We start from the raw sequence: 64570 nt of genomic DNA, 5'->3' as shown, positions 1-64570 counted from the left end.
TATTAACTGATAGGGTGAGCCAACTTTAAGTAACCCATTCAAATTGTATTATACACTTAAAATCATTATCAAACAAGTGTCTACATTTGGCGAGTTTTTACAAATGTATCATTAGAATTTGCAAGTTACCCTATAATAACCCATGAACTTTCAAAATTCTAAATTTAGAACAATTCTGTGGTGTTCGGGCAAAGGGGGATAAGTGTAAAATCGCAACTTTTGGTAAAATGAATATGAAACTTTGAAAATTTACTAAGAAAAATGTTTTTGGCTAATTGCTATGGGAAAAAACATACTTATTATTTAACTTATTTTAATACTATATTTCTATATTTGAAGAAAATATTCAAAATAGTTATATTAAAAAATCATAATACAATAACAAAAACTAAATTTTTTCTGACTTATCCCTTTTTGCACATAAATTTTATTGACATAACTCATAATTCAAATTTATAATGTTTTTTAATTAAAAATATTTTGTTATTCACATGACTTTAAAATAACGTCTTTTTTTCAAAATTCAATACGATAAAATAGGTAATATAGTTTTTTTACTATTACAAAACAGTTTATAAAATACAAAATAAACTTTTTTCTTAACTCTTAATAAAAAAACAAAAAAAAAATAAATATTTATTCTTAAAATATTACTTTAAAATAATAACATAATTTTTTCGAAGTATAGTTCCTTTACTATACTTAACAAAATATAAAATAAAATTATTAAAACTTTTATTCAGTCTTCTTCAATTTTTTCATCAGCCAAATCTATTAATACATCTCTTTGGTTTTTATCAGTCAATCAATTTTTATAATAATCATGAAAAATCACAGGAATAAACTGAAGTAATTGTATTTTGATCGATGAAGAAAATCTACGTGATAAGTGATAACAAATAAATTCTTAGCATCTAGTATAATCAGTATTGCAAGCAAAAAGATACAAAAATATTTTACTATATTACTTTGATTTCTATAGTTACCTATAGTGTTAAAAGTTAAAATAATAATGATATTGGTAAGTGTCATATTATTAATATGACACTTATTTATTAACCTAATAAAAAACGAGCTAAGTCGGTTTATCTGTTATGCATAAGGGGATAAGTCAACTTGACTCATTATGCATATAAATATAATATGTGTAATAAGGTGATAAGTGAGTTATTCTCTTTTGTACAAACTAAATCACTTCAATTACATTCAATCTCATTTTTCACATGTGAATATTAATATTAAAATATCACACCCTATGACTTATCCCGTTATGGCCAAACGTAAAGAATTTTTTTTCTCAATATTTTAACCTTATAACCCCAAATTCGCATTTTTTGACATATTCCCCTTTGCTCGAACACCACAGAATTAAAAGTAGTGTATTTGAAAATGTAAAACTTATGTATTTTAGTATATTAGATACAAATTGCATGTCTATTTTAGAATTAAATAAAAAACCGTTACTGCTATTTCAAAGTTCTGAACTTGCTAAACTTGACTCATCCGAGTTATTAAAAAAAAAAAAATGATAATAGTATTAACATTATGCTTGTATCATGTAGATTATAAATGAAGTAATCATAAAATAATAACAAACAAAACACAAAATTTATTTTAACATTATTCCTTTAAAATACATTTCAACACTAATTAAGATTAATTAACAATTATTAACAGCAATAAAAAACTGTATAGTAAAGTAATCAGAATATGATATTATCTACTACTTATGCATACCAAACTTATATAAAAATTACTTATATTAACTGGAATGTCATTTTAAAATTATATTATTACAATATTTACAATAAATTATGTAATATTTCAATAAGTTAGTTAATTAAGACCATATACAGCTAAATAATTAATTTTATGTAAAATATATTACTTTTCATTCCAAATATATTTTTAGAAATTTGAAAAATATACATCGATTATGATGGATCCACGTTTAAATGTTATTTTTAAAAATAAAACATAATTTACAAACGACTAAAAAAGTGTAAAAACATGACGAAATTATTGTAATCATATTAATGCGATAATATTCGTAGTATGCACTTCTAAAGAATTTCAAAACTTAAGAATAGACTATTTTGATATATAATTGTTGACTTACACCTACTTTTGAATAATTAAAACATACATAAATAGTCTTCTAAGTTTAATATAAATAGTTAGAAATAAACAAGTATACCTGAATATAAATATCACAGTAATTAATCTAATAGATGATTATTCAATAAGCCATTATACAAATTCTATCACAAATATGAATACCAAGTATCTATTGTATACTGGTCCTAGTTTATGTACTTATAATAAAGAAAACAGAAAAAAATCTGAATTTAAGTCGATTCTAAACTAACTATAATGTTTTAAGTTACTTTTCAAAATGTATATGAAAGTTCCAAAATGTAAAGTTCTGAGATCTTTAGCTAAAAGTCCTACTTCTTCGTCGATTGTTAATAGTGACATGATAGATAAACACGAAACGTGGAAATTATTGAAAAAATAAACTCATGTATTCTTTTATTATTATAGAACTAATTGTTTATTATTATTTGTAACTGCTGTAAATTCTGTGACATTTTGGTAGCTTTATGTAGGTCTAATTGTATCTATTAATTATTATGAATGTAGATAAAATTATTTTTATTTTTATTATACAATGTAATTATTTTATTTAGTTTAAAAATATTTAAAAATATTAACTATATATATATTATGTAACCGATAGACACGTGTATTAAAAATTACACAGTATTTGTATTTATAACACATTTTAATTATTTACATCATATGATAAAAAACAATATTTAGAATATTGTAACTAATTTAACGTATTCCAAAAATATTTACGAGTAAATTATTGAACCACATTAGTTAAGATAACAAGGAAGAAGGATGTTAAATAATTTACAACATATTGTTGATGGTTTGTAAACAAAATATACAACGCGAAAATTGAATGTATTTCACTAAATTCGCAGTTAATAAATTATTGTTATAATTGCGAATAGGTATAGTGAATAACAGTCTGTTATGCGTCTCAAAATAAAAGGAAAATCATGTTAATAATAAATATGAGATAATATTTAAATACAATCTAAATCAATTCTGGAAATGAGCTGAGAATAAGGTAACACGTTATAAAATAATGGTAATCTGGACGTCACGAATTGGAGTCTCTCTAAACCATAATTATCAATTAAGTACAACGATCGGAGAACGTTTATCGGGCTTCAATTATTTTTTGTTTTAACATAAATATAGATTTTTATGTATCATATTTTATATAATACTCGAGTAGTTATACTATTTAATTATTTGTTTTGAATCCAATCTAAAACAGGTTAATAATTCATGTTTGTTTATTATTAAACGTCTAATATAGTTCATTCATCCAAATGTTCAATCGACTCTCGAGAACCAAACTGATAACAGTTCATTCATATTATTTTGATTACTCGAGTGTAGTTAAAGTTACGAATATAATTTTAAGGTGCAAACACAACATGTTTTTATCTTTTTACTTTTTAGTTTTACTATTGGATAGACTGAAATTAAAACTTTTAAATTTTGTGAGAAGTCTCTGAGTGATTTGCAATTTCTAAAAATGAACTTGACTTGTCAATACTTGTCAATTACAGAAACTTGTTTGATATTGATTTTGAGTCCATAGTGTAACATGGTTGAATTACCTTGATTTAGTCCACTATATAAATTATTCATATTATAAAAAGTTTAAATATTTTGACTTGCAAATTTGAAAAACTCAATTGTAAATATTTACAAAATTTTTCTAAAATGTATTGTTGGTTAGAACTTTATACATTGAGATTGATGATCGACTTCAAAATCGTAAAATATTTCTAAAAATATGAAAGTTAATATAGTAGCATACAAATAAAAATCTTGAGGCGGATAAGGAATGGATTATGATATCGTAATAAATATTGTGATAATAACTGTAAGTATTATATTATATTTAATTACTTAAAAAATTAAATGAAGGAATATTTCTGCGCCAAAAGTAACATAATATATGTTGATGTAAAAAACAACAAAAATATTAAATACAATACGTTTATTATTAATAAAACAAATTACTTCAATGTTCAATCAATAGTTATAATTAAAATATTATTTGTTATTTAGAGATATTAAAAAATTGATATAATTTGAAACTATATTAAACTAACACTTTTTAAATTACCCAATAAAATAGAAACGCAATATATGAATTACGAGTACAAACAATATTCAAAATTATTTGTTTCTTTAGCTAATAAACTATTTAGTTTTTTGTAATTGATTTATTATTTATACCTATTTTTATTTTCTGATTTAACACCTATAATTGAATCTTAACAACAATGAATTAAATTTAGAGTGTAGGCAATCAAAACTTATTCAAAGTCGTACATATAATTACAGTTTTAGTATAAGTTATAAAAATAAAATGTATATTTTTTTAAACTTAATAGAAGCATGTACAAAGCACAGCATAATACTTCCTTTTGATTAAATCGTTATGTCTTCTTCAACTATGTCTAAAATATAACGTATTTTTTATATATAAATATTTAGTTTTTTATTTATTCTAAATCCCTACATCAAAGAAAGTGTAGTATCTTATCTAGAATACGAATACTTCTTTGATCTTTCCAAGAAACAATATGTACATATTATTTATGAATACATTTCTTAGGTACTATTATATATCTTTTATATATACTATTTACTTATAATAATGTTGAAAATATTAAGCCCATTAAACATTTTCTTTTATTTTTGACATTTCCAAAATAATATATGAAAGTTTGCCCATCGGCAAAAATAATCCTCGAAAATCTAGTGGCCACTTTATTTTCATATTCACTTTCAACAACAAAAAGAATAAATTAATGTAATAAATGATTTTTGTTTAAGTCAAATTAATCTTATATAATATTAATAATTAGTATTAACTGTTAAGGTATGAAGTAGATAACCTAGTACCTATAGATTCAAATCAAGTGTTATATTTAATTTGTATTGTATTGTATTTTTATTTTTATTTTTTATTTTTTTGTTACTTTTTATAGTTAAAACATGAAATACTTTTTAACTTTCCATATAAGTTGTAAATTAATAAATATTATTAGAATGACATAATTTAAATTTATTTTTAAAATTACATTTATATCATTATTGTTCATTCATTGTTTTAAATTTAACATTTATTTTTTAGTTATATATATAGTCTAATTGACATTTAAAGTTTAAAAAAAAAAAAAAAATGAAATTTTAAGTATTAATTTTATGAAAAAAAATGTATTTTGAATTGTTATAATAACAATATAATGACTGTCAATTTTTCGATGAAGCCATTATTTTCAATAAATTCTATATTATTACCTAAATATTATAATATTCATATCAATTTTAAAAGAAAATATTGTTGATAATTTATTTTTATCATCTCCTTTTATAGATTATAATAGGACTCTACTTTTTTTTATTAAAAACAATATTTTTTCTTCCTACTTCAATTTAAATGTATGAGATAAATTATTTACGCACATTACAAAAGTTTTAATTTTAAATATATTTTAGTTGAAAAATTATAAAAGTTTTTTTACGAAAACTTTTCACTTGACAATGTATAATCTTAGTATTATAATTTTAGGAGCATATAGTCTATAATAATATTTGTACAATGCATATAATATAGTATATTTTAATATTTGTTTTAATTATTCAAATAATACATTTAATTTAATTAAAAGATTATATCTCTCAAGTAAAAATGTATAATTAGTTTCCAAGAAATGGACATTTTAACTAGTCTTGTGGTTTTTTTTTAAATTTTATTTTTATTTTTTTAGATTATTTTAAAAAGTATTAGGAATTTTCAATGATAATTTTCAAAAAAACACCAAAAAGATACACTTTTCAATCAATAAACATATTAAAGAAAAATATCAAAATATTTTTTCTATAATAAGTCGTGTCCACAATCATAAGAAAAAAATCTCACCTATCATTATAAAATTAATATATTCAGAAATCCATTCAGAAATTTAAGAACTTAAATATAAAACTATTAAGTATATATTTAATTAATATACTCTAAGGCTGAATTGCATGGACAATCACTAAACATTTAACGAATCAATCGTGATTCGTGAGCTAATGGTCTCTTAATACGATTTATTAGCCTATAATTGGCTCATTAAATTTTTTTAAAGTATTAAATTAATTAATTTTTTATGAAATCCAGCATAATACAAAACATACAAAATTTAAAAAATAAAAATGAATAATAATATATTTATAAGTCTTAATTGATGTCTAAGGCAAAACAGTGTACCTATAGTGTTAATTATGGTATAAATTAAATTTAATATTAGACAATACAACTGCTATTAAAATAAAGTATAATAATTAGGTAATATAAATTCTTTTTATTACATCTAGTGAATTAATTGAGATTTTCAGGCTCATTTTTTTACACTTCTATTGCGTTTTGTACAACTTTTAGGATATCAAAAATTTTAGCATTTGATAATATATACTCGTAATATTCTATTATTGATCGATAATTCTATTAATTTGGAGTATTTACTAAGTATGTGTGCTCAATTCAACTGTCAATAGTCTTTGTACAACTTACAACATTATAATATACTGTTTGTGCGTTTCAACATATTATATTATATAAAATATACATTAAGCAAATTGCTTATATAATAATGTAACATATTGTTATATGCGTAAACTTACTATAAGTCAAGCCAATTTATTATACGTAGTTCAGTAGTTGTGTATATAAATTATACCCATGGTGATTGTCAATGAAAATTAATTAATTCTCGGGCCAGATCAAGTATTGAACAATTGACATTTACAAACGTGGTGTCCGTGCATATATACTTCGGTATTAAAAGAAATATTTTTAAGTCCACACACGCGTGCACGAGTGATTATCACGTCCAGGACTTTTGAAAAGTTGCTTATCATCGTGGATTAGACCAACGGCTGAGTCATAGCGTAAACTATACGATAAAGTCTGTGCTAAGACGACTGACTTTATATAGCCTACCCTCACATGAAACCATTATAAACCATTAGACTTAATTTATTCTTTTTTAACGTTCTCTGAGAAAAGAACACAACGAAGCGATACGTTTAAAACTAAAATCAATAACATCACGTGACCGCGTTATGTACTGGATAATTATTATTTATTAATTAAGAATGTCATCTTTATTACTGACAAGTTACATTCTAAGTGCTAAGCTATTCGAAATTAAATTTTTTTTTTTGTTAACAGCTGTATTTATTATGATATGCGAAACCTCAATGAAAAAATGTCGGATGTGTGTATAAAGTATAAACAAAGGGTTTTATCGCTTAAGTAATGTTTTAAACGATTATGATTAGTCAGATCAGTTGATACTTAACGTATTTATTTTTTTATACATACATCATCGTACAGATAGTAATGTAATATACATTTAATAACAATTCGATTTAAATTTTTAAAATAATATTTTGTCTAGCATTTTAATATACTGTTTTCATAATTGTTTGCCGTCATCCTTTGACAAGACTATCGAACTACGTTAGCAAATACCATATTCCAAATGATAACCCACAGCCTACAATTAGACAAATAATATTATACAGTAATAATATTATGAAACGATTAATCAACTTGTGACTAACCTACTAATATTTATTTATATGCATAATTACTAAAAATAAGTTAAATATTTTTATCTTATACGTGTACCTAGGTGTATGCTATATACACATGTGGTAGGTATATCTGAAAATATAATACGCGTACGTAACATCAGTAGCCAGTAAGTACATGAAATATTGTATACATTAAATTGAATATATAATATAATAAATTATATTATATTATAACTATATGATTTTTCTACCTATAAAGTAAGCTTTTAAAAATTAGAATCGATTTTTATCACCGTGTCTAATAATTTTTATCATTATTTGTATACATTTAAATCAGTGGTTATATTATTTTTCAATTTGGTATATACTATATACAATATTTATTTTTATAAGTGCATTATATAGGTACTCGCTTATCTACAGTCTGCATCGCATTCGCCCACCTGTAAGAGCGCGGTCGCGACAAACGTTTCGCACAACAATGAAAACTATATATTATAATAGTGTTTATTATCATTGTATGGTCGCGGTAGTATTATTATAATATTATAGAATTTATTATAGTACGGTGGGCGTTCGAGCGGCATACGAGAAATATTGTTGCGGCCGATTGGGTCTACCGTACTCGGAGAGCCGTGAAGATAGTAAGTCTTTGGATGGCGGCTAAGAAACTCTTTAATATTGCCGAGGCGCATAGTTGGCTCACGGCGGTATTATTATAGATTATCAGTGGTTTACCGGTAGAGGTACTAAAATGTAGTTATAATATGATATTTTGTACTGACAATATCGCAAATAACGTATATGACAACTTTGATTGACAATATAACAGAAGTAAATTCGTTCGCTTGTAATTAATGTGCACAGCTAATATTATATTACATTTGAATACAAAATCTTACAGGTATGATTTAGTAACTGCAGAGTTTAATAATAACATTTTCTGTTTTGTTTTACCATTATCCTGAAATATACGTACTTACAATACAAATACGAACAGTGATATATCAACTCGATAAAGAGTAAATACAGTACACACGTATAATGTAAATTTACAATTGATATTTATATCCTAAAGAGGGCTCTAGCATGTGGCGTGTGCCTAATAATATTACTAGGGAGACGGCATAATGGTTTAAACCTCATGGTATCAAAAAACGTACTCATCTCTTTGGACAGAACATCCGTCATTATATTGAAGATTTAAATTCAGCGGCATAAGTACATTCAATTTTGAGAGGGGATTTAAATGACACATGCACATGTTTAAGAGAAAACTTCACTCACCATAATTAGTACAATCATATGCCATAGTCGTTAACGGTTATCGAAATATGATTGTAAGAGTAAGAATTTAGTTACAAAAATTCTTCCAAATCCTTCTAATTAATAATAACAAAAAAAAAAAAAAATTTTAATATTTTTTTACTTAAAAAAATTACTGTACACATAATATAAAATATTACTATTATAAAATTGATGCTCAGTATAAATTACTTAAAGCTTGTTGCGTCAGTGTAGCTACCATTGTCAAAAAAAAAAAAAAAAATTATAAAAACCGAAGTTAAATTGAAAATATATATAAATGTGTACAAGTTTTTTGGTCAAGACAGAAAAATTTAAAATATAAACAATTGAAAAAGAGCCTAGATATTTTAAAAGTTATACCATGTTTAGAAAATGCTCATCTCAATATTAATTATTTGATGAACATCTCAAATTTCTATGATTACTTTTTTTGAATTAAAACAAAAAAAATAAAATAAAATACATTTTGTTGAAAACTGCAGGCGCTGCGTAAATATCTTCGTTTTCTATTATTTTTAGTCGGTTCATCATAATATGATAAATTCACAATTGAGAAAATCAGACACCAAAATTGTTAGCGACTGGATCAAAATATCGTTTGATCCAAAACACGATAAAGGACACGAAAATAATAAAAACACATCAGTGTAAAACCAAACCAATAAATTCCTCGCTTTGTCCCACTTCGCATTCCGATATTAACGAAGTTTTTATATATTTTCGTTTTAACTTTTAAATCTGATATTTTTTTTTTGTGGTTTTTGCAGGGGATTTATCTCGATCCCATCTCGCCGCCCACCGCTATGGTACGACACTGCGCGCGCTTGCCCATACAATATAATATGCCTACAACCTATAACCAAAACCGATGTGTATCGGCTACCGGGTGTAGCCGGTACCCACGGTTACTGAAAAACGTAAACCTCCCGTCCGTAAATGTGTCTGTCGGATTATTGATGTTCTCACGGTGAAAACGAAATTACCTATTATCGAACGACATCAACAACCATGCTATACAGAGATTAATATCGTTATTATTATTATTATTTTTATTATTAGGTACAACGCGCGTATACGAAACTAATCATGTAGGTAATATTACAGATGATATCTGCACGGGGGGGATCCTCGGATACCGCCGAGAGGGGCCGAGTGTGTCCGCACCCACATCGTAATACTACTTAAGAAAAAGAAAAAAAAAAAAAGAAGAAAACCATCGCGTATAATAATAATAATATTATTATCGCGTTATCTGGTGTGGGTACGGTTGCGATCGAAAAGCGGTCGTCGCACCGATCATGTTTCGAGTCGTCAACGAAATTCAATAACAATATTATTTATTATTATTATGCGCGCCGCCGTCGCTGGTATGGGCCGTGCCCGTGCGGTAAAAAGCATACGCGAGCCGCACACGCACGCGCCGACACGCGCGCACGCACGCAAACGTCGCCGGACGGTCGGCGGCGGCTGCGATCGGACTAAAGATAAACGCGCGCGCGGCGACCATCCCCCTCCTCCACTCGCCCCGCGCCACGGCCGCCAACACGGTCACGTCCGTCGTCCGTCCGTACAACTATTTCAGGTTCATCTCTCCGTCACACGCACACTGCAGCCTCCGCCTCCGCCGCGTCGCACCGCGCTGCACCGCTCAACGTTGCACCGGTGCGGCGGCGGCGGCGGCGGTGATGCACTCGTCTCGAGACCAAGCTTTATCGGTCGTCGCGCATTCGATCTGCCGTTGCACCGCCGTACATCATGCGCCGCGGCGTGTACCGACAACAATAAATAATAACAATCACAAAACATTTACTAACGATAACCTCGCGTCTACCGCGCTAAAATCTCGATTCCAACTCTAAGTCGTAACTTAGCCGTAACCCTAAGTCTCGGCGGAAGTGTGCGGAGACTTCATTACATCAACTGCTTTGCAGTACCTATATTATGGGTAGTGCAGATCCCGGAGGGGGGGGGGCTCGTCACGTACGACGTGTTCACTGGAATCTGCCCCCGCGTCCGTAGTATAATATTTTTTTATGCGTATGCGGTGCTATTTTCTTTTCACTCGTATCGCGAGACCAAAATAATTATAATATGTTACGTGAATGGTCACATTCTGAATTTCGCTGCCGTCCAATCGACGACTTATCATTATGCACGATTCGAGTGCACGCGCATTCGGTTCGCCGGGTAGGTACGTGTCATCGCTGTGCGCGTACGAATTATCTCGCGCCGTGAACAATCGCCGGGGGACGTAACTCGAATGTCGAGCGAATAACAATAATCCTGGATACATAGGTACCTTCCTCGGCTGGTACATACGCCCGATTCGTTACACCCCGGAGAGACGTTTCTTTCGGATATTTTTATTTTTATTTTTTTTGTCATCGGGACGCGACAATAATATAATAGAAGGTAGGTGTGCATATGATATTTTACATTTATACACCGTACACCTATATAATATTATTATTATTATTATTATTATTATGCAGTCTCCGCACCGTGCGCCGAGCGTTACAACAGCGTATAATGGTAGTAGTACCGAGTCCGGCGCGGCGGCGGCGGTGGTGGTGGTAGTGCATTATACTCGGCGGTCGTCGTAGTAGTAATGACTGCCGTGGTGGTGGTGGTGGTGGTGGTAATAGTGGAGGCGGCGGCGGCGGTGGCGGTGGCGACGACGACGACGACGACGTCGACGACGATAGAATACGCGCGCGTTGTATCGGTGTGCGAGTAGTGTCTGCGCGGACGGTAAACCGTGTACAAGTGTTTGTGTGAGCGTTAGCGGGTGTTTGAGTGTGTGTGTGAGTGAGTGAGTGTGAGTGTGGAGTGTGTGTGTGTGTGTGTGTACTCGGTTGTGGGGGCCAAGCTGCTGCAACGGGTGTGCAGACTTCGTGCCGGACAGTTGGACAGTACTCATCGCGCGCGACAGTCTTCGTTAGCCCCCGTCACAGCCGTATCGCCGCGCCATTCTACGCACAGGACGTGTCGCCCGAGTGCAATGACCGCGTGAACGCGGCCACACGCCGGACGGACTCGACGAGAACGCGCGCGAAAGACACACCGCCGACGGAGGATCCGACACCGTCCGCAACTGTAGTCGCAGCGTTCATTAATTCGCCATGTCGGCCGTGGACGCGGCCCCTGTCAGGTTCCGGCGGCTGACGTCGGCGCTGGCGGCGCTTCTGTTGGTGCTGTCGGTGGTGGTGCCATCGGCCAACATCGTCTCCGCTGCAGGTAACGCGTCTCGCGGTTTTCACACTGTTATCGATAAAATGCACGTACACAATATTGTTATCGCACACCCCCGCCCGGTAGTAACACGTGACAATAATATTGTTGTCCGCCTCTTCCGTCTTCGACGAGCGTCGCCGGTCGCGCACACGACGGCCGGCGACTCGTGTCCGAAACGGGTTTCCGGAGGCGACCTCGGGTACCTCTATGATGATATTATTATTATTATTATTACTTAGGTACGCTTATAATAATTTATTATTAATATTTATAATACGTGCATGCTCGAGTACGCCTAATATTACACGGGTGCGGCTCCACTGTGAGAGGGGGGAGGTTCTGTATGATATTAGAATTTCCGTTTATCCATCTGGACGACTATAGTGTTTTGATTTTCCGTGATGTCCACACGGACACCAGTACCACTCGGAGGATGTACAATAATTGGAATACCTGTACTTGCACGTTGTAATGTGCGATGCGCCCCACAACTCACAAGTACGATATTATCGTGTACGTCGTATTTGTCGTGTTCTACGAGTATTCGTATTGTTTAGTCCACAGGTTTTCATTTCTATAATGATGATTAGGAAAAGGTAAGCGTTAATTATTTTCCAAAATAAATCACTGCATAACAACTAAAACTATGTGTATAAATCGTTTTGTTGCAAAGTAAACAATGGGAGTATATACATTTTGAGGAAAGTGAAAAAAAGTGTTTGGTGGTCATCTTATTTTGAAAAACGTAATAGACGCATCATTAATTTTATTATTACCACTACTGCCGTCTACCAACGAAAACCAATATCCGTGGCTATTGACTATTGAAAATGTTTGGACTTAAAGCCAAAATCGTAAAAAAATGAAGGAATGAAAAACTTGTTGATTTTTATGAAAATGGTATTTATCACTTTTGGGAGGGGGAGGGGACTAAAAAAGATTTCAGAGCCGCGCCTAGCTGATATTTGCAGGTATACACGCATGTTACATATTATTATATCTAGTATTTTGCTTATTTTACGCCCTCTCGTAGTCGATTGTTATGCGCGGGACTCTTCTTTCAACGCTTCACCGCATGAGTCTTCCGAGTTAATCTTAAAATAATAACAAAACAACTTTAAGAAATCTTAATTATTATTACTGTTAAGAACCGAAAAACTAACACCTCCCAATAGCATTGACTATATCAAAAATAAATCTAATAAATCATTTAGGTTGATTTTGTCTTTGTTTGTACATTTTACTTTTTTTTTTTATGCGATGGATCGCGTTACGGCGCAAACACAGCGTGCACACTTAAGTGCACATAGGTACGTCGTAATGTTGTCGTCGTAGTTTAAGCTATAATATGAATCCCGTTTAAGTATAGGTATTTACGTAGTATTGTTTATTAATGATCTGTGATAAAGGTCTCTACTGGCGAGAGGGCTCTAGGCAACCGCCAGACACGTGCACTATGTTAACAGTATATATATATATATATATATATAACTAAAGGATACTGAAAAAACAACTTTAGTTGGTAGTTGAAATAACTATATATTATTGTTTACTGTGGTCGAAAGATACTCGACATTAGTGGTACTAAGAAAAAAGTATTTTTATTTGTATTTAAATTATTTAATTATGTTCCATACTATATTTACTTTTTAGGTATACCTTAGTTTACATCACCCACCCTTGGTAACAGGTAAACATTTAAAAAAAAAATGTAATGAAGAACAATTTTTTTTATCCTAATTCAATATATACTTGTTTGATCAGCGATTGCTAATCAAATTAAATCGACTAAATAATGTTTTATTATGTTTTCATTAAATACAATTATGGACAAACTACAAAGTGTGTATTATAACTTAGGTGTTAGGTATATAGCATAGAATTATATTCTTGTTTACGTTACTTGTGACAATGAACATTGATAATAAATATCATAATATATCACAAAATTATTTGTCATTGGATTATTATTTCAATTTGTAAAAAATAAATTAACAACTAAATTGTTCTATATATAAACAATAACAACAACAATAAAGAAACGTATTATACAGTATACTTTTAATTTATAAAAATCGTATATATCAACTTATAAATGTATTTTTTTAACATAAATCACATTAATATTTATTAAACATCTTATATACTATCTATATTAAGGATACTTATTTTTCTAGTTGAAAAATTTGTTTATAGAATCAGTGTATTCAATCTTCCTGATGATTTCTAAGATCGTTTTTGTTATCGAGTCTACAGGTTTTTCTTATGTCAGTCTAATTAAATGTATTTTTAATTATTTTGTTTTGTTTTTCTAGTCTACTCGTAATAAGCGTAAGCATTTTATGGCCTGTGTAATTTTAGTTTTATACTTTCAACGCAATATTCTATCGAAGGTTTAAGGTTGTTATTATTACATTAAACAATTACTTTTTAGTACATATACTAAAATATATTGAAAGTTTACTTAGTTAATAGACTTATCTAATATTTTTAAATGCCTACATGTTTTCTATTCGATTATTTTTAAACAATTTATTTTAAATAATGTAATATTTAATTCATTTAAGTCAGTTAGATAATAATTTAAAAGAAATGCATTATTTATTTTAGAATATGTATACCAGCAAAAAATATTTTTTACTACCGTTTGAAATAATGTTTTATAAATATATCTATTTTATTTTCAAAATACATTTAATTGAATTATTTACATGATTTTTTTTTATTATCTGTTATTAGATAACTCTTAAATTTATCGCTGTATTACGATTGTTTGAGTGACATATAATATTAACATGAAGTATAAAAGACTAAATAAGACTTGTTAAATTTCTACAAAACAAGTTTTCCTATATACAATTATAGTATAACATTAGGCACATGGTAATAACGAATTATTTTGAGTTAGACAGAATACGTGTATACCTGTATATTTTGTATTCGAGTAAGTTGTCATACATTTAACCACTTAAAATACATATTTTAAAGTCTGAATTATAGTTCTTCGACGTTAGTGACATTGTAGCGATAAAAATGATTCAAACGTTTTTATCTATATATTAATTGTAGATGTATGTAAGAAGTAAACGGTTTTGTTTCGTACCGGTTATTGTTTCCTAGAGGACTGTTTGGTATGTGGTTGTTGGTTGAAAGTGATTATGGTGAAAGAAGAAACCATATGGTTTACGAAAAACTTTGTTATAGTTTAAGTTTTACAAATCATAAAGCAAACGTAATTCTTTCATAGAAACATTTATAAAAGAGTATTAAAATATGCCCTAAATCAGCAATTTAATTGTATATTTAATTATTTATAGATGTACCTTTAATGTATTGTACATAATATGTAAATTTGCTATATGCATGAAATAAATAGAAAATATGTTAGCGTCAAACGTGTACTAATAACATATTTTATAATTACTGTTTAATGTATTATAAATAAGTTCAATTTCAAAATATCAAAATCATAATTCTCTTAAACAAAATAATCTTCAGTTCACGCATTTTTCAATCTCTTTCATCTCGATATCATGATATCGTGAGATAATTTTTGCTCTAAAAAATAAGTACAATATTACCTTCTATATTAGTTATTTTAATAAATATATCAATAATACGAATTTATGATAATCTATAGATAACCATTTTAATTATTTACTATCTGTATAGGTAGGTACACGTAACTTTTTAGCTGTATAATGTTTATTACCTATGAATAAACCAATAAAAATATCGTTGATAGTTTTCCCAGAGGTATGATATTAGTAATTTTATAACTAAAGCCAGTTAAATTTAATCAAGTATTAAGTTTTTTTTTTCAACTTTACCTATATATTAACACTTAATGCCATATTGTACTTATCTAATTAAATACATGAGATTAAATATTTATTTTTTGACCAACTATTAATAATTTTCAAGGCTTTAAGTTTAGCACAAATAAAAACAAATGATAAAACAATACATTTATATATTTTTTTTATAAGCTCGAAAATGGTCTTTTAGAAAATTTTATAAAAATTATATAAAATATAATATTTTAAACTATGAATCACAAAGGTTTATCAGTTATGGTTAGGTATAAAGTATTAATATCCTCAATGTGCTGTGAAAAATATAGGATTTTGTTATATATGTGCTTTATTGCTACATGTGTATATTAGCAATTATACTACTAACTACTAAGACCTGAGAATAAAAAAAAAATAACTATTCAATTACATTTTGGCGTAAAGTTTTGAACTTATTTCCTAATTAATTTCTAAGATCATTAACTAGCATATTTACCAGTGACACCTACTATGCTCAAGCCTATTTTTAAAATAATGTCCATGTTTATTTAAATATTAAAATATTATATTAAGAAGATGTCGTACAAGTCAAGTGTTGTCTTCGGCTTACTGACGTATACCATATTAAAATATACTCGTACGTCCAGTAGTTCTAATTTTATGTGTTTAGTTTAAATATAAAAGTGAAATGACCTATCAATTATCATTAAAATTAAAAGTAAGAACATAGTTTTGATTTTCACGTTAGTATTTTACAATACTAACATTTTTAAATTAGTTTTGAGTAAAAAGCGGATTTTTAGGTTCTTAAAAGCTTAAAATATGATGCTAATATGTTCTAAAAAAATCCTAAAATATTCTCTAAATATTCCTTAAACTTGTAAATATGCAGATAATATGATTTGTTTTTTTTTTTCCAAAATAATTCAATAAAAACAATAAATAATTTATGTACCATTTCTTTTTGGTAACATATAAAATATTTAATTATAAAAAATACAAAACAGTTCATAGGTATATGAATATTTTAAACTTTTGTTAATTTTCGGCATTTTAAAAAATAAAAATGAATATTACAAATTTAACTAAATCGTCAGACATTAAAGTTAAAATAATAAACAATATAAAAGTAAAAATAAAATAGATTTATTATTAGAAATCATTCTTATTACGTTATTATAGGACCGTGAGTACAATCATGGATTAAGAGTAACAGAATGACCAATATTACCAATTTGATTACAAACAAGTAGATAATTGAATGATTTTTAATTTTTATCATTCTTATATAAAATAATTTTTTTTCCTAGAAAAAATTGTTACTGGAAAATATCACAAATCGATAAATTAATTTATGATTTTTTATGAAAAATAATAGAATATATTCTAAAATATGAAAAATAGGCTAAATATTCTCCTAAGTCCAAAATATGTTTTAATATGCTAAATACATTTTCTCCTACGAACTTTATGATGGATAAATCGTCCACATTTTTCACTCTCATAAAGCTGCATAAAACCAATAAAAATATGTAAAAACCTAAGAATCCACTCTCTAGTTATGAGTTAGTAAAAGATTAATAATTAAAAATGCTTATAAATCACTTTAAAATTAAAATATCATAAGAAACCAATGAGTATATTATACAGATTATGTTATTACTTTCAAGTTTGATAATATACCATTCCACTCTAATTTTATTATTAAGCTAAATACACAAAATTATAACTGCTAACTTATATTTTGTTATGGTATGCGTTAGTAAAATGAAGACAACACATACGGACACGACGTCCTCTTAACCTTGTTCACTTAAAACTCACGTTTACTGTATACCTTATCCCTTATTAAACAGAAATTTTTTTCTCTCTAAAACATTTATTAAAAAATTCAGCATGATTCCATATTTTTTAAATTTGTTTGTAGTCTTTTATTTCTTATTATTACCAATAACTTTGTTAGTGGTTTAGTAGTTTTCAGTCGTCTGTTATAATGTGTATTTACTAAGACGATGTCAATGCACTATTTGTTTTAACTTTTAGTCCCCTGTGAGATATATCAAATTTTTGTTCAGCAAAACTAGTCTTGTATTGATATAGCTTTAATTTTTAAGTGACTTAACTTAAAACTGAAACGTAAGAATTCTATCGGAAAGAGCACGTTATACGCTTTTAATTATATCTTAATTTTATAGTGAGTTATTTTTGATAAATGCTCGTTATTTGCTTTAAAATACAAATATCCATAAAAGTTTGTGAGATGGTTAAGATAATATTCTTAACTTTAAGGCTGATAAAAGATGGAAGTTGATCCCTTATATTATAGTTATAGTAACATGGGATTGGTTCTGCTGACATATATTTGTTATGATGCGGGTGGGCCGTAGAGTGAAAAGAGAATATAAAGTGATTTTATTGTGCGTTTTTTATCATTTTAATGGCTTTTGTTAAATTATAATTGTTTAGCGCAATTATCTGCGATGAGTAATAATAATAATAAAAAAAAAAAAATGATTTTCCAGTATTTTTTTGTTTTTTACTAGTACATCGTTTTTTGTAATTATCACTAATTTTGAATTCATATACTTGTTGTGCGAATGTATTTTATAACTTTGGGGGGTAAGCTTAATTTTAAATAATTTATCCTATAGATTAAAGTGCGCATTACTATCCATTACAAATGGCCATTTCATTTTGTATAATTAATAGTTTTCGAATCAAAAATTGTCTATTTAGTTACAGACTTACAGTTATTATAAGTTATATAGTTATTACATACAAATAATGTGTTTTTTTTTTTTTAAAACCAAGTTAGTCTTCGACATACGGTCACGATTAAGGAAATCAACTGAAGAATAACTAATACACAATACATTTGTATTCTTTTACGATTAATTTAGAAAAAAATATATTATTGATTGTGAGAGTATAGGTAAATTTTATCAGCAACCTAACATTCTGAAAATAATAATGATAATAAATTTCTTATTGCAATCGATTGTTAAGTACAAACGTGTCTATGCCATAGATACGCGTGTGTGTGTGTGTGTGTGTGTGTGTGTGTGTGTGTGTGTGTGTGTGTGTGTGTGTGTGTGTGTGTGTGTGTGTGTGTGTATGTGTATGTGTGATATTAAAAATAATTCGTGTGTGATCATGCGTATAGGTATAAGTATGAACTATGATGATTCCATAAAATAATATTTTAAAATCTCAAACTTAGTAAAATGTCTCGATACCCTTCATCGGCGTAAACAATATCTACAAAAAAAAATATTAACATGGTGGTGACTAATATATCATCTAAATACCAGTGAAATTCTCCGGTCCGAAGGTCGTAAACATCCAATGTTATATATAGTGAACACACTACTGGAGTATATTATATATAAGTACGTGACTTTTAGTGCGTAACATAATAAAATCAATTTGATCACTTCGGGGAAGAAAAGAAAGAAAATAAGATTTAGAACGGCTCATTCGTTTCGAGAACACCGCACGAAACCATGTATGCGTACAAGCACAATAGAGTATAGACGCGTATATACGTTACAATATTTTATTATATTGGACCTGCAGTGGAAGGTTTGAATTTGACTTGTGAATATTGGGTGTATTTATTGTTATTATTTTTTTCCTTTAATATTTTTTTTTTCTTCTTCATATTATTCCACATGCCGCCGTTCAATGGTCATATATTATTATTATATTATTGTACCACATAACGTGCTGGTTCGCGTATCATTGTGTGCCGTAGTCAAACACGACGGTCGGCCGTGTCGCACAAGGGGCAAACAATGCGACACTGAACATAATATATATATATATATAATAAAACGATATATTTACACCATCAAGCCACCCTGAACGTAGTCGGACCTACACGTATAATAATAATAGTAATAGTAATAATAATAATAATAATACCTACTTACGTTTACGCACGCGCGTTTCGACCGCAGGGGCGGTACGTGTTGTTTCCTTTTCGGTGGTCCTTGTAATATATTACATTATTATAAAGACTCTCTGCGAGCGCATATAGGTGCCACATGGATTTAGATTTCGTTCGATTGCATTATATTTTCTTTTCGTTATAACTTATAACAATGCCGCGTATACTGCTCCGGGTAGGCGATATATCATATTATTATTATTATTATTATTATTATAGTGCCTACCTAGTGTACATTGTATACAATTATAAAATCCGATTATACGGCAGAACACAAAATCGATTGGCATTGGCCGTGGTAAGAACCAACGACGACGACTACTATTGTAAGATTCAAACAAAACGCATTTCGAGCAAGACCGGCAATCTTTCACACGTTTCGAATCGCCCACTCTACCCTCCCCCACCAAAAAACTCGTGTGAAGACGAGGAACTGCGTAACTGCAGCATAACCGCATATTTCAATACACAAGAGTGTATGGAAAAATATGTAAGAAACGGGCCGTAATGGTGATATTATATAATGGGTCATCCATTGTGCGAAATATACGCGCGGCAACCAAATGCCAATACAGCTATTTCGGAACATAATATATTATATTAAATTAGAACGCTGTAAATATGAGAAATTTAAATATTTGGAATTCTCGTAGCGAAAATTCGAAAAATCTACTTGTCGCGTTCACCATTCACCCGAACTACAAAACGCGTTATTAAAATAGTTTAATATAATATTCGTAATATCATTCCCTTACGGCAGATAAAACGCAGAAAATTTATTTATTTGCGCGAAAATTAACCCGGTGGGTGGTCGTCACGTAAATACTATAGGTACTATCAAGCCGACGGAATACCCCGAATTCCTTGTAGACCCGAGTCCCCCGGTTTGAATATCATTATTCATTAAATACAAGCACAAACACATATAATATACGACTCCTCTAAGATCATCAATTCCGGGGAGGTCCGTCGTAGTAATGACTGCCGCTGCGGGCGGCTGACAAACACGGATGACGTTTTATAATCGTTCGATAGGAACTTCGTGAAGAGACCAAACAGAAATAATATTATTATGTATCCGTGTCGTTTACGTATACATACGAACGTGTTTTGATGTCGGCGGCAAGGGAAAAAAACGCGACGACGAAATTAACGACCTGCTAGAGCCGTTAGAGGACAGCGACGGCAACGGCTGAAAGTCGTGAATCACGAACTTAAAATATATCCCTCGCGATCGTTCGCTAAACGTATACACCTGTACTGTGTAGTGCGTTTAATATAACAACAATAATAATGATAATAATAATATATTATTAACTACAACCATTATATTATACCTACCTATCCTATAGTAACCACTGCCGCCACCGTGCAGCATACGCCGACGACGGATCGTCGATATACACATTTTTTTTTTATTTTTTTTTTTATATTCGTTTTTATTATTACTATCTGGGTACCTCCTTTACCGTTTTTACCGCAAAACTTCAAACGGTTCCTCATTAAGAGACCGCATCCGACGCTGCTGCAGTCATTAAATATACAGCTGATGTTGCAGCAACGAGCGGCACGTAAACTCCGTTGTCGTCGTACCTAGCTAGTCTTTGGCTGCGTTTCGTATAAAATGTTTTTGTGTACCTGTATAGTGTGCCCGCGTCTATATAGTCTTACACGTTTGGACGCGTAATAAAAATCGGACGTTAACGTTTTTCACACGACTAGAAGCGAACGCACTGCTTGCAGCAATATATACGAACGTTGAGTGGTTATAGGTATGGTATAGGTATTTATTTATTTATTTTTTTTTAGTAGAGCGTCCAGTTATATTATTATTATCATTGTCGTATACCTATATACGGTTCGGTCAACGCGGTCGCCGTACCGGTTAGTGGTGGTGTTTACGTGGAGTCAGGACGACGAGTGTAATATTTACGATGGGAAAAATTCGGTGGAAATAGATGGGAAAAAAAAAATTAATTTCGTACATCCTTCGTCGACATTTCAAGTAGGTTTATTCCTTTTACCTAATACGGTTATGTACTACCGACTCCCCTTCCACCGTTAACTAGGATACGCACGCACGTGCACACACGCACATGCACATATATATAATAATATAATATATTAATGATATGACGATATTATTTTAATATACTCTAAACGTCTAAGCGACAGTGCGGTGCATACTTGCAGCAACTGTGCATTATTGTATTATATACGCGCGCTAACGCATATATAGCTTCGACTTCTGTCACGCGCGTCTTGTTGACATAAATCCTCCCTTCGTGCACGCCGAACGGAGCCATGAACGACACGTGTCTTCGGCACATTCCTCAGTCGACGATTTCCATTTTTGGACGGTAGACCGCTGTTCGGATCCGGACCACTTAACGGAATGACCGACCGAGTCGGTAGCGTAGAGTGCAATACCTGTATAATACTTAAAATCCTATAAACATATATAGCATAATGTATATACGTGTGTGTGTGTGTTTGTGCAGCATGATTGTACTGCGGTGCGCGTTCTTCGCGATGTGTATATGCACATGCCATTGCACACGAGGAAAAAATAAAAATCGTGTATGGCACCCAGTTAAATATTATTATTATCCGTCGCAAAGTCGTTTATTAACAGGGATAACTGTCAACACGTGTTTAAAATACTGTACTCGCTTTTATGGATTATTATTACCACTCGTTATTCTCCGTATATAGTAAAGACGTTTTTATGCACGCGTGTGTGTGTTATTTCTCTTTTCACTTGGGTACTATTACGTACGTTCTCTGTATGATAAAATAATAATACAATATAATATAATATATAAACGCTTACACAAAATTCAATTTTTACCGCCTCCGCCGCCACCGCTAAGAGACAAATTGTTTTTGCTTTCCGCGTTTTTAAAACGCCGTCGCACCACTCGCATCCCCTCACCACTCACTGCAACGAACACCGGTTCGAACATATGCAGCCGATTATAATGGTAAAAAATGAGGTTCTGACCATTAACAACGGATCGCGTTCCGGGAACCCCGTGAGACAATTACTATACTGCTGTATGGGTATATTATATATAAATATATAAACAACAAAAACGACAAAAAAATTTGAAAAAAAAAAATCGTAAACGGAAATACACAGGGCTTTGTAATCATTTTTTTTTTTTACTCCCAAAACTTTTTTGTTTTAAAAAATGTATATTCATTTGTAATACGGAACAACGAAGCGATCTATACCTATACTGATACCGTGTTTTATGGTGGTAGGTAGTATTGTATATAATAGTAGGTACCTATAGCGGTAATAATAGTATAGTAGTTTGTGTAGTAGTCTACATGTTGTCATCGTTTGACCTCAACAATAGAGGAAAACTTTGGTACAGGTTTTTTTTTATTATTATTATTATTTCCCACGTAAACCCTTTATAATGTAAACAATCGAATACGTATTCGTAGTTATGTATGTATATTGGGCAGTCCAAACAGACCGTCTGCCTTGTACGTACACTGTGAATACATGTTTTCGAGACGCTTTAATTACGATAACCCTCCATCGGCGTGTGCGTGTACGGATGGATATTATATTACGTGAATAATGCATATGCACATATACATGGAATCCGGTGGAGCTGGTTCGGACCACTGAAATAACTTGGGAAAGTAAGTGTCTGCCAACAGGACTATTCAAGTCACGGAGATGGTAATTTATCGACATTTGCACTCGCTACTGCTGTTACATATCCCAATTCAATTATATACGGCTTTGACATAAAAACCTTAACATCTAATAACATAATAATATTGACTCTGAAAAATGTCCTGGCCTGCGTCTGAGGAATGTAACATTGTCGATTGTTCCTTTTGACTTTTTTTCAGCTCTAAATAATGCTATGTGTGTTACGTCACGCGATACACGCATTTCAAACTTTACTAGTCCACTTATTGATATACCTATTCAATAATCATCTAGAGATTTATATATAAGTATAGGTAATGAAGTTAGGTGTAGTATACAAATGTAAAATTAATAGTTTTATGTTATTACAATTCCTATAAAATATTTAAACTATATTTAATTTGTATACATAAGAACTATGTACTATGTAAATACTATATGTTATCACTTATCAAGTAACCAAATAAAATCCAATTGTATCAATATCAGTCTTGAACGTACTATATCATTATAAATTTTTATTTCAATGACTTGAGCTTCGCAGTAGTATAAAAACTTTATTGACACCATCAACTTTTTGAACACAAAAACTTGTATTGATTTCATCGTATGCCAATTGAAACGCTTTTCTCATTTTTTATATTCCTGTGTATTTGAAATAGATTCAATTCATTGTACACGTTTTGTATTACTTCACAAGTGACGTTTTGTTCATTTATAATGATTAAAACGCTTTGTACCATAAATGTATTTAAATACTTATCAAATTTGAACTTAAATCGTAATATTCTTGTTGAGTACCTACTTATCTGAAATAAGATTGATCTTGTTGTCTTTTACAAATACTACACCATGTTGAAACAAAGGTGACTTGTTATTCTGATTATTGTCTAACCATATATTGCAGTAACGGTTAAACAACCGTTTACCTATATGAAGGAATTTAGTACAAACATATTCAAACATCAAAACGAGCTGGCTGAGTTTAATAATTCTAATATGAATGAAAGTTGTATCTTTTTAAAGTGAAAATACACTTCAATTTGAATTTTTTAAATACCTATACGTATAGAAAATAACAATATTATTTAAAAATGTTGAATAGTAAATTTTAAAGTTCTTTTGAATCAGTTTTTTTTTTCTGAGCATATGTATTTAGTATTATCAAGATGCCAACATAAAGCTCGCCTATAGGAGTTACTTAGAAAAACAATATCTATAAATGTTATCCCACTGTTAATTATATATGTATCGCATTACCCGCGTAGTGAAAACTTTATGACCTGTTTGTATTTTTAAAACTCCTGGTAATTAAGATAAATTTAATTTTTATGTTTTCCATATGAGACACAACAACAAAATTCTGACGCCATTGTGACAATGACCGGTAATATGTAATACCTAATGTATTAAATTAAAGGTCTTATATCCAGGCCTGGACTGGACCACTGCGCTATTATTTTATAGCACAGTGGGCCGCACGCCTCAATTTTGTAATAAAATACTTGAGTTTTTTTTAAACAATTTATGAGCAACAAAAAAAAAAAAAAAAGAATTTTTTCTATATTGTATCTATGGGCCTATGAGCCCATATAAAGTGAAAATAGTAAACTGGTATCCTTACAGTCCGGGCCTACTTATGTCTTATTGTTGCTTTATGTATAACTTGACTTCAAAGTAAAAATGTTTAATTTAAGAGTCCGTCAAACATAATGCCAATTACCATTCAGTGTATTTTACAGATGTAAACAGTAAAAAAATTCCTCAAGTGCGAATATATCTATTGCACCTAGGGTGTAGACTACATTATGACTTTGTTATTTTTAATCCAGTATTCCAGTGCTTTTGTAAAAAAATTCAATTATAATGTTCTGTGTAATAAATTAAATATCATATCATATTAAAAAAATTTACAACCGTTAATAAACACTGGTATTTTCTTGAATAGGTATACCATGTTGTTATATTATTTTATTATATAGATTATTTGTAAATAGTTTTATTTAATATGAGAACTTTGTGAACCAATGAAAATATAAAAAGAAACTGAGTATAAAAAAGGTAGATCTACCGCCTACAAAACATATAAGGTTCATTAAATTTATTGACATGTTCAACTATATTATTAACGATATGCTCCACCACCTCTGTGTAGGATGTTACCTAAATGGTGTATTATTTTTTGTATACTCCAGACCCCTCAACAGTATAAATGCCGAAATTCTTTTGAAAACACATAAACCCGCAATCATAACCCCACACTAAAAACGCACGCGGTGGTATCGTCTCGTACTTTAAAAACTACCTACCAGGGATTTATTTTACTCGGGATGTATTTATATTCATTTATTCGGTTGGTATACTACGAGGTATACTATATTATATTATAAAAATATAATATATTATAGTTAGATCATTTCAACTAAAAATGTAATCGATATTTCGATTTAATTATACTTAAAATACATAAAACAATTTTAGTATTTTAAAACGTTTCATGCTAGGTGAACTTAGTAGATAAAAGCAATTGTTATGATTATGTAAATATATTTATTATATAGGCATATTTTTATCAAAACTATAATTGAGATAAAATAATGTTTGAATTAAAATATGTTCGTAAGCATTTAAATTAAAAACACGGTAATAATAAATTATATATATATATATATATAATTGTACAAATATTAAATTCTGAGCGGGGTGATGTAAGTACCTATTTGTTTTTAAGTTTTGGTGACTTATGTTTCTTGTTTGTTTTTTCAACTAAGCATATCTTCAACATTTAATTTGGTTTTTGGTGACAATTGAATCGAGTTGTAACTTTGGGGAAGGGGGTCAGAAAGTAAGAATTTTTTTGATATTTTTGAAGTTAATCACAAAATCAATACATTGTTTGGTTTAAATATTTTAAAATTTTGTCAAAATAGGACATTTAAACAAAAGATGACGTGGTTGTGATGATTTATTTTTGAATTTACATTTAACACATTCATTTTTATTTCAGATGTACTTATTTAATGACATGGTACACTTGACATCGATTATAATCATAGTTGCATCCTTGATTTTATAACTATTTAGTATGTAAATTATATTTTTGAATTAAGCTTGTATTAGTTTATGATGTATATACCACGATGACATTCAAGTAATATATAACTACAACAATTGTTTCAATTTATAAGTACTTATTATGGTATGCATTGAAACACAATATAATTTATTAATTATTTCGTAGCCATCGAATACATTTCTTACAACTTAAATGTTATTCTTGTAAAATATTTGCCAAAAATAAAAATTAAATAATTTCAATTTTATTTTAAATTGTATCGAAATCATCAACTGATAATTTTAAATAAAATCTCTACGTTTCAGTGATTTAAAAAATATATAGTAGTAAAGAAAATGGGTTAGATACATAATAGCTGATAATCCAAAATTTAAATAGAAATAGGTAGATTTAATTTATGAATTAAATTTGACGTGACGTGCAAAATTGTGCAATATCCAAACTATTATACTAAGGATGCATCGTTTAATCCCACATAATATGCTTAATATAGATACAAGAATAAATTCTCAAAACTTATAAAAAGATGTGCTGTTGATTTTCAGAAAAACAACATAATAACAACGCTATATCAACCTTTATTTAATAGTACCATCAAAATAATTTTTGTTGAAATATTAAAATAAAACTTAAACTTAAAACTCTAGTCTAAAATGTCTTGTAAAAAAAATTGTCTAAATAAAAAGTAGATGAAAAAATAGCAAATTTAAAAGATTGACAGAAAGTTATTGGTTTCATACATTATATTAATAATTTTACTTGTACACACTCAACGTCAACATCACATACAACTATTATTTGTCCACAAAATAATCCAACGTGTTTCATATAAATAATATGTTATTAGTTATTGTTTATAATACAAAACGTATGTTTTAGCCGCATTCCATTATTTTAATTAATAATTCCACAGATGAATCAACAAAAATAAATGTAGCGATCTAAATTAAATTATAAATTTATTTCATCTTCCCTGAATAATTTCTGTTGTGTATACTATTATGTTATTTAATTTAATATTTGTATTATTATTTTTCATAAAATGTATTTAAATTAATTCTTTAAAAGAAAAACATAAATGCGTTCTTACTTTTTTCATTTTTGTTTTCAACAAATTCCAACTCCAACACACTGACGTAGAAAATTTATAAGTACCAATACTCACTGATATATTTCAGTATTTTTATTTTTTATTGATAATCAATAACTTAACGTAATTTAGTTTAAATTATTTGATTAAATTATATATATTTTTATATACATTTTAAAACATGGTTTATTTTTATTACAAACATATTATGTGATTCAGCAAACAAATTTTAAGTTTAATTTTTATAGGTATTAATGGTTTTGACATTTCGTTATTAATAGTAACAATGTCATTTTAATTTATTCTTAAAAATTACGATATAAACACGTAGCCATTAACATTAAATTAATATATTATTTTATGCTATGAATGATTCTCATATTATTGTTGATGTTTATGATCAAAATAGTTAATAATTGACAAATACTTATCATAAAACATTATAGTTTGTTTTGCGTTTGCTTCACTTGTATTATATTTAAAAAAATCTGACAGTAATTTACTTAAGGTGCTTAGCCCCTAAAAATCATGGATCATTATACTTTAAGAACAAAGAGCATTTATCACGTTTTTTTTAGGTTGAAATAAAAAATAAACTTATAGCTTCTATTAAACAATAAAAATTTAAAAAGTTAATTCGAAATTTAATCAACATACGTATATTGGCAATTATAAATATACTTTAAATATTGTACGTACCTATAGGTATATTTTTCTTTATTCATAAAAAGTTTAATTTAAAAATAAACTTTTAGGATTTTATATAAATGTTTTATAATTATCATAATAATTTATCAAGGTACTAAATATAATTAATTAGGTACAATTAAATAATTAACGGCTAAGACATATACATCTGTTAAGATTATTGTTACGTACCTACATTATTTATAAAGAGTGTATTTTGTATTTTCTTAATAAATTTTATCCGTTTCAAATCAATAATATCTATAATAATAGTATAAAATATAATCTGATTAAATAATTTATAGGATATTTTATTTAAATTTTTCTAATGGATAATATTTAATGAACTGTAATTGTCTTATCTTGTAGAATGTAGATATATCCTAAGTCCTAATAGGTATGCGGTGTTAATATTTTCAAGGAACAAATTTTATCGCGTAATCGCATATCGCATTTTACTGAACTGGTCTATAGGTAGCAATAAATAAATAAGATTTTGAACAAAATGTAACATATAAGATATTAAAAATTCTATTTTTAAATGGTAATTTAAAAACCATATGGATTTGTTTAACATCTAATATGCATTCTAGTGTTTAACATAGACGTTTATTTATCTACGTTACCTTTGATGCATTTTAATAAACATTCACACGATAACAAGTTTATTATTTATTTTTACACTTGTTTAGGTATAGCATAAGAAATGTTTAACGAAAAAATGACTAATCTTTATTTAATCCATTAAAAACAAACTAAATTTTTCAAGACTAGATTTATAGCTTGAAGTTTTGATTCTAAGATTGTAATTGTTCTTCAAATGGCACTGTTTGAATTGGTAAAAATGCATAGAATTATCAATATAGAATGGAATAATCTAAAATATAATAACACTTCGAATAATTTTATTTTGAATCAATTAACTTGATATTCGTAACTATTAAATTGCATTAAGTTGGATTCCACGATTATATGTTTCTTAATATAGTTGTCTAATACAACTAAACTATTCTGTTATCAAGAGATAATAGGTCCTACGTTATAATATAGATGATCAATAGGTTAATAAAAAATGAATTTATTGTTCTTTACTGTTGAATTTATTCAATATTATCTTTAATAAAATTAATATACTGTTAACTTCATAACGAGTTTAATTTGATAAGTAAAAATAAATGCTATGTAGCTTGAATAAAAATATTAAACATGAGATAAGATTTTTGATATTACCCGTTTCCAATATATATATATATATTATATACACATCATATTTTGTAATATGGCTTGTAAAATAGCATTATAATAATAGTATCTAGATGATTGATAGTGTTTATAACGTACCTACACATTTTATGTAATATGAAGGAATAAAAATACGATCTTTACATTACGTATATTTAGTAAAAATAAATTATTGACTATAGATGCATTTTTTTGAGTGAGTGTTTTTTTATTTATTATTAATCCATTTAATATTTTTTTTTCACTACTTGTTATGATTGAAAAGTAAAAACAATTTGAATTTGTAACCGAATATCTGACTAATGGATATTTGATGTACTGAGTCATTCATTTATTAAATACTCATTATTTTAAAATAATTAATTTTTTTAAGAATAAACATATTTTATATCGTTATAATTTTTAAGTTTTAACTTTTTTTTTTAATGAAACTATTCATTAATGTGTTATAAGTATTTTAAGTACGGGTAAGCGGAGAAGTAGAACAACATTATGCCGGGTATTCCATAATCCTGTACCGAGGATATCAAGGGCTGATATCAAAGCTCAAATCGATAGCTCATGCCGTTAACATACAAAATTCCAATATATTTATTTTAAAGAAATATTTAATTTAGTAATTTTACCTATATGTAGGTAGATGAATAAATTTAAAAACTGTAAATTAAAATATAATTTATTTTATGCATTTGGATCTTGGATATTTCAATAAATAATGCAGGTATAAAAATAAGATACATTTAAAATCAATGTGATATTTTTATTTATTGGTTTATTATTTTGTTTATTGTAAATATATTACATCACATTTAAATTGTAGTTTAACCATAATTACGAGTATTGATTTGATACTTATATTAAATATATATATATAAGTATGTAATATTTAAAATTTTTTAAAGTTAACATTTGTAGTAGTTTGTATAGTAAATATTTAAACGAATGCCTCTAACTTCGCAAATCTTTGCTCTGAATCCGTCCCTAATAAACTATGAGGTGGTTTCTTTAGTATACCAATTTAAATTATTTTAAAGGTAGGTACAATAACTGTAATTAAAATTCAAAATATCTATACATCATGTGATTACTTTATCGGAGTTTTACTAAGATTTTCCAAACATATATAATGCACACATAATCAGTTTCTCAGAGGTGTATACATTGTTGGTATATATATTTATAGGTGAACGGAGTCGAGAGGTCCTCGGGGATACCCGAAAGATGTTAGTTTACTATTTTGTTTACCTAAACTTTAAATATTTATAACTTAAAAACTATTCCTTCGGATTTCAATTTTTATGTATCGAAATATTTTCTATGGAATGTGAAATAAAAAATGAGTGTTGTCGTTCAAAAATATTTATAGATTTTAAAATAATGAGTGTTGTTCGAAAAAAGTATTATTCTGTATGTTTGAATTTTGGAAGTATTAATATAATTCAATTACGTTTAAAATGCTAAATAATAAAAAGCTTTAGTAATAAATATAGACGTGAAATTAAAAACAATACGTTTTAACAAATTACGTTGTTTAAATGAAAACTCATCGTATTGTTTTGAACACGAAATAAAAACCGTTTACGTTTATCACAGTTAATGACATTTTATTATAAACTGCTGAGTTGGTCGTATTTAATGTTTATATTATAATGATCTCACCATTGTTTTCATTTAATGAAAGTATTGAAAACAAAAAAAAGTTATATATATATATTTAATAAAAATAAAAATAACAATAATAATAATTAGTTAATGTGGTTATAATATATTAATATTGATATAGATTAACTATGGAATGTAAATATTTTCTGAAAAAAAATATAAAAGATTAATAATTTTGTTGAAAATGTTTATTAAACTTATTGGCTATTATAAAACCAAGTTCTTAAATCCACATATTATATTATAAGTATCTATTCAAGATAATATTAAGACTAATAAATTAAATTGAAAATCATAAATAAATGATCAGTATTGAGTCTTTTATAGACTAAAATCACTTGTAGACTTTAACTATCATAGATAAAAAAAATTATACCATTGAAGTGTTCTATTAATAACATTTAAAGTTTATTTAAATTTAATTTTTCCATCTTTTGTGTTGCTGTTTTATTTATAGCTCGAATAACTTAATACACTATGATGTGTAATCGTATTCTAAAGAAATTAAATAAGCAATCCTTTGATGACGTAAATTGTTCATAAAAAGTCATATACCCATGTTAAACATTGACAAAGCTCAATATGCATGGTGAGAGGGGAGTAAATGTCTCTAAGTATAAAATTAGCTCTCTGAGTTAACCTTATTTTTTTTATGTAAGGCGATTTCATACATTCTATATTATATTTATACAAATAAATAATAATTAATATGATGAGAAAATAAAGCTGAACTTTCAGACACTCCAAATATAATTACTTATAGTAAAAAATAACTATTTATACCTATCAAAGAAAATAATTTAATGCCAACATTTAACAGTTAGATATCAATGATAATAAATGCACAGACTTTCCTTATCTGGTTTAAAAGCTTTTTATAAGCTTTCATTTTAAAATTTTTTTTGCTAATTTGAATATTAATTTAAAAAAATTTTTATAGGTTTTGGTGTTCTTTTTTTTTAAATATTAGATTATGAGACTATCAATTGAACTCTATTTCAAATTAACAATCTTTAAAATTGAGTGACTTATTATTATATATTACATGATAAGTATTAGGTATTAAAAGTAGCAATAATAATTGAATGATTAAAGTTTATTTTTAGGAGTAAGTTATGATTGATTATTCGAATTTAATAAAATTTAAAAATCAATAATTATATAATATAATTCTCATAGCGTACTCAAATATGTTAAAATTTCATGAATCTCCTTCAGTTAAATTAAATTTAGAAAGTTAACTATTGATAATTTTGATAAGGCTATAAAACTTTAATTATTGAACAGTATTTAGTTATAAATTATAATCTATTATGTTATACATCCCTCATTTAAGAGAATTAAGGAAATCCAATAATATTATAATTAACATCAGTTTTTATAAATTTATATTCAGGGTATTTATACTAACAGTAAAAATCTAAAATCATACTCAAATCTAATAAATGTCTTAAACTAATACAAATTAAAACAAGAAATTGATATTTATAAATAATATTATATTTTTATTTCTTTGAGAATCTTAGAAAAATATCAAACTATGCACATAGAATTTATTTAAGGATTACAATAAAATACATGTGGGATGTTTATTTTCTTAAAATTAAAAACAAATATTTTTTATAGTTTACTTGTAAGAATTAAGTTAGATAAACAAAGTTAAATATTTAAAAACCACTGAATGAGGTAAAGATCAGTTAATATTTATAGTTAATTCTTAAAATAATTTTCCAAATTAAAAAATAAACTTTATTTTAGTTTTAAAAATATAATACGAAAAAAAAAATTGTTGAATAAAAATTAATATAAATGACTTTTTGTAAAAAAATTGTCTTGTGTTTTAAAATATAAAGTAATTATAGCAATGGGTTAACAATCATCATATAGGTAGATAGTAAAAACTTAAAAATAATTGTCTAATCTTTGGGAAAATTAAATTTTGATGTTTTCACGTTAATTAAAAAGTTACAAAATATTTTAAATTTTAAATTAATTTAAAATTGTATTCCTTAGTCAAAATTTGAAATTTAAAGTGAAACAATTGTTTTTTGTATATAAAATACTTATGTAAGTATGTAAGTGCCTATGTATGTATAATGTATATATATATATATATGTGTGTGTGTGTGTGTGTGTGTATGTATGTTTATACTATATATGTATGTATCCAAATATATATAATTATATTGTATGTACTATATAAGTATTTTGATGAGATTATGAACACAAAAGGAAAATTTGAACTTCATTTATTTTGAGAATTCTATTTTGATTCTACTAGATAGCAGATTAATTAGCTAAAACGAGATTCAAACCCTTCCCGATATTGGTACATAACGATAATTATTTTTACGGAATCGGGTAATTGTCAATATTGTTAAGTTGACGTTTTTAGTTATTAAAAATGTATAAACTACCGATCTTGCAAATAATAATAGTCCACCCAGTTACTGTAAATACTAAATAGTAATAACTATCAGATTCATATAGTGTAATCAATTATATTATTACGATATTATAATAAAAAATCGTCGTTACTCTTTCGATAAAAATAAAGTTCACAATTATATTATTATACCGCTCTAATATTATTTCATTATTTAGTATTTTGATTATATTATATATTATAGGATAAGTATCGAAAATTAAAGAATATGTAATGGTTGGAATACAAGTTATAATAATAAATTTGCTTTAATCCACATTTTACGTTAAAATATCTGTAGTATACTCAGATTTTTTTTTTAAACTAGAATAGGTAGATATAACGCTTATTATTTTAACAAGATAAGTGAAATGTTAGGAAGTAAATTACAAATCCACTAAACTTAAATTCAAATTCTCTAAAATATAAAAATAAAGTTTTATTCATTATTTTATTATTTATATCGACATTTTGAAAACAATATTTAATTTGTATTATAAGTATTGGTTGGCATTAAAAGATTAATGTATTGTATTGCAGATTTCACTAAAAAATGTAATTATAAGCAACTCATTATTTCAAGAATAAAGTTTTAAAATTTTTTATCATATTATAACCCAATATAATTCCAAATTGTATTTTTCTATTACTTGTCGTTTTATTAATTCGTAAATTTCTATCCATAATAATATACAGTTCAATTGGAAATACATAAATAAAATATTTTTATGTATATTTATACAAAAATCGAATGGGTAGTATTAAGTTAACTGCCTACTCGTAATTATAAAGTTCAAAGTTGAGATGTACGTGCAACTAATCTAAGCATCTTTGCATTTATTTTTTTGATTGTTAATAAAATATCTTGAAATCGTTGTGGAATAGCCTACATTCCAACATATTAGGTTGTTCTAATAGAAATTCAAAAATATGAAAAATATATACATGATACGACATAGATACAGTTTATATTTATAAGTGTTTGAAGTTCAAATTTTAATAAAATTCGTATATTGATTTGTAATTAAAAATGTATAAAAGTTTTAATTTTATAATAGATTGATTGCCTCGAAAATGAAAATCAAGATTTTTCATAGGTTTTTTTTAGAAAAATAAAAATCTCAAAAATATAAATTATTTTTTTTTTTTAAACATTTTAAGTTAAAATTTAGATAAAATTAAATATTGTTAAAAAAGATTTACAATTTTAATTATTTTTATATAATTAAAAAAAAAAAAGATTAAAGAATTGAATATTTTCATCTCTTCCTATATTATTATTTAATATAAAAAATGAAGAACCTAAACGTGTTACCGTACGACAGTATATTAGTTGTTAACTTATAAAAAAAATAATAATTTAAGAGCGCCTAGTATTATGATAATTACTAACTAATAGTAGGTATGCAATTTGTTTTTATCAATTATTAGTTTAATATAGGTATCGTTATATCAATAGACAATCACATTTTGTATACAAATAATTCAAGTTTATTATGATAACGTATTGTTAGATATATAGTTTTATAGTTTTTTTCCCCTAAGAATTGTTTCTCATATTTAATAATTTATCATTGAATTGAAATTTTAAATTTAGCACACTCATTACAGTGATCTATTCAATGCTAAGATACAGTTAAGGTGAATAGGTACCTTCTAAATAGCAAAGTGACTTTGACGGATATTTATTTTTATTTGTCATTTAGTAAATGTTGGAATGGACCATTTATAAATTCAATCCTGTAAATATAATTCAGTTTTAATAAAAATTTCAATTATTAACTCAGTCAATCAAATATAATGAAACTTTTATACATCACAGTTATAATATAAATTTAAATTTTAAACTCGGCGTAGAGTGTTTTTGATACATTTTTGTTTTGTATGACTGTATTTAATTTATAGGTGATAAAAGTATGCTCAAAATAAATAAATAAATACATAAAATAATGAATACCTACCTACATTATCTATGGTATTTTACACTAATAATTTTATAATTTAACAATTTATACATTTTAAAATAAAACACAGTTTTTAACTACAGTATAGAATTAGTAAAATCAGAATGGAAATTGGTAATAAAATATACAGCTCTTACAGCCGCCTAAAAATACGGGTATGGACCAACAAATTGATAGAGCCTATTCGTGTTAACCTAAAATATAGTATGAAATATTATCAATACAATATTTTTTAGATATTAAACTATAAAATTATCTTTTACTTGTATCGCAAAACATAACATTACATTTTTTGATTTGCTTGTAAAAAATCTTCGATAAAATCATTTATCATGCAAAAATTCAGATAAATTAAATAATACAGAAATAATATAAAACATTTTTTTGTTTGCTATCTGTGGCATCTGATAAGTCCTTTTAATATGGCAGATTAAAATTTGGGTGGCCAGAGTTTCCATTTTAACGTACCTAATCTATTCTGTACCTACAATGTATGATACATATACCTAATTATTCTCATAACCAACATATTAAATTGAAAAAATCAACTATTTCTAAAGTCTATGATGAAAATCGTAAGATGTCCTTATTTTGGCGTTCTCTGGAGAATGGTAAATAATTTTTAAAATGAAACTGTTTGTATTTAGTTTACATGTATAATAAGCAGCTTTGAAAAAAAATCCTCTAATGGTTACATAATTTGATTATCCTCAATGCATATAATGTCAATGATGTTTATATATGATCATCACATTGTATAATATTACATAATAGGTATCCGATAAAAATACACGTTTATTATTAATTATTATCATTATCGTATTGTTTGAAGATTATTGATTAGTTTTGACGGTTTTTTTATTTATGCGCAGATGGTGGCGGTGGTATCAAACCCGTTTATCCACAAATATTCAACCTTGCATCCCGGGCCGTGGTGACAGCGAACGCAACCTGTGGCGAGACGGAAAACGGACCGGAAGTGTACTGCAGATTCGGCTCTGCGGGACAGCAATGTGGAGTTTGCGACGCCCGGTCCGGTGACCCAGCCAAGACACACGGCCCAGCCAACGCAGTGGACAACGCCACGACGGGCACATGGTGGCAGAGCCCGTCTTTGCACAACGGAGATCAGTATCAGTACGTGACGTTCACGATCGACCTGGGACAGGTGAGAAAAAGTGGTGGCTACAAATTATATTTTAAAAAATGTGACGCTAAATCTTTGTTTCCGAAAATATCTAACTTTATGGCCCTTAGACCATAGCCCCTCAATTCGAAACTTTATGCAGGACGTTTTCAAATACGTCTTAAATAAAATAACTAGTCATTCTATAGTATACTTAGCAGAAAATGCACTAGCCATACGTTTATTAAAAGTGCCTATGTTTATATAACCGAGTGTAAAATTATGGGTTATTATTAACTATTTATGGTTATGTTAAAGTTGATAAATTTATAATAATAAAATAAAAAAAAAATCATAATTTGTCATTATATTTTTGTATTGATAAAACGTGATAACATTACTACTATAAGTTTTTAATGAATGAATAAATAAATGAATAAGATTGCAGAACAGTTCGAAGGAGATTTTTCTAATAAAATAAACTTGCAAGAATATGAAAAACAATTTAAAATGAAAAGCTGTCTCGATATTTATGATTTAAATTTTTTTTTTTTTTTTGGTCAAAAAAGTTATTTTAAAAATCAACTTAACTTTAATATGATAACAGCAATAATAGAATGTCCCGGGAAAAGCATTAACATTTCATTGTTTTGTAACATTTTTTACTAACTGTTTCTATTATTGTGTGCGTGTATTTTTGAGATAAATAATCCGTATAAAAGATAATATATTTGATGACATTTACAAAAATCAAGATACAAGTATTATACCTCTTATTTACTAATTCAAAAGTGTAAGAACTATTAGACACTGTAGAAATGGTGAATCGATACTGATAAAAATTATCTAAACATGTATTTTCAATTAAAACAATTAATATACCAATATAATTTCAAAATTGACTGTATATCCTAATATGTATAATTATATGAGTATATATATATATATATATATATATATTGTAAGTCTTGAAAAACGTTTAAGTTAAACTTTATTTAAACAAAATTGTTACTACATTTTATTTAAACCAAAATGTTTGAAAAACTTTAGCCTTGTAATATTAAACGTTATGGCTTGTTTATAAAAGGTGTGTATTTTAGATCATGGATAAATGGATCTTTATACAGCCAATAATGACTGCAATTATAACTTAAAAAGACAACTGTCTATACTAATTTGCCAAAACTATTTACAGCTTTGAATCTCAACTACAATTTATGTCTAATTAAATATGCTATAAATAAATATATGAGAATATAAATATATACAAAACATAAAAAGACAATTTATTCATAAACGTTAGTATACTATTAAAAAAAAAAAAATTACTTAAAAATTATATAATTAATTAATATAATAATTTATTTACCAAAATAGGTTAATAGTTTGTACTCCATTATTTTACTGTTTAATTATTATGTATGTAACTAATATTATAATATTATTTTATAACATTATAGTATCATATTAAAGAATAATATTAGAAAAATATTGATAAGTATAATCAATTTTTAGTTAGTTATATTTAATCCTTAATTTATAATTAGACAATAAACAAAATATTAAATTATTTAGCTAGGATTTTTAAATTATTATAATAATTAAACCATATAAAATATATCGATAGGAACTTTACTAATATTAGGTAGTATCAAAAACACACAATAAATAAAATTGATAAAATTTAAAATCAAATAAAACAAAATTTCTTGAGTTACATAATAACTATATAGTGCATATATAAATTATATTATATACCTATATTAACATTTAATATTTTTGTTATATTATATTATTTAAAATTACATAGATTGGCGTGCGCTGATGGTTTTGTAAATATGCGGCACAATGTTTTATTGTACACAATTTAGGTCGAAAAGAAAGTATCATATCTAGAAATATTTTTCATAAAATTTGACCAAGAAAAGTTTACATTGACATCAATGTCATCAAACTATAAACTTGAATAGGTAGTAATTTGTGGTAGTAGCATACAGCACAGAATAGATTCATTGATTACTAGTTTTAAAATGAGATCAATAATCTTTTATGTGTCTGTAGATCGTATAGATATTAGTGTTGTAATTATCCATGGTGCAGGACACTAAGAAAACTGTCTAATTATCATTTTACTATTATTGTGATGAAAATATTGGTTTTTCTTGTAAAAGAATTTTCAGGGAAAGCCAGGAAATTGAAGTCTGAAGATCTTGTAAGATGCCTTTATTTATATAAAATTTATTCATTTAATATACGGATAGGCAATTCTTTTATCAAACAATATTCATTATCTCAAATTCCATCAAAGATTTTAAAATATATTTTTTTTACATAATTTCCAGTCAAAATAAAACAATATTTTTTTAGATATCTTTTATCGTTATATTTTTAAAGTTTTTTTTTTAATTTTTGAACGATTATAAAGATTTTTAGAAAAAATAATAATACAATTATTTTTCTGAATAATTTTCACAGTATTTCGATGAATAAAAATTTAAATTTGGACGAGTAACAATAAGATAAAAGTATTCAAAATTTAGTGAGCGGAGTGAAGAGGTACGGGAATAATCGCAAATTATTGGTCTACTACTCCGCTTACCTAAACTTTAAATACTAGTAACTTATAAACTACTTGTCTGAATTTTAATTTCATGTATTCAATTGCATTAAAAAATATTCTGCTTCAAAATATAAATTTAAAATTGTATATTGTCATTCAAAAAAGTAAAAAAAAAATAATAAATTATAATGATAAAAAATATTTTAAAAATCATAATATAATTTAAAATAAGAAGTGTTGCTTGATAAATAATTCACTCAGTATATCTTACAAATTGTCTTATTTAACTTTTATTTATAATTTATTTCTTATACACTATAAACTATAAACAACTATTTCGTCGATATATATTTTAACGTATTTTAAAGACAAGAAAAAAATAGTGTAACTCACAGTTACTATGAATCCAGACGAATGTGGTCAATTACTTGGTTGTGAGCCAGCAAATAGTAAGAGTTAATGGTAATAGTTATCCAAAGTGTTGAGTTCCACCAAGAAATTTAATACTAGACGATTTAATTGTAAAACTTTTGCCCCTGCGTAATTTTAACTTTCAGACAATTGGAAATAAACCTATTAGTATAAATGCTGAAGACATATTTTTTCCAAATCAATTATTAAACAGTAGTTAGATGAAGATATTTAAGTGATAAACACGATGAGCTTTATTTTAAACGAAATAATAGAATGCACCGCCACTAAAATAAACACTGTACTTTGAAGATGTTATATATTTGAGATTTTTATAAAAGTAATAAACGTATTGGTTTTACAATAACCTATGTTTTTTTTTGTCTATTGTCTCAGTGAAAATACTTAGAGTTCAAAATTGACAGTGTTTTCTGGTAAAAAATTAGTTCTTCTTGGTATTTGTTGGTAGATCAAAATTCAAAAACTCCCAATAGTTTTCAAAATAATCGAGAATAGACACCAAACCAAGGTAGGAAATTTGATGGTTTGTCACTCTATATTCTAACTATATTTTATGATATTTTTATACTGCTACTATAAAAAAATTGCAATATTTATTATGATAGTAAATATAAATATATCATACGTCATTTTCATTTATTACCTTTTGAATTATTTTCTAATTACCGTAAAACACTGATATGATTGAGGTATAAATAGGCAGTAGTTTTAAGTTAATCTAAATATTTTTAAAATTGAATTATGTAAACTATATAGTAAATAACATATATTATAAGCATTAATAAAACGTTTCAAGTTCCTATAAATTTATTTTTTGAATTAAAGCAAAATAACAAACTTTTGTTGAGTATCAATTTTATCTATAAACAAAAAAAAAAAAAAAAAAATGTGAATTTGTATGTTCAAAATTTTATGGTTTCTGCTAAAATAACTTTTAATTAATTTTCAAGCCTTAGAAAAATGTATACATTTTTAACAAACAATTATTTTGTACATTTTCGTGATTTTGACATTTTATCTATCATTTCATTTTTAAATTGTATTAACACCCATCCATTAAAATTTCTGAGCACGCTCTTCACTCTGATATTTAGATAAGTCTAAAAATCTTTCAATATATCGCAGTATGACATAATAATAAGGTTTGAAGTTTTTTGGAATTATTAAACTACCATTTTCAATACTAAACTTTGAAGAATATTACCAGCTGTGGAAGAAGTTTCATAACTCGAAGTTAAGTTGTATACATTTTAAAACAATAAATAATGCAATATCTTCCGTTCATATAGCATTTTATATTTTGTTTATACAGTGGGTTAACACTGTTAATAGTATAGAATTTATGAAATATTTTCATATAAACGTGTTAAATAAAGATAAATAAGTAATATAAAACACAATATTTATTACATTTGATTAATTTATTGTCATTAGGCTATTAAATCTTAACTAAAATAATGTAATTAAATGGTATGATAATATACTCACAGTTATAACACGTTATATAAATAGTTATCATAAATACTTTTTTCCTGATGAAGAAAATAGTGTGATAATTACATATAATGTTCCATTAATTATAAAAATAAATGGATAACATACTCGTAATTACGTATTTCTTCGGTATTATTTACCTACATAAGTACTAAGTACCTATTACCTACATTATCCTTCTTTTTTTTTTACATGGAAAAGCTGCAGCACAAGTAATATCGAAACAGGTGCGTTTTGATTTGTTTTATATATTATTTGAATAGAATTTAGTATATAATTATTTTTAGTTAAAAAAAAAAAAAAAAAAAACATTTACCTGTACTATTTTATTATTCGTACAATTTTAAAATAAGTTACATTGGCACAATTATAGTGATGTCCAATTATGTTGTACCGGGAGAAATTAACGTTTGAATGTGATTAGAAGAATCACAATCATATTCCTACGTAAACGAACAAATGTATATTCTGTTTACATTATGGCGTAGTTTAAATTAAATTGATATTTATAATACTAAAGAAAAATAATAATTTAAGTTGAAAAAGAAACATATAAATAAAACTATGTTTTATTCACTTTGAGAAATATTATATTAGAAGCAATTGAAAAAATAAATTCATGACCGACAATACAATATTACAATTGTTTACATCTTTATCGTTGTTTGTTATTATTATTATTGTTATTATTATTATTATTATTATTATTATTATTATGTTTAATGTAGTTATGTGGGTACATAGGCTCTCTTTTGCCATATTCTTTAGTGTCTATCCTTTCGATCAGTCTTTCTGTAATAATAATACAAATAAAAATAAACATAAAAAAAAAACAAACAAACAAACGACCTAAAACAAATCACGTTGCCAATGCGATAACGTCGAAATTGAAAAATTCTGTAAACGTCAACTGCACAAGAAAAGGATTTACCATTAGTCATTCTCGACCGTTGATGTTTCGCCCCTCGACCATCTCACAAACATAATTTTTACATTTGTCTGTATCTGCCAACCATTTGGTGGTATACTAGGTAATATAACCTATACCTAAATATCCCTAAATATATAATATATTCATGTCGATTCTCCATGTATGAATCTTATTTAAATTCTTTACAGCTGCGATATCTAGCCACAGCTGTCGTCGCCATCATCAGCAAACGGTCAATCTGTCGTGTTTATTTGCTTTTTTTACTGTCATTGAGATGAAAGACAATGTTATCTGAGTTTTCAATCATCTGTCTGTTATTGAATAATTTTATTTTCCATAAAATCTAGCCCAATACGTTCAAGAGAACGTGATATAAGTATTTATCTATCTAATAAGAACATTTACCAACAACATAGAAAAATAAATTTGAATTAATCAATACTTATTTTAATAAATATATTTTTATTGTTCAATGATTTATAACTACATTTACTGTACAAATAAACAAATAAAAAAAAAAATATATAACACTATTAAAAAATACTTAACTAAATTATATGCACATATAAAAAAAGTATTTTAGATAAAACATCTGAGGTGGTTGGAAAAATCTATGGGGTAACAAGTGGAGTGAGATAAATACGTTATAATGTATTTAATAATTATACGTATATATATATAAAAAAAAAATGCTAAACAAATAATTAATTGTTTTTAATTATAAAATACCTATGATTTATCAGTATATTATTAATTAGTTTTTTTCCTAATGTCAAATTTGATTTATTTAACATCAATATTAAAGCACTTTGTATTGATTAATGTAATTAATTTATTATACATGGTAAATTTTGAATTATTTTTTATTATTGTTGATTTTATCTTTAATCTAGGTAATCTACTAATAGAGTTATTTTGTTCAATATAACTACATATCATATTCATACTATTTTATTTGTATAATCTTAGTTGTTCACTAGACAATATTTTATAAAAAGCAGTTTTCATTATCTCAAAAATATCGTTGTTTCAAATTTGAAGTAATGCTTAAACACTAATATTAATTTAGAAGCCATAATTTTTATTTCACTTAGTATATTGCTTTATTGGCGATTTTACACTGAGACAGGATAATATGCGGTTATCACGTTTTCTTAAATCACACATCAGGTACTCAGATTACATAATATTAGGTACACCTATATTATGAACTATACCGTGGCGTTAAGTTCATAAAAACATTGTAAAATCACTGAAACCCAAAAAATATTTATTGATTTACTTAGACCCATTCACCCACCTACCTAGAATTAATGTGATGATCAAAATGATTATATTATCTACGTGTAGTAGAATTTCCCTATAAACATATTGCAATTATCATAATGCTTATTTATGCAATATTTTATACGGTTAAAATTTTTAAGCAATGATGCAGTATTTTGTGGTTATCTAGATTTCTCTGATGTATGCATCCGACAATGATTTTGCTTTGAAAACGAGGGGCAATTCTTAAGGAATTCATAGGAGCGCAAAGTCGTTTAGTGATATTTATTTTATTCCATTCTGTATATTTTTCATTACGCTGAATAACATAATACATCGATCTGCAACTAAATAAATAAATGTATATATATATATATATATATATGAGTATATTGTAAATCAGCAAAAAAAAAAATATATATATATATTATCAACGCAAAAAATGTTACCTAAATGTGGTATATTTTGAAAATTAATAAATAAAAATATACCATTATAACAAAAATAACAATAATATTACATCCATTATTTTTTTTAACAAAGCCCCATTTTATTTAACAGTTTATTGTGAAGGTATTTATTAATTTTTTTCAATTAAATTGTTGATGACTGGTATTTTTGTTCTGTGAATAATTTTTCATTATTATTAAAAAAAAAAAAACACTAAATAGTACTTATAATGTTTTATGAAATGCTATTTATTGATTGAAAGTTTGTAGGTAGACAATTTTAACACAATATATAATAATATTGTCTAATGTAGTAAATTAAAAAAAAAATACATTATAATCCAAGATGTACTTTTTTATTATTAAAAAAAAAAATAAGCTTATAGAGAAATATAAGATAACCAACTTTATTTGGGTCATTATATTTAGCGGTTCAATAAAAATATATTTGATTTTTTAACTATTAATCGTTAAAGGCACAGATAATATGATTTATTGACTGACAATTAAATTCACAAAAAAAAATGTATAGCCCATATTTATATCGATCTTTTGTCGAAATTCTCGATCGAATGGAAATACCGCTTTCTAAAGGCTATTGAAAGGTTCATACCAGTAACCGGCTTTTTAAGTCTATAGAATCGAAATTCTGGCCGGCTTATAAGTTATAACTCTAAGTAAACATGAAGTTTAAACGAGTAAGCAAATAAAACTTTTAATATTAATATAAACTAAATCATTTTAATTAAGTGTGCAACATAAAAAAAATAAATAAATATGAAAAATATGCATGTTTAACTATAGTGTTAACTATATTATAAATTAAGTTAAAATAATAATAGCACCAAGAAGTTATACATCAAAACGACACTAGAATTACATATTGTCAGATGTTTTAAAACTTTAATTAATATCATTGATTATTATTATACTCAATTATTTAACTTGTTAAAGAATATTTAAAACTATTCAATTAAAGAGTAATATAATAGTGAATATTCTATCTTTCAATGATAAAATATAGTGTACTATATGTGTCTAGTATATTTCGTCACTGTAATTTTTTTTTTAAATTTAAATTCAGTGACATATTATCATAAGTTATGATTCATAACTTACAAAGAATGGTACCAGGTGGAGACGAATAGATAGCCAAAATTACAAAGCATATTTCGTTATACATTTATTTCACTTTATTATAAATTAAACGGTTGATTGAATATTTTTTATAGAAAACTTATAAACATATTGGATTATTTTGAAAATGTTATTAAGTGTATAGTAAAATATACGTAAAAATTTCAAATCCCTATGAATAATATGTTTGAATTTCAGTAAAATAACTAAAACTGTTATTTTCCATTTAAATAACCGATTCCATGAATTTTTGAACATAAAAATTCTATAAAAATTTGCACTCATATATTTTTAAATTATTTTACCCAAAATGAATATTTTACATACTTAATTTGAAAAAAAAAACCTAAGACAGTCAAATTTGTTCATGTATATACAAATAAATAGCACAAGGACAAAAATGTTTAGAAAATTATGTTATATAATAATATAGTAAATATTAATATAAATATTAAGTGAAAAATTTAAGTCAACAATAGGTTATTATTGTGTTGCAAAAACAAAAAAAAAAAATCGATAAAGTCAATAATTTATTTTGCGTGAAAATTCCACTTTTACTTACGGTTTTTTTTCCCCTCGTTATATTGAAAATTACTGAAAATTTTCGTTTTGACCTCTTAAAAATTATTAATTAGATCATATATTAGAAACTACACACATAGTTAAAGATCAAAGTGTTTTTTTTTTTTTACTTACTCTTAAACATGTATAAAATAAATACACACTTAATGTTGCAAAATAAATATATTCATCATCTAACACAAAATCTAAAATTGAACACAAAATTAACCTATTAATATGTAATATTGATTTTACAACTTTCTAATAATTACACTTAAACAATATAAAAATTACTATTCAATTATTTTAAGAATAATTTTTTTTAAGTTTATTGTATTTATTGTACAAATTTGTTTCAAATTATTTAAATCTATAAATATAAAAATTAATTTATATGAAATTTTATTTTATTTTTTTATTGTAAGTATTTACTGAATCTATTAACAAAATGTTGAAAACATAAAATTTTGATTACTTCATAGTTAAATGTATTTTGAATTCTGTCACAAAAGTTAGGTAGGTATTATTTTTTTTCTTTAATCAAAACGTAGAGTCTTCGTATACTGATTTTTACCATTATTAATTTGGTTTTATTTCAGAAACATAAATATTTAAAACGGAAAAACAAAATACGAGAGTAAATTAAATATTTGAAAGCCAATGTGGTTATCATTTAAATTTTTTAACGAAAATCTGAGAATAAAACTTAGTCCCTTGATCGGTCACATATGCAAAATTATGAGTTTAAACTATTTGAAAACATTTCTAACTATACAATAATTTATAAAACATTTTACGATTTAAACACGTGGTATGCTTATTGTTATAGATTTATCAAGTGTCGTACATTATAATGAAATTTGGTATTTCATCAAGACCTGGCAATTGGATTCTTGAGAGGTCAATTGACGGTGGCGTAAAATACACACCGTGGCAGTATTTCGCCATCAATGGCGAAGAATGTCTTCAGAAATATAACATTCAACAAACGTTCAACAAGGACAAAATAGTGCAAATCTATCGAAATGCAACATGCATTTCGTCATTTTCACGTTTCAAACCCCACGAAAACGCTGAAGTAAAATAATAACACTTTACATAAATTATAATATTAATTATAAATATTTAAATAAATGATTATTCAACAGATACATATCAATTTGCTAAAAGGACACAACAGCATGAACTTATCGTCTACTGAAATTTTAGACTTTTCTGCGGCCCAACACATACGACTAAGAATGCAAAAAATAATTTTACCTAACGACAAGATGGCAATGCTGGACAATTCATTTAAACGAAAACTGTTTTATTCAATTAAAGATATATTTATTGGGGGTAGATGCATTTGTAATGGACATGCAAAAAAATGCAAGCAAATGTCAGAGAATGTTGTAAGTTTTACCTATTTAGTTTTTGTTACTGATTTGTGTTCCAATAAATTATTGAAAATATAAATTTTAATTTTCAAAAAGTTAATTCTTAAATCATTAAATCATTATTTTTTGACATTTTTTCTGTATCTAAATTATAATATACCAACATGGCTACATACTGACCAGTAGGACACAGTCTACAGTAATAAACAACTATGTTGTATAATATTTATAATTTGATTTTTATCAATAACTTTCACAATTTTATTAATAATTTATTAGGAGCCGAGTTGTGAATGCCTTCATAACACTTGTGGCCCAAATTGTGACAGATGTTGTCCGATGTTCAATCAGCGTCCGTGGAAATCAGGTCCGGTGATGTGCGAGAAATGTCAATGTCACGGCCATGCTACCGAGTGTCAATACGACCCGATTGTTGACGAAGAGAAGTCTAGTCTGGACATCTACGGAACATATTCAGGTGGTGGAATTTGTATAAACTGTACAGTAAGTATATACGTTGTTTCGGGACGTTGAATCCATAAATATAGGAACCCGCTATTTATTGCTTATAAATAGAGTTAGGATGTTGATGACTTTTGCGTTTTTTTCCTTTTATTTTGTACAATGCTATCCTTGCTAAAAATTTATTTCATACTCTCTTGATGCAGAATATTCTAATTTAATTTTGCATTTTTTTGCTTTTTTTGCATTTTTAGCTATAAATGCATTTTTTTGTTTTTTAACGTCATTTTTTTAAGATTTTAAGTCATTTTTTCATCTTTTAGGGCATTTTTTGTACTTTTTATACAATTTGGGGCATTTTTCACAAATTATAGATTTTAGGGCAAATGTTACACAAAATATGTTACGCAAATATTTTTAATAAAATTTTTTTTTATTTATATTTTACTTTTTAATTTATTTTTAATATTGAAATTTATTTATAAATTATTTAAATGCTTTTACTATCACACCCATTATTATACCCATATCTCTAATAAAAATTATTATTTATAAATAAGTTTTTTAACTTACTTAATTAGTATTTTAGATAACTTTTAAGGTTATTTTTTGAAGTTTTTAGAGCATTTTTGTGTGGTTTTTAGGTCATCAACATCTTAACTCTACTTATAAATATTTATATAAATTAAAAACCTAAACTGTTATAGAAACATACAATGGGTACGAATTGCGAAGTGTGTGAGATCGGTTGGTATCGACCAATAAACGTTGAACCCGACGATCCTGTACCATGTTTGTCATGTGAATGTCATCCTGACGGGTCCGATGGCAACGTGTGTATTCCCGATAAAGAAACCGTAAGTGTTTACTGGTTTTACTCTTCACAGTTAAATGTTTTAGGTCTGAATAGAATAATGTGTAATTTTCAACTAATTTTATTTTACTTGAAGGGAATTGCACTATGTAACTGTTTGAAAGGGTATGGTGGTGCAAAATGTAATGAATGTGCACCTGGTTACAATGGATTTCCTAACTGTAAGCCATGCGCTTGTGATGAACGTGGAATTAAAAAAGCGCCTCTATCCTGTGAAAGTCGATGCGATTGCAAAGTATTATTATTAGACCCGTCTTAGCTTTTAAGTATAAGCTATGTATTAAATATATATGATATTAATTTAGGAACATGTAACGGGAGATAATTGTGAAAAATGTAAAACTGGATATTTTAATTTACAATCCTCGAACCCAAACGGCTGTGAGAAATGTTTTTGCTCAGGCGTGTCGTCTATATGCAAAGCTGCTACAAATTTAAAAGCAACTAGGGTAATTTGATATTTTGATCATTTGTCAAACCATTTAAACTATATATGTGTAAAAGATGTACTTTGAATAAACTATTTTAATCACGTGTGAAATTTACATGTAATTCCGTATTTTAGATTAACGAAACCGAAGGATGGTTAATAACTGATTTAAAATTAACTAAAACCATATTTCCATCAACGGACTCAAGTATAGGAATCGCGTCAATAAGCAGTTTTGATATACCAGTTGACGTAGATAACTTTTATTGGCTATCTCCTAGTCAGTTCACTGGTAATAAACTCTCTTCTTACGGTTCAAGTTTATACTTCAGTATTTCATGGGTCATAATGCGAGGCGATTCTAGCGGCAAACAAATGCTTGATCCAGATGTAATAATTATAGTAAGTTCTACAAAAACCTTATTTATTGAACTTCTAAAGCATGAATACCTAATATTTGTTTTTTATATATTAATTTAATGTATTTGTGTATTTTTAGGCAAAGGAAAATATTCTTATCGCGTACGGTGGCAAAAATTTGAGATCTTCCAACAATATTTCTGGTAACGTGAATTTAACTGAAAATGATTGGTTTTATATGACAAGGGATCTTAAAAATCTTGAAACACCTATTGATAACACTGAAGTGTCACGTGACGAATTTTTATCGATCTTATCTGATATTAAGCATATACTTATCAAAGCAAAGTATCACACTAATCAAGTAGAATCAAAGTGTGTAATAATATACATAATAATATGTATTATGTTAACCGCATTAAAAATTGTAATCAATCTTTAAATTGATTTCAGTTTGATAAATGCGTACATGGATATAGGAGATACGAATGGAAGTGGACAAATTATTAATGGAATAGAAAGTTGTACATGTCCAATAGGGTATTCAGGGCTGTCGTGTGAAACCTGTGACTATGGTTATGTAAAACAAATTGATCCGTTTTCTACAAATATAATTTGTAAAAAGTGCAACTGTCACAACCATTCACCAGAGTGTGACCAAATTTCTAGTCATTGTTCGGTAAAAAAATTAATGTTATTACTATGTATATTTACACTCAACTGTTAAAACTTATGATAATAAATATATAATATATATACACTATTGTATCATAGATATGTGAACACAACACAACTGGACCGCAATGCAACGAATGTGCTATTGGTTTTTATGGAAATGCAATTGAAGGCACGCCAAATGATTGCAAAAAATGTGCTTGTCCCCTGAATGAGAGTACGAACAATTTTAGTCCTACTTGCAAATCAAATAGTGTTGGAGGTTATATTTGCACTGAATGTCCCGAAGGATACTCTGGCGATCATTGTGAAATGTATATTTAATTTTAAATCAATTTTTATATTTGATAAAATAATTACATTTTATTTGTTTCATTTGTAGATGTGCTCCAAAATATTTTGGAAATCCATTAGTAATTGGTTCTACTTGTAAACCTTGTGATTGTAATGAAGCACCATGCGATAACCTCACTGGAAAATGTATTAATTGTCTTGGAAACACCATTGGATGGAATTGTAAAGAATGCAAACCTGGTCATTTTGGAAATCCTATTATTTCTGATTGTAGACGTAAGTAATGTACACAAAATATGGTCATTAAAAAGTTTTTAAAAAAATGAAAGTTTAACTTTTTTAAACTTTTTATTTTAAATGGTTTGATTTTCTAATCGTAATAACTAAAACTGATAATTACTCGACTACCCGTTTACTAATTTCAAAAATAATGCGTTATTATGCGTACAATAAGAAGGAAACAGGGGATAGGATGCAGTTTAACAACATAAGTAATTTTTTTTTTAAGTTGCCATGTAGCGCGTAACTTGGGTAGTAATTAAAATAATAATTTATAAAGTTATTTATTGATTGAATTAAATTGATATTTTTTGCAGTGTTTTTACATCGGATTTTTAACATTTTAATTTTAAATAGCTATGCTATTTCACCAAAGTACTCACTACTCAACTTTTCCTTAAATATAAACATATAAAAAACAGGTTATATTGCTATTTTTATGTTTGATGGTAGGTCAATCTAATAAAATATTAAATCTAACAAACTAAAATTGTACCGCTGAACGTAAATTTGCTAAACTGCTTGTTTTTAAGATAAGATAATACCTATATATAGTTGTGGTGTCCTATTAAATTCACTGTTTCCTAACTATTAAATTATTACATGATGTTGTCAACAAAACTTAACTAAATAAACTTTTGATGATTTACATAAACTAATTTTCCAATCGGTTTACACTAAAAATAATTGTATGTATGTAATTTATGTTATTATGTTTAATGTATATTATGTGTGTATATAAGACAGTAAAACTTAAATCATTTTATGTTTTCTCTATAGCATGTGATTGTAACGTTATTGGATCAGTTATCACGGATTCGTGTAATGTAGAGACTGGCCAATGTCAGTGCAAAGAAAATTTCACCGGTAGAACTTGTGATCGTTGTATGGTATGCAATTAATTGGGTTTTTTTTATAAATAGAAGATTAATATTTTATAATCTAAATTGTTTACAGGATGGTTTGGGTAATATTACTGCAGAATGCGTGGAATGTAACTGTGATCACATTGGCTCTATATCTGATTTGTGTGATCCTCGATCAGGATTTTGCCCATGTAAAAAAGGAGTTGCTGGAGTAAATTGTGATTCATGTAGCGAAGGTTTTCATTTTTTTTCAAATCAAGGTTGTATTGGTTAGTAGATTTTTAGTCAATTTAAATTTCATAGTAAAATATTATTTAATATATGGGCAGTTCAATGATTATTTTGTGTCGTTTATAGAATGTCAATGTAACAAAACAGGAAGCAATAATAATATATGTGATCCTATTACTGGTCAATGTGATTGTCGATCAAATGTGATTGGAAATCAATGTGATACATGCAACGTAAGAGTTAAAAATGTTATGAAAAACTTTATTATTAAATTAGGCTGTTTTTGACAATAATTTATTATGACAGGATGGATTTTGGAATATTTCTGAAACAGGATGTCAGAAATGTAGTTGTGATAAAATAGGTGCTATTAACGATTTATGTGATTCAGAAAGCGGACAGTGTACTTGCAAGGTTGGCATAGGAGGTAAAAACTGCGATCAATGTCTACCAAATTATTATGGATTTTCAATACTAGGTTGTTTAGGTAATAAGATTAAAATATAAACATAATAATCTTTTGATATCCACTTAATAAATGCATCATATTAAATTATTTCAGAATGTGAAATATGTGAAAAACCTGGACATATATGCGATATGGATACTGGCAGGTGCGTATGTCCTCAACTAACTGAAGGGCCAAATTGTAGTCAATGTGCAGCAAATGCTTTTAGATGGGAAGTCAATAAAGGATGTCAAGTTGGTTTTTTATCATTTATCTAACTATACAAACAAGAAATTTAAAAAAAAAAAACTATTCATTTCAGGAATGCCACTGTGATTCATTCGGGGCTTTCAATGGGTTATGTAATAATGAAACCGGATCTTGTGTTTGTCGAATTGGCTACGACAGTCCAAAATGTGATAGATGTTCTTTTGGCTATTATGGATATCCAAGATGTCGACCATGTGCTTGTAACTATGCTGGAAGTGAACCAAGTAAATGCAACGAAACTTTGTGCGGCTGTGATGAATTTGGGCAGTGTGAATGCAAGGTAATAATCTCTACACGTTTAATTCATAAAATAAAGTATAAAGACATTATTTATTATTTGTCAAGATTAATGTTTACGGCAAACGATGTGATCAATGCAAAGATGGAACTTTTGGACTTCATCCTATAAATTCGGACGGATGTATACCTTGTTTTTGTTTTGGGAGAAGCAACTCATGCACAGCAGCAGGTTTAACATGGAATCAAATCAGATTATCACAAACACGTACTTTGTTCATAAAATATGATACGAATAATAATACTCTATACAGAGAGGGTGATTACCCTGTTAACACTCAAGAAATATGTTACATTAATGTAAGACTAGAGTTATAATTGTGTATTATTATCTTGGTTAATATCTAATTATTTGATAACTTTATAAGTATAAAAATTTTATTTATTTCTATAGCTAGCAAATCCGGATAATACAGGATTAAAACCTAACAAAGATGAACGAAATCAACTTAATGTAACTAATAATCTTAGAGTTATACCTGGAACTATTAGTAATGTTGAGATTGGAGTAAAATATTTGTTTGATACACCTGTTTATTGGCAACTTCCTAAACGTTTTTGTGGAGATAAAGTTGGTATTAATAAATATTGATTCGAATTTGATATATTTACCAATGTCCTTAATTAGGTACTTTCATATGGTGGTTACATACGATTTACCATAGATGCTGAAGGCGGAAACACTCTATTCCCTCAATCTATTCTAACTTCATACCCACTGATTCAAATTCAAGGTAATGACCATTTAATATTAGAACATTTTCCTGTAACCTTCAATGTAGGAACAAGCCATCAAGTAAGGTAAGTTAAAATTATACATATTTTATTAAGTATATTAATTTAAAACAAGAAATATCTAATAATAAAAATTATGTTTATATAGGTTACATGAATCTTTATGGCAAGTTAAAAACAATCCTAGCGCTAAAGTGAGTCGTGAAATACTTATGCTCGCGCTACAAAATATAAAATATATATTTATCAGAGCTACTGATTCAGTTGATTTTACTACAGCAACGTTAGTCAATGAAATACAGTAAAACTATTATTCGTTTTTTATAATAATGATTTACTTTTACAGTTTAAAAGATGTTACGTTGGACACTGCTACATTGTCTCAGCAAAAATCTAATCATTTAACTGCTTCTCAAATTGTTGAAGTATGCGATTGTCCACCCGAATATAATTCTTCATCTTGTCAAGATCCAAGCTTGGGATATTTTCGTTACTACAACACTTCCGTTAGTTCCACAATAATTATACAAACTGTTGGTGAGGCTCGGCAATGTGAATGTAATGGAAGGTCATCCGTCTGTGATGTTGACACTGGAAATTGCAAAGTAAATAATTTTCTGTGATTTTTGTTTTTTAACACAAAATATTAAATATACATTTTATAGAATTGCACGCATAATACTGGTGGTGCCCATTGCGAAGTTTGTGCGGAAGGGTATTATGGAGATCCATTTACCAATGGCTGTGAACCATGTCCTTGTCCGTTAGTTACAAAAAATTACGCTCAATCTTGCGAAATTGATTTTTACGGGAAACTAATATGTCACTGTAAACAAGGTTATAAAGGAAGCATGTGTGATCAGTAAGAATTAATTTTATTTGGAGTCTATTATATGTATTTTAATAAAATTTATTATAGATGTGAATATGGGTGGTTTGGGTATCCACGAGAAGAAGGCGGAAAATGTGAACCATGCCAATGTAATAAATTTGGCATAGTAAGTGATGAATGTCACGAAGAGACAGGCCAATGTAACTGCATGCCAAATATAACTGGTAGAGATTGTTCAATTTGTCAAGATAAACATGTTTTGACTAGTAAAGGATGTACACGTGAGTTAATTTTATATTTTCAACAAACATTGGAAACACCGTAATTGATCTTATTTATTTTTTAAATGGTTATAATGTATTTAGCGTGTGAAGATAAATGCATTGACACCTTATTAGATCATGTTTTTAAGCAAATTAAAATGTTGAACCAAACAACTCTCCATCTTGCTGAAGGAATGATATCACCGCCATGGTCACAACTTTCTTCTGTAAAAGAAAACGTGTCATTTTTAAATGACATTATAAATACATCAAGTCAAGAAAATCTGAAATTAATTAATGTTTCTGACGAAGTTGACCAAAATCTTAAAAAGAAATTTAAGTACGCTTTCGTTAAGGTACCTCAGATGTCAATTATAAAATATTATCGACTTTGTTTTTAGTTTTAAGTAAGTAATACATAATCAAATATTGATTATGAACTTTTTTCTAGGCCAAGAAATTATTAAAATCATCTCAAACCAATGAAAATGAAATACAACCTCTTTATGATTTAACTGAAAACAAATTAGCTATTAGCATTGCTCTAGAAAGAGAAGTAGATGGTGTGTACAATTATGTTCTAAATACTTAATACTAGAAAACATGTGTTTACCTGAATTATATTTTGTGCATACGTTTTATAATTCAAAACTTCTATTAATGTTTATAATAATATAATAACTTACAATTTAATAAATATAAAATTATTTTTGTTAAATTTAAGTTTAATTCTTTAAAAAATTAAAATTGTTATAATCATATAACAAATATATATTATAAATATATACGCATGTAATATTCAAATAAAATAAATAATATTTTAGTAAGATTATTTTTGTTCGTATTTACTGTTTTAACCTTTAATTAATAAATTTAAATCATTATCAAATTAATTATTTTTCAGAACTAGTTAACAGTTTGCAGAGTTATAGTTTTGAAGATAGATCTCATGTAAATATAATAAGCACTATGAGAGAAGCAAAAAATTATTTGAGCAAATTAAATAGTATTGATTTTGGCCCTTCAATTGATCCAAAGGCGATACTCAAGTATTTAAAAAAATATTTTAAGCATCTATAAAACTTTTAAAATCTAATTGTTTTTGTTTTAACATTCATAAATACTTTTATATTTTACTAGAACTTGCTCCGACGCAATGGAAAATTTACAGTTGAATTCAGGGAGTCAAGCTCAAACCATAAATCTCCGTCATAAATTTGAAACTTTATTAAATCAAGTGAAGGACTTTGATAGTATATTATTGAATCTTTCAGATATTTCAGAAATAGTAATTATAATTTCTTTTAATATATTTTACTTTATATTAACGTGTTTTTTCAAAAATAAACAGACAGTGCAATTGAAACAACACAATTTTCAATCACTTAATGAACTTAACAAGATGATAGAAGATATAAATCGTCTTGATTTAACTTTTAGCACAATACACGGAGATACAGAAGAATTACTGAAAGAAGCCAGAGAAAACTATTTCTCATCTTTAAATAAGCTTGAGGTATCTTCAAAAAAGTGAAATATTTCTATCATACTAAACTTAAATATATTTTTTTTTCAGGAATTGTTATTAATCAAACCACAATTAGAAAACATCAAAAGAAATATAAATAAAGCGAAAGATTTTAATCCTCGCTTTGATAACGATCAATTTTTAGTTAACTCAGCCGAAATACATGCTAATTTTCTTTTGCAGACTGCTCAAAAATACGCAGAGTAAGGTTTATTTATACATAAATAAATAACGTAACGAATGAAATATTTAATCATATACAATTTTATTTCATTAGGTTATTTAAACCAATTAGACATGACGCAAATATTGCTCTTAAGGCCAGCAATGCATACTTAAATATCGTCGATTCTCTTCAATTAGCTCGTAATGCAGCCATTAATGCTAGTATATTAGCCGATACATCTTTCAAAACAGTGAGTGTTAAATAGTTCTGAGTATTTATATTGTTATTAAGAAAAAATATATGTATATTATTTTTATAGTATTTATACATAATATGTAAACAAAAAAGTAAAAGTTGATCATTATAAATTATATAATTCAATAAATCTAAATACTAAAAAAATTAATATATTCAAACATTATAATTTGAAATAATTTATGTACAATCATTATTACTTAACAACCTTTGTTTTTGATTATGCTAAGCATGAAATTATATTGGATGACTTTTCACATATACACATACATTCCATCATATAAATACCATTATGATTTCAAAAAAAAATCTAAAATCTTAATAGTATCAGTACGTGATTATTTCGTCGTATTATCTTTTGTTATTTTTATTTTTTTTTTTTTTTTTTTTTTTTTTTTTGGTCTTACTGTTAAATAATATTCTTGTACATCTAATTTTCTCATTTTTCTCTTTAATTTAATAGTATTTATTACATTTTAAATACTTTTTTCATTATATAAATTGCAGATTAATAAATACTTAAATTTACGACTGATTATTTTACAATATAATCAACATCTGATTAAATACCTAATGAAATGATCACAGAACATTTAAATATTTATCAATAATCATATTATTATTTCAACTATTTTACATTTCTAAAAACATCAATTCTATGTATAGATATGGATAGTCTTAGTTACATAAAATTATACTTAAGTTCTAAATCAAGGAATTCATTTTTTTTTTTTAATTGTAATGACATTTCTTCTATTAACCACTATCAAACTACAAATTTCTATTTAAAAGATTCTATTAATTAATAATTCGCTGACTATGTATTTAATTTAATTTTTTTATGTATTAGGCATACCCAGGAGTTTATCAAGAATCATTAATCGATAAAGCAAAAACAGCTGAAGAGTTATCCAAACTAACTTATAAAAATACATACAATACTAAAAATATCGTTGATTCAATTCAGTCAGACTTTGATATACAAGTTGATAAAATCGAAACCGTTAAAAACAATATGAAACAAATCGTAAAAAATGATAACATAAATTCAAAACAAATAACAGAACTTGAACAATCCGAAGGTATTTCAATAAATCAATTATAAGTTTTTTTTTTTACTTAACTTATTTTGCTTAATTTTTTTAAAAAAAAAAAAGGAATGAACATGGAATTAAACAATAGAGAAGACGTTGATCCATTAATAATAGCGTCGAGTAACGTTGAGACTAAAATCAAAAACATTCAAGATAACATTAACAACAAATTACGCCCTATTTTAACTCAATTAAACGAAGAAGGAGAACCAAGTTTAACGATCGTACAAGATAGGAGTATGATATCAAGAACTTATATTTTTAATTCAACTATTAAAATAATTGAATGATTTTATATTTCTTAGTTGATGAAACTGAAGAGCATGGAAAAAAAGCCATTGATATGCTTAGTAGAATTGTCAAAACATCTGAAGATTTTAGTAAAAAAGTAGCTGCTTGGAACCATTCCATGAACGTTAAGCTTGATGCTCTACGGAATAAAATCACAAAAGCTCATCAAATTGCCGATGGTGTAAGTTGATACAAATATAAATTAAATTACATTTCAAACAGTTACTTTTATTATTTTAGATTCGAATATCAATATCTGGTCAAGAGAACGGTACTAACAATGCATGTATTCGTACTTATCAGCCAAAATTCTTGGAGCCTAGTACAAGAAATACGATTGTATTGTCGTATGCTATAAGCTCGAACGAAAGAGACGCTTTGTTATTTTACCTTGCAAGTAAAACTACGGTACGTTTATTTAAGCTGATTTATCTATTTCCATCTAAAATAACCTTTGCTTTATGATAGGGTGATTTTGTGGCAATCGAAATGGTGAACCGTAAAATACGTTTCGTTTGGGACGTAGGTGGCGGAATTGGCGAGATTACTCACCCAATGCATATACAGACTGCTAATGATCTAAACAATGACCAACACTGGTATAGAATCGAAGCCGAAAGAATACACAACCTAGGTAAATTGCTGATCCGACCACAAGTAGTGCCAAATGGATCATCTCTAGCTATGGGTTCTCCACACACAAATATGTCCAGTCCAGGGATGGGACGATTAGATATAAGTGCCGATGATCAAATATGGATAGGGGGGATAGACAAGGCACCTCTACCACCATACTTACACTCTAGACAACATGGTTTAATAGGATGCTTACACCAAGTTTGGCTTGATGGTCGACCAGTTGGACTGTGGAATTTCAAATCACAACCATCCGGAACTTGTTCCGCCTGTATTGAAGGGTACGTATAATTGAATACAGATCAACAATGTTTATTAATCAAAAATTAATATTGCAGTGCAGAAGATTTGATTGATGATGGATCCTATAGATTTTTTGGTGATGGCTACGCTGTCTTACATTATGATACCACAACTACGTACAATAAGTATTTATTCAGCGTTTCTTTGAGTTTCAAAACATTTGATGAAAGATCTTTACTGTTTATTGTCGAAGGTTCTCAGCCGGTTAGCAAAATAATTGAGTGTACTTAAATAAATATTTTTATAATAAATATTTATTTTTTATTTTTTTTTTTTTTTTTTTGACGTAGGATCAATTTATAGAAATACGAATACACGATGGTAAAGTTGTATTCCGAGTTAGTTACTCTGGATATTCTCTTCTTGAAATATCTTCAACGAGCCGATACAACACTGGAAGTTGGACTAAATTAGAAGCTACTCGATATTTTGATAGAAAAAAGAAATTAGAAAAAGGTAAAAAGAGTAAACGCTTTAAAAAACAAAAATGATCATGTTATAAAATTTGAAAAATTAGAGTGATTAATAATTTATTTTATTCAAGGTGTTTTAAAAGTGGACGGAGAATCAAAAGAAGGTGTACCATCTCCTCCGCCAAATCAAAATGACATACCAGATTTATCAGAATCAGAATATATGGTTGGTGGCGTTTCTCCTGGCTTCAAGTCTATAAGTGGCTTACCTAAATCATTTTTGGGATGTATGTCGGACATCCAAATTGCTCAACAAGGATATAATCCAATGAGAGGAATATCGTGGGGTGTGCAGCCAACTTGTTCGGATAAAGTATGACTTAAATTAACTTAAGTTAAAATTACTGTTTTGACATATAATTATATTTATGTTGCAGCCGTTGACAGTTGTGGGATTCTATGGAAATGGTTATTTGGAGCTTGTATCATATACACTCAAAAAGAAAGCATCATTTGGATTCATGTTTGCCACTCTACAACAAGACGTGTTACTCATGTTATCCACAACTGAGTCATTAATCGTAAGTAATGATTGATTCTATAAATATTTATGGATTTTTATGAATACGTTTTTGAACTACTATTTCAAATATGATGTATTATATTTCAGACAGGAGTAACTAATACAAGTGATAACCCTGAAGAAATAAATAATAATATCGACCAAGAGGTAATTTTGAACATTGTCTCTCTTATATTATACTAATTCAAGGTTATCGTGTTTCAGAATAAGCAAAACTACTACTCGGTCAGTTTAAGACGAGGGCAAGTAGATATTCGAATAAATGCTGGTCGTGGAGAGGTTAGACTTGCTAGTGAAGGATTTGAATTTGGTGATGGTAAGTATCACTCCATTATGGTGACCAAAAATGGAAAGAAGTTAGAACTGCGCATCGACGATGTTCTGCATTCATCTTCGTCATTGCCTGAGGGATCAAACATTGTAAAGGCCCCTGGTACAGCTGGAGGGCTATTTTTAGGAGGGTTGCCGATAGAAATAAATACCACAGGAAAAGCGGTGTCCAGTGTCCCATTGATTGGCACCATCAAAGATGCTATTTTTAATGACCAGTAAGAAAATATTCACTGATTATTAAGTTAATTATTTTTAAAATAAAATATTTTAATCATCTGTTTTGTTTTATATAGACTTTTATATTTCGATTCACCGATTGAATTCGAACACGCTGCTATTGGGCAAGTCGGGCCAGTGCCACAAAAAGACGACAATGTTTTCAGCGAGATCGCCTCAATGACATCGTCTGAAAAATCAGCAGGGTGCATGAAAGAAGGAAGTTTTTCACTTGAACCTGGTGCAGTTAAATTTGGAGACAATCCACATAGTTATGTGCACGTAACGTTTGGTAAACGCCACAACATGCAGAAAAATTTTAAAATGGACTTCAGATTTAGGAGCTTCTATCCGGATGGGCTGATATTTATGTTGATTGTAAAACAATAGCTTTTATAAAATGTAGTTTATATATCTTAGTGTACCTTATTTTTTGGTTATTAGGGAACACGCGGGAAGCAGACAAACTATTTGTTGATGCATTTGTATAATGGACGTGTACAGTTAGTCTTGAAGACACGAAAAAGAGTTGAAATATCTACCCAAGCTGTATTTAATGATGGAATATGGCATAAGGTAAGGAACTCAAAACACATTATCTTATTACATGAGTCCCGTCTAAATATTTGATTTGTATTATGTACAATAGATTCAATTGGTAAAAGAAAATAAAACGTTAAATTTTGTGATTGATTCAATACCACAGGAGAAATTAAATTTGACTAAAAAATTAAGTATAGGTAATACTATGTACGTGGGTGGTATTCCAGAAAAAGACATTCAGCTACCAGAATCGATGGTATGAAAATCAATTCTTAAAATATTTATATTAACAATTTCAATATTCTAAACATTTTTTTTTTTTTTTTTTATAGAACGTTCAAGCATTCAGAGGATGCATGCAAGGTTTTTCAATAAATCATCAGGAAGAAGAACTGATAAGTGAAAAAGCAATACGTCACAAAGTTGGGCAATGTTTTCCACAAGTTGAAAAAGGTTCATTTTTCCCTGGTGATGCGTTTGCCATTTACAGTAAGTCATTAAAAATATTAAGTTATGTATTATTTTGTCTTTTAAAGACATGACTAAAAAATTAAAATTAAAATCCAAATACCTCCACAGTTTTGTCAGCATTAAAAAAATATAATAAATCTTATTGTGAAATATATGTAATGTTATATTTCATTTAAAACAATTATAGAAAACAAATTTTATGTTGGTGCATTGTTGGAGTTGTCCTTGGAGTTAAGGACAACGCAGTCTACTGCGGTACTTCTGTCTGTGTCTGAACCGGAAGGCTATCCAGCATTATCATTGGAACTAAACCAAGGTAAAGTAATAATATCTGGCGATATGGGTGACCGCAGACCGTTCCGCGTTGAACAAAGTTTCCAATCAGAGTACGCAATTTGTGATAACAAATGGCATCAAATTCAAGCATTCTACGTGGAGGACAAACTTACACTGAAAGTTGACCAATTTGAACAAAAGTATTGGCTTCTTGACAATGGGCACATAACCGGAGCGCGAACACACAGTCCTCTATACATTGGTGGATTACCAGGTAAATGCAATTGTTTCGTTTTTGATAGTACTTAAAAACTTATCGAAAATACAATATATTTTTATTTAATGATAATATAATGTTATCTTCATCTAATTAATTCCCGTAAATAATTTATTTAAACATATAATGATTGTATCATTTATAATAATTAATATATCATAAACTGTCCATGTACACGTAATATGTTCACATTTTTACAGATGCTGCATCGAGTGGTACCTTAGGAACAAGAGAAAACTTCAAAGGCTGCATACGAAACCTCGTTATTGGTGGTGAACGCACCGACTGGACAAATATGGCGGGTCTGCACAACATACTGTTGGGTTCTTGTCCACTGATCGTCCACTAACATTATAATTACCTAATATTACCAATTTACCTATTTTATTCAGTTTTTCATTATTAATGGTCTGTGAACGTACCTAGATGCGATATTTATAGAATATTTATTACTACAAGGAAAAACTATATATCCTATTTTGTACATTGTATATAACTATAATTTTCCGAGACTGCGCTCCTCCGTACTGTTTTTTTGCACGGCGGATTTGACTTACAATTTTTTTTTCTATTGTAAATACTCATACCTACCATATTTCAAATCAAAAGTAAAATTAATTATTATGAATATAATTTATAGGATTTAACCTATATAAGTTTAAATATATATATATATATATATATATATATATAAATATTTATATTATTTTTTTTATTTTCATACGAATTTCATTATTGTTTAATTCTTTTAATTTCTTGTTTTTTTTTTTTTTTTTTTTTTTTTTTTAATTGGTTCACGTTTCACATAATACATAAATAAAATCTGTTTATATTTTTATACCTAAAATTATAAAATATGAGAAAAATAAATGAGATTAATGAATTTATGGTTATTGATTAAATAATATACAGCAACTTTGCTAGGGCACAATTAATCATTCCTCCAAGCAATTCATATTAAATAGGTACATGATAAATCCATTTTAATCGTTTTCGTTTGATATATACGCAGACAAAATATTATAAATAAATAAATTTTATTGTTTCTGTGAAATTTTTTATTTTATTATTAAAAAAATTTCTATAAAAACAAAATTTAAAGATATTTTTATCGGATTCGTTTAACATAGATTATTTTAATATAAATGTATTAATTTTAAAGTTCTCGTAAGATTAACATAATATATTTTAAGAGTATTGATGATGTGTAGGCATGTCAGTATTTTTTTAAATACAAAAATATTAGATAAGGTACAAAAATCATAATTAAATAATTTGATAAAAAATAATGTAGTTTACCTTTTTGTACATTATTTAATTAAAATATTTATATAAGTAGATATTAAAAACCGTCATGAAAGATTTTTCAAATAAAAATTATATCAGTAAATTCAGTAAGATAAATTAAATTAATATTACCAAAATATATTATCATGTAAAAATTTTGTTTAAAAACATTTATAAATAACTAGTGTAATCAGTAAAAAAACGCATTTTTTTTTAAATTTTCTTCGTCATTAAATATGTAGACTTTATCTTATATTACACTTGATCCTTATGAAAGAAGAAAACTAAGTTAATTTTATTTTTTGGAGAGGGAAGCACTGGGAGTATAAATGTTATGTTTAAAATGACAACAATAATAAACAATAACAATTACCGTTATTTTATAAGGTATTTTCAAAAACATATTTATAAATTTTTGAGATTTGCAGAAGAAAAGCAACATACATACACATACACATATAAATATATAAATTTAAATAGATAATGGTATTATTTATTATTTATTTCGGGCATTTTTATATACATAAAGTAAATTTTAAATTTCTCGGTTAATTCAATATACATGAAAAAAAAATTCATAAATCAAAAAATTTATCTTTTTACATAAAATAACGTAAACATTACTTATTTTCTAAAAAAAAAATAATATATTTATCCGAAAAAAGTTTTAAATTATTTGAAACTAAGTAATAAAAATATAGTTTACTAAATTTACAACCTAAATATTATACTATACTACTGCCTACGGCTCAAATAAAATATTTACAAAAATGATGTATATTACCACACTAAAAAAAAAAAAAAAAAATTAAAGCCACTTGTTTGTTAATTTTCTCGTATAAGAACAACAAAAAAAACATAAGATTTAAATCTTGTCAGTGTAACGTCCCCTCTTCACCTGGCGTTTGTAACGCTCTCGCGTCTTCTTACTTATAAAGTTATGTTTTGATTAACGAGGTCTCGGGGACTCGACCTCGGTATGTAATATTTTAATATACTAGATCAGGGTTACCTTATTTAAGTAAAGCACAATTGTATAAAATGCAACGTATATTTAACAGATAATTTAAGATTTATATAATAGAATGAAGGTTACCGATCCGGGTAGATTGACAAGCCGTGAGTGTGGATGGTGAATAGCTGCACAGATCGTTTGAGGAGTATTCTGGTCGTCTGTCTGCTCCTGGTGTCGCACACACACTCCTCGCACACACTCTCCTCCACTACACGTATTCATCCTTGTTATATACCTTAAACTGCTGCCTAAAAGCTTTAGGTCAGCAGTCGGACACGCTTGCCATTCCTCACACTCAGCGTTTTAATAACGTGTGCCCGACTTAAGGAATAATGTACGATGTCGATAGACGACAATAGTTACATCAGTAATATCCACATTTGATCATAGCAAATCAGACAGAAAACAGTTATTTTTAATTGGATTCATCTTGATT

At 27.4% G+C, this 64570-nt stretch overlaps 1 protein-coding gene across 1 annotated transcript; it reads left to right on the top strand.

The window, feature by feature from the left end:
* Positions 1-11753: 11753 nt before the first annotated feature.
* Positions 11754-62240, top strand: LOC112595097 (laminin subunit alpha-1). Its single transcript, XM_025340188.1, has 50 exons — positions 11754-12234; positions 36669-36964; positions 46582-46830; positions 46901-47146; positions 47411-47635; positions 48301-48450; positions 48544-48702; positions 48773-48916; positions 49033-49299; positions 49397-49632; positions 49711-49936; positions 50032-50246; positions 50315-50502; positions 51286-51395; positions 51463-51640; positions 51729-51835; positions 51909-52089; positions 52165-52304; positions 52373-52600; positions 52666-52917; positions 53012-53188; positions 53246-53418; positions 53501-53635; positions 53699-53957; positions 54018-54214; positions 54272-54465; positions 54550-54803; positions 54899-55010; positions 55352-55496; positions 55588-55735; positions 55799-55963; positions 56024-56178; positions 56253-56391; positions 57247-57478; positions 57554-57727; positions 57796-57962; positions 58022-58189; positions 58250-58698; positions 58756-58924; positions 59011-59176; positions 59265-59506; positions 59571-59714; positions 59804-59863; positions 59921-60264; positions 60343-60643; positions 60710-60841; positions 60915-61064; positions 61141-61297; positions 61467-61829; positions 62033-62240. The coding sequence occupies exons 1-50, from the start codon at positions 12120-12122 to the stop codon at positions 62179-62181; spliced, it is 9732 nt and encodes a 3243-aa protein (XP_025195973.1). The 5' UTR covers positions 11754-12119; the 3' UTR covers positions 62182-62240.
* Positions 62241-64570: the final 2330 nt, after the last annotated feature.

Source organism: Melanaphis sacchari, unplaced genomic scaffold, assembly GCF_002803265.2.
Source record: "Melanaphis sacchari strain LSU unplaced genomic scaffold, SCAv2.0 Contig254_pilon_pilon, whole genome shotgun sequence".
NCBI lineage: Eukaryota > Metazoa > Arthropoda > Insecta > Hemiptera > Aphididae > Melanaphis > Melanaphis sacchari.
This window is presented reverse-complemented; position numbering and strand designations above follow the sequence as displayed.

What these genes read in the sequence shown, in the direction of transcription:
- LOC112595097 (XM_025340188.1), top strand. Translation starts at nt 12,120, where the DNA reads ATGTCGGCCGTGGACGCGGCCCCTGTCAGGTTCCGGCGGCTGACGTCG. An exon ending in CAACATCGTCTCCGCTGCAG is followed by an intron (nt 12,235 to 36,668) that starts GTAACGCGTCTC and finishes ATTTATGCGCAG; the next exon opens with ATGGTGGCGGTGGTATCAAA. An exon ending in AAAAAAGAAATTAGAAAAAG is followed by an intron (nt 59,177 to 59,264) that starts GTAAAAAGAGTA and finishes ATTTTATTCAAG; the next exon opens with GTGTTTTAAAAGTGGACGGA.